Source organism: Carcharhinus amblyrhynchos, unplaced genomic scaffold (genome assembly GCF_965287045.1).
Source record: "Carcharhinus amblyrhynchos unplaced genomic scaffold, sCarAmb.v2.hapA scaffold_948, whole genome shotgun sequence".
Classification (NCBI taxonomy): domain Eukaryota; kingdom Metazoa; phylum Chordata; class Chondrichthyes; order Carcharhiniformes; family Carcharhinidae; genus Carcharhinus; species Carcharhinus amblyrhynchos.
Genome location: NW_027650688.1, coordinates 1 through 50,996, shown reverse-complemented (window position 1 = coordinate 50,996; position 50,996 = coordinate 1). Strand labels below are relative to the sequence as shown.

Sequence of the window (50,996 nt, the reverse complement as noted above, 5' to 3'; positions counted from 1 at the left end):
GTCTGCTGTCACTCTGCGGGCAATCAGTGGGGGGGGAAGGGGGGCAGGAGTGGTGATCGGTCTGGGCAGTGGGGGGGGGTGGATAATTATTATCCACACACATCACTGAATAACGTGGGTGTATTTATTTAATAACGGCGCAAGTAGGCTTACATTAACACTGCAAAGAAGTTACTGTGAAAATCCCCTAGCCATCACACTCCGGCGCCTGTTCAGGTACACTGAGGGAGAATTTAGCACGGCCAATGCACCCGAACAGCACGTCTTTCAGACTGTGGGAGGAAACCGGAGCACCCGGAGGAAACCCAAGCAGATACGAGGAGAATGTGCAAACTCCACACGAACAGTGAGCCAAGCTGGGAATCGAACCTGGGTTCCTGGCGCTATGAGGCAGCAGTGCTAACCACTGTGCCACCCAAAGGTGCCTTTAAGGTGAAGATAGATAAATGCATGAAGGACGAATGGTTAGAAGCATAAACTGTTTGGGTGAGATGACGAGGGATAGGACAATGGCTCATGTGGAACATCAATACTAGCATGGAGCAGGTGGCTGAATGGCCTGTTTCTGTAGGAGGGATAGCCCGGGTAACTATAGGCCGGTGAGTTTGACGTCAGTGGTAGGTAAGTTGATGGAGAGGATTCTTAGGGATAGGATGTGTGAGTACTTAGAGCGTTGTGATCTGATTAAGGATACGCAGCACGGCTTTGATAAAGGAAGTCTTGCCTTACGAATCTGGTAGAATTTTTTGAGGAGGTGACAAAAACGGTCGACGAAGGACGAGCCGTTGATGTCGTCTATATGGATTTCAGTAAGGCGTTTGACAAAGTCCCTCATGGTAGATTGGTAGAAAAGATTAAAGCTCATGGGATACGAGGCCAGGTATCTAGATGGGTAGAGAACTGGCTTGCAAAGAGGAGACCGAGAGTAGTAGTGGAGGGGTCCTTTTCTAGCTGGAGGTCTGTCACTAGTGGTGTGCCGCAGGGCTCAGTACTGGGACCTCTTCTCTTTGTAGTTATATAAATGACTTAGAAGAGGAAGTAAGTGGTGTGATCAGCAAATTTGCTGATGACACCAAGATGGCTGGATTGGTGGGCAGTGAGGAGCAGTGTCTGGCAATACAGCGGGATATTGATAGGCTGGTTGATTGGGCAGATACGTGGCAAATGGAGTTTAATCCTGATAAATGTGAGGTGATGCATTTTGGCAGGAATAACGTAGGGGGGAGTTATATGATAAAGGGTAAGCCCGTAAGGAGTATAGAATCACAGCGAGACCTGGGGGTGCAAGTGCACAAGTCTTTGAAGGTGGCAGTGCAAATGGAGAGTGTGGTGAAGAAAGCCTATGGTATGTTAGCCTTTATAGGAAGGGGTATAGAATATAAGAGCTGGAGTCTAATGTTGCAGTTGTATAGAACGTTGGTTAGGCTGCATTTGGAGTACTGCGTCCAGTTCTGGTCGCCTTACTACTGGAAGGACGTGGAGACTCTGGAGAGAGTGCAGAGGAGGTTTACCAGGATGTTGCCTGGTATGGAAGGACTGGGTTATGAGGAGACATTGAACAAATTGGGGCTCTTTTCCCTTGAAAGACGGCGACTGAGGGGGGATCTAATAGAGGTATATAAGATTATGAGGGGTATAGATAGAGTAAACAGAGGTAAGCTATTTCCTATGTTAGAGAGACACAGTACGAGGGGCCATGGGCTTAAGGTGAGGGGGGAGAGGTACAACACAGATATTAGAGGGAGGTTTTTCACACAGAGGGTAGTGGGGGTATGGAATGCTCTGCCAAGTAAGGTGGTGGAGGCAGGCACGCTAGAGTAGTTTAAGAGTAACTTAGACAGGCACATGAGTGGGTTGGAGATGGGAGGACATAGGAAATTGTTTTAAGTAAGGTTCATTAGCATTGGGGCGTCCCTGGTAAGGTAAATGGATATGGTATTATAATAATGTTTTTTCTCTTTTCATTCACAGGTTTTAAGTCGGTCCACCTCGTGTCCAACGAGGGGCGTACACGCGATGGGTCGTACTGGGGCTGCTCTTGGTTGTTCGAGATTGGCCTAGTGCTTCACGTCGTTAGTGTGTGCCTAAACTGGACCAGATACTGGGCAAGACGACAGCTCAGTGACTATCACTGATTGCTGTGCAGACACATGGATTTGGGTCGGTGTCTGTGGGAGTTTGCGCATTCTCCCCGTGCTTGCGTGGGTTTTCTCCGGGTGCTCCGGTTTCCTCCCACACCCCAAAGATGTGCTCTTAGGCTGATTGGTGTAACAAATTGTCCCTAAATTAGTTTCCCTTAATGTGGAGTGCCATAAAAACAATAGATAAGGGTCATGGGTGGAGAGGGGGACTGGTGGTGTTGAGATGGCGGCGCGGGCTCGTTGGGCCGAAGGGCCTGTTTTTGTTCTTTGTTTGTTTTGTTCTGGTCAGTTTATATATTTCGATGTCACTTACCCCCAGTTGTCACCCATTACTTTGTGTTGGATTCTCACCCCTTAAGCCCAGCACATTAACTACCTCCCTGTGATCTGGGGCTATGCTCCCTCAGTATAGATCATTCATGCAGTTAGCAGTGCAGCAGCTGGTACAGAGGTGAGGCTGGACGCTAATGGTTACTCACACATCATTGCCGTTGTCCTCCTGGGTGAGTTTCTGTTCCACTGCGTGAAGGGCAGCCTCCAGTGAGGTGCTGGTCTGTTCCAGTCGCTGCTGAGCCAGGGCTGTCTCCGCTACGGCCTTTACCGGCGCTCCTCCCATCAGCCCCACTTTCCCAACGACCCGGCCCGTGGGCACGGGGACATGCCCGGACCCCAAGGGGTGTGGGGATCCTGCCAGGCTGCCACCCTGCGGAGCCCTGTTGGCTTTGGGACTGGCAAACGGCAGCCCTCGTGCCAGGGTCGACTTTGGGGAGACGGGCGGTGTGGAGAAGGCAGGCTGGTTTTGGCACGGTTCTGAAAAGAAAGGGCAAAATAAAACAACTTACTTTTCAAAAGTTAAAAGTTGAAGGATGCACTGATCTCCCACACACAGGATAGGCTGAACACACTCACCTTGCTCCCACAAATCACAAATTAGCACAGTAAGGTCTCTGTTATAAGGCTATCGATTCAGGGACAGGACACTGGGGAAAACCTTCCTCTCTACCTCAGAATAATGCCTGCGGGATCTTCCATACCCACCAGAGCAGCTCGAGTCTGGGTTCCCACCTGAAACATGCTGCCTCTGACAGTGCGGCACTCCCTCAGCACTGACCCTCTGACAGTGTGGCACTCCCTCAGCACTGACCCTCTGACAGTGCGGCACTCCCTCAGCACTGACCCTCTGACAGTGCGGCACTCCCTCAGCACTGACCCTCTGACAGTGCGGCACTCCCTCAGTACTGACCCTCTGACAGTGCGGCACTCTCTCAGTACTGACCCTCTGACAGTGCGGCACTCCCTCAGTACTGACCCTCTGACAGTGCGGCACTCCCTCAGTACTGACCCTCTGACAGTGCGGCACTCCCTCAGCACTGACCCTCTGACAGTGCGACACTCCCTCAGCACTGACCCTCTGACAGTGCGGCACTCCCTCAGCACTGACCCTCTGACAGTGCGGCACTCCCTCGGCACTGACCCTCTGACAGTGAGGCACCCCCTCGGCACTGACCCTCTGACAGTGCGGCACCCCCTCGGCACTGACCCTCTGACAGTGCGGCACTCCCTCAGCACTGACCCTCTGACAGTGAGGCACCCCCTCAGCACTGACCCTCTGACAGTGCGGCGCTCCCTCAGCACTGACCCTCTGACAGTGCGGCACTCCCTCAGCACTGACCCTCTGACAGTGCGGCACTCCCTCAGCACTGACCCTCTGACAGTGCGGCACCCCCTCAGCACTGACCCTCTGACAGTGCGGCACCCCCTCAGCACTGACCCTCTGACAGTGCGGCACTCCCTCAGCACTGACCCTCTGACAGTGCGGCACCCCCTCAGCACTGACCCTCTGACAGTGCGGCACCCCCTCAGCACTGACCCTCTGACAGTGCGGCACTCCCTCAGCACTGACCCTCTGACAGTGCGGCACCCCCTCAGCACTGACCCTCTGACAGTGCGGCACTCCCTCAGTACTGACCCTCTGACAGTGCGGCACTCCCTCAGCACTGACCCTCTGACAGTGCGGCACTCCCTCAGTACTGACCCTCTGACAGTGCGGCACTCCCTCAGCACTGACCCTCTGACAGTGCGGCACTCCCTCAGTACTGACCCTCTGACAGTGCGGCACTCCCTCAGCACTGACCCTCTGACAGTGCGGCACTCCCTCAGCACTGACCCTCTGACAGTGCGGCACTCCCTCAGTACTGACCCTCTGACAGTGCGGCACTCCCTCAGCACTGACCCTCTGACAGTGCGGCACTCCCTCAGTACTGACCCTCTGACAGTGCGGCACTCCCTCAGTACTGACCCTCTGACAGTGCGGCACTCCCTCAGCACTGACCCTCTGACAGTGCGGCACTCCCTCAGTACTGACCCTCTGACAGTGCGGCACTCCCTCAGCACTGACCCTCTGACAGTGCGGCACTCCCTCAGTACTGACCCTCTGACAGTGCGGCACTCCCTCAGCACTGACCCTCTGACAGTGCGGCACTCCCTCAGTACTGACCCTCTGACAGTGCGGCACTCCCTCAGTACTGCACTGCAGTGCGAGCTGAGGCTCTAGAGCAGGAATTGAACATCCGTAAGAGTCTAAGAGATAGGAGTGGACCATTTGGCCCTTCGAGCCTGCTCCCATTCAATCCAGTCATATGGAAGTTCAGGCTATGAGTGCTTGCTGACTATGGGACTGTGGAACCCTGAACGAACCTGCGCTCAGTCTGCCAGCCGTTACCCACCCTGCACTGGTTTGACTGACCAGCTCAGTGGCACTGAGGCAAGTGGTGTACTCCCATTGCAATAGAGCCGAGTGTGGCCTCAGCCTTGAAGCCTTTGTGTCTGTAATGAACCAGCCTCACAGAGGATGGCTACCCATTCAATCACTGGGTTAGACGCTCATTCCCTCAGCCTGGGCTGTCCCCAGGTGTAAAGATGACCCACTCCCCAGATGAGACACACGCTTACCTGTGGCTGGTGCCCTGTTGGTGACGGGCGCGGGCCCAGTCTGCTTGGGTGTCTGCTGGAGATAGGCGAGAGCTGGTTTGGGAGAGAGCGGAGGTTTCAGCGTCTTTTTAGTCCCCTTCTCGAAAGACTGGAGGCTCCTCTCGATCTCGGCAATCCTGAACTCGACGCAGGCGTCGTCATCCAGGTCGCCTTTGGCGTGAGGGCCCAGCTGAGGCCTGGGGTCCACCATGTGCACAGCCTGAGCCTCTGCGTATCGAGGCCCTTGCACCAGGACGTGGTGCTGCGGGCTGGCCCCGGGCAGCTCCTTCTCCCTGGCCTTGGGCCTCCGTTTGACGGTGTCCGATTCTGTCAGGTTAAATTCGGGAGGCTCCGGCAGTTTGGGGGCTGGGCCCAGCGCCGCCGCCGCGACCCTCCCATCGCTCAGCCGCAAGTCGTGACCCTGCCTCCCCTCGGCGCCCTCGCCGGACGCCCCGGTTACGCCGGTAACGGCTGCCGAGTCGGCCGAGCTCACGCCGGCATCCCCTCGGAGCGCGCTGTTTGGTTTCGGCCGCTGCTTTATGGTCAAAATCCCCTCCTCGGCGAAAGGGATACACTCGCTGGAGCTGTTCTGAGAGGAGGAGGAGGAGGAAGCCTCGAGGTCTCCGGCGCCGACCCTGGCCTCGTCCTCGGCGTCCGACTTTGCCTCTTCTCCGTCCGGTTTGGCAGTCGCGGCCGTCTCTGCCCCGACCCCCAGCTCACTGAAGGCGCGCCGCCGGTTGGCAGGGTCTCTCGCCCTTTCCGCCTGTTTAGCCTTGGTCAGCGGCGGGCTTTCTCCGCAACGGTCAGGGTTCTCGGGAGCGGCCTCCTGGTCCTCGCTCCGCGCGTCCGGAGTCGCCCTCTTCTCCACTCTGGAAGGTTTCAGTAGGGCCACGGGCCTGGCCTGCCCTCCGGGGCGGCCGGACGTCTCCAGCCTGGCAGCGATGCTCCTCACGCTGCCGGCCGGCCCTCCGCTGCCGCCCTCTTGGGCGGGGAGCCCGTCCACCAGGTCAGGCGCGTTCTGGGGGGCGGCGGCGGCCTGGTCCCAGGCCGGCTCCTGCTCGGCCTCCTGCCCCGGGCAGTTGGAGACGGAGCTCAGGCGCTTGGGCGGAGGGGGCGGGGGCCCTTTCCTCTTCCCCCGGACGGCGAAGGACTGGCTGCGGTTGACGTTCCTGTCGGCCGGCCACTGGCCCCTGGAGGCCTGGTTGCGCCCCGGGCGCCGGGTCAGGGTGGCGTACGAGCTGACGGCCCCCTCGCTGCCCGCGTCTTCCTCTTCCGGCTCGCCGTCCGACATGGCGTAGCGGTTCAGGCTCTGCGACCGCTTCTTCGGCCTGTAGACGTCCCCGTTCGGCTCCTTGCCCGGCACCGCGGAGCGGATAACCGGCACGGCGCCGGGCAGCGCCCCCGGGCTCAGGCGAGGTCCGTCCTCCGGCGCCCCTCCATTGGCGAGGCTACAATGCGAGTGGACGTAGGCGAAGCTCTGGTTCCCCGGCACGTGGGGGGCGGGCTTGGGGGCTGGCTGCTGGGGGCACTCCGGCGCCGAGGGGAAGGGTTTGCCTTTGCCGGGCAGCTGCGGGTGCACAAAGGCGAGGGCGGCCTTCCCTTTACTCGGGGTCTGGGGCGGGGTGAAGCTTGGTGAGGGAGGAAGCGGGTACGGAGAGGGCAGCGACTTCACTGGGTTGGGCACAGGGGCGCCCTTCTGTAGCACAGGCCTCTGGTAATGGTCGCGTCCGTCAGGCCCGTTCCTCTCCTTACTCGGGCTGCCTCGGACGCCAGGCCCCAAGCCGTTGGCGCTCTCCTGGCTGGGCCCCACAAGGTGAACGGGCGCGGCGTCTCTCCCGTGGGTGGTCCGGCCGCTGCTCCCGCTGCTGCTGCTGCTGCTCCCGTCTCCGCTGCCAAGGCTTTCCTGTGACTTGCTGTCCGTCTTGGTCTTGCCCAGCACGTTCTCCTGGGAGTGGCCGGACCCTCGGGAGCGAATGCCGATGCTCTCCTGACTCCGGGAGATGGCCCCCGCCTGCTTCATCACGAGGGTCTCCTGGCAGTTGTAGCAGGGGTTAGACATGGCGGACTGCAGCTCGTGGCTCAGCTCGCTGTCCTGGAAGGTCAGCATCTTTGGCGTTTGGGGGGACTGGCACTCCCCGCTCTCGGCCTGCGAGGGTTCGATGGTGACAATGTCCAGCGCGTTCGGAGCCTTGCGCCTCAGCGTCGCAGTTTTGGCCTCCACCTCCGCCTGGTTTATAGCCTTCTGCACGTCCAGAAGCTTCTTCACGGCAATCATCATCTTCTTCTGATGTCCTACAGAGAAAGACAGCAGCTGCTCAAACAGAAAAAATTCCAATTTCCTTCCCCACCTTCCCGGACAAAATAAAACCCGGGATGCGGCTCCTACAGACGTGTGGAGGCCCCATGATCCCAACAGGTATGCATTGGCCCCTACAGACGCAAGGCCCCTACAGTCGCGCAAGGCCCCTACAGTCGCGCAAGGCCCCTACAGTCGCGCAAGGCCCCTACAGACACGAGGCCCCTACAGTCGCACAAGGCCCCTACAGTCGCGCAAGGCCCCTACAGTCGCGCAAGGCCCCTACAGTCGCGCAAGGCCCCTACAGACACGAGGCCCCTACAGACACGAGGCCCCTACAGTCGCGCAAGGCCCCTACAGTCGTGCAAGGCCCTGGCAGATGCCAGTCACCCTCAGCTACCTTCCTTACAATTCACTAGCGTCATGTGGGCATCGCTGGCTGGCCAGCATTTATTGCCCATCCCTAAGTGCCCTCTATTTCAGCGGGCAGTTGGAAGTAAACCACACTGCTGTGGATCTGGAGTGACTGGTTAAGGATGACCAAAGGACATTAGTGAGCCAGATGGAATTTTACAACAAATCGATAATATTAGGCTTCTAAATTCCAAATTTTTTTTTAATATCTAATTCAAATTTCAGCAGCTGCCGCGGCGGGATTCGAATCCGATGCCTGGGTCTTTGGATTACTAGGCCAGTGACAATACCACGACACCACTGCCTGCCCCTTACCCAGGCTGGCACGCACACAACACTAGAAAACTCTGTCAGACTGTGAGCTCGCACAGCACCAGCAATTCTCAATGCTGTGCGCACTGCAGGAGGGAGCGCAACAGGATTGATCCAAACTCGCCCGGGGAGAGTGGACAGTCTGCGCCCGGGGAGAGTGGACAGTCTGCGCCCGGGGAGAGTGGACAGTCTGCGCCCGGGGAGAGTGGACAGTCTGCGCCCGGGGAGAGTGGACAGTCTGCGCCCGGGGAGAGTGGACAGTCTGCGCCCGGGGAGAGTGGACAGTCTGCGCCCGGGGAGAGTGGACAGTCTGCGCCCGGGGAGAGTGGACAGTCTGCGCCCGGGGAGAGTGGACAGTCTGCGCCCGGGGAGAGTGGACACTGCGCCCGGGGAGAGTGGACAGTCTGCGCCCGGGGAGAGTGGACAGTCTGCGCCCGGGGAGAGTGGACAGTCTGCGCCCGGGGAGAGTGGACAGTCTGCGCCCAGGGAGAGAGGGCACTCTGCGCCCGGGGAGAGTGGACAGTCTGCGCCCGGGGAGAGTGGACAGTCTGCGCCCGGGGAGAGTGGACAGTCTGCGCCCGGGGAGAGTGGACAGTCTGCGCCCGGGGAGAGTGGACAGTCTGCGCCCGGGGAGAGTGGACAGTCTGCGCCCGGGGAGAGTGGACAGTCTGCGCCCGGGGAGAGTGGACAGTCTGCGCCCGGGGAGAGTGGACAGTCTGCGCCCGGGGAGAGTGGACAGTCTGCGCCCGGGGAGAGTGGACAGTCTGCGCCCGGGGAGAGTGGACAGTCTGCGCCCGGGGAGAGAGGGCACTCTGCGCCCGGGGAGAGGGCACTCTGCGCCCGGGGAGAGGGCACTCTGCGCCCGGGGTATTCCCTCGATCCAGCCCCTCTCTGTAACGGAGCCCAGGCCAAGGATTGAACAGCTGAGCGAGGAGAACACTCTGAGCGTCAGTCTTACCCAGTTGTGTGATCCCAATTTCCTGCAGGTCCTCCCAGGTGATCTCGCTCACAAAGTTAATGCTGTCGTACCCGTTATCCACCAGCTTCTTGTGGTACTGAGGCAAGCCAATCGCACTCAGCCACTCAAACAAATCCACCTGTAACACACAGCCAACCAAAATCAGCGCTCAGGAGAGCCTCCTGCCTCTTTGTATGTTGCGTTCCGTGTACAGCCCCCTCCCCCTCCACCCTCGGCTGCCCTTTGCTCCCTCGCCCATTCTTTATAACCCAGCCTATCAGATAACAGGCTGAGCGGCTAGCGGAGGCATCACACCTGACCCTCGCCCCTGGGAGCACTTCCCAGCAGGAGTCACTGGATACTTATCTCGACAAGTGTACCCATCCAGATTTGCCCCCGCCCCCCACGGCCCCCAGATTCTGGGCATCCCCCAGCACCTTTGACTGTGAGCTAACACTGTCACACAGAGTGAGTTTTACACAGTCTCAGGGTCAGCTCCCACTGGGTGTGAGCTTTTAAATACACAACTAAGAACACGTTATTGATGTTTTTCTCTTTTAATCCACAGGCGATTCGGTCCGCCTTGTTCCCCAACGAGGGGCATACACGCGGTGGGTCGTGCGAGGGCTGCTCTTGGATGTTTCAAGAGTTGCCTAGTGCTTCACGTCGTTAGTGTACGCTTAAACTGGACCAGCAGATGGGCAACACGACAGCTCAGTGACTATCACTGTTTGCTGGGCAGATACATGGATTTGGGCCGGTGTCTGTGGGAGTTTGCGCATTCTCCCCGTGCTTGGGTGGGTTTTCTCCGGGTGCTCCGGTTTCCTCCCACACCCCAAAGATGTGCTGTTAGGCTGATTGGTGTAACAAATTGTCCCTAAATTAGTCTCCCCTCAATCTGGACCCAAGCAAACACTTCTGGGTCACTGTCTGTGGAGTTTGCACATTCTCCTTGTGTCTGCGTGGGTTTCCTCCGGGTGCTGGACCCAATCAAACACTTCTTGAGGGAATGCCCTGGGGCTGTTGGTAATACAGTTGGTTAGACAGGGAGAGTTGGGGTTGACTCAGGGAGAGTTTGGAGTTGACCCGGGGACTGTTGGGGGTGACTCAGGGAGGGTTTGGTGTTGACTCGAGGAGGGGTTGCCTATAGAATAGAATAGAATGCTTATAGGATCCCTACAGTACACAAAGAAGCCATTTGGCCCATCGAGTCTGCACCGACTACAATCCCACCCAGGCCCTATCCCCATATCCCTACATATTATACCCACTAATCCCTCTACCCTACACATCTCAGGACACTAAGGGGCAATTTTAGCATGGCCAAACAACCTAACCCGCATATCTTTGGACTGTGGGAGGAAACCGGAGTACCTGGAGGAAACCCATGCAGACACGAGGAGAATGTGCAAACTCCACACAGACGGTGACCCAAGCTGGGAATTGAACCCAGGACCCTGGAGCTGTGAAGCAGCAGTGCTAACCACTGTGCTACCGTGCCAGATTGGAGTTGACTCGGAGAGGGGTTGGGGTTGACTCGGGGAGGGGTTGGGGTTGACTCGGGGAGGGGTTGGGGTTGACTCGGGGAGGGGTTGGGGTTGACTCGGGGAGGGGTTGGGGTTGACTCGGGGAGGGGTTGGGGTTGACTCGGGGAGGGGTTGGGGTTGACTCGGGGAGGGGTTGGGGTTGACTCGGGGAGGGGTTGGGGTTGACTCGGGGAGGGGTTGGGGTTGACTCTGAGACACTAACAGCCATTATTTTGATGAGCACCAAGTTTGCAACAAAAAACCAAAACAGAATTGCATTTTTGGAATGAATTTCAGCCAATCTCAGTGGGTATTTTGAGCCTGTGGTGCGGTCTCTCTGAAGGCATTTGGCCATTAAAATTGAATATTAATGATGCCATGAGCTGATTGGAGCAGTTACACATAATCCTTCCCGGAAACAGGGATGGGCGTCCCATTCTGATTCTGAATACGGACGCTGTGGGGATGAGGGAGTAATTCCTGGATTGATGAAGCACTCACGTCTCAGATAACGGAGTGACTGGATCCCTTCATAAATGAATTACATCTGCAAACTGCAGCGGGAAAATCAGACGGAATTCCTGGAATGTAGAGATTACTCACTGGTTTGTAGTCGGGAAGCCATTCTGGAATGTTCAGCTTGCCAATCTCCGTCGAAATCTTCTTCCTGTGTCCGGGCTTTGTCACTCCGATTGCCGTTAGATCCTGTGCACGGGATCATGTCAGTTAGTACTGGGTCCTACAGGGTCAAAGTTCCACCCCAATCGCTGGAGGCATCTTTGTTCCGCTCCCACTCCTTCTCCTGTCATGGTGCATACACAGGCTACATCCCCACAGCTACCAATATCCGCTGCATTCGGGCCCTATCAGGCTGGGATGATACCTAGCATTTGGAGACATGTCACTAACACAGTCGCAATGCAAGTCTGGGATGGGGGGCCTAGAGGTTCCCTGTCCTACTTGCTGCCTCCAATGTCTGTCTCTCTTTCTGTCTACAACCCCATTTTCTCCTCTTTGTCAATACTACAAGAGACAGTCATCCTTGAAACTAACCCTCCAATCTTCCTCTGAAGTTACAGATAGGTGTGTGATCGGACCTGGAAACGCTGTACACAGTTCTGGTTTCCATTCGAAGGACATAGATGGACCTGGAGAAGATGCAGAATAGATGGTGCCAGAACAGAGAGTGTTAGATTGGTTGAACAGGATTGAGGCCCTTCTCTGGAAATGTGGGGCAAGATGATAGATAATGAAAAGGTTTATGAGGCAGACCGAGAGAAGATGGTGGGGTGAGTAGGCCAATAAATGAGGAACTATAACTTACAAGTTCATCACCAATAAATCCAGCTGGGGGTTTGGAAGAACCTGTCACCCAGTGAGCGGTGAGAATGTAGAACATTGCTACAGGGAGTGCTTAAGGCAAATAGCAAAGATACATTCAAGGGAAAATCAAACAGCTGAAGTGAAAGGAGTAGAAGGGTTTGTGGATGGAGTTTGATGAATTGGGACAGGAGGAAGTTGATGTGAACCATAAACACCAGGATGGATCTCCTGAGCTAAAAGGCCCCGATTCTACAGAAATACTCAACCCAACATGCTTTCCACCTTTTATCATTACCGTATTGCGATCAATACTCGTCGCAGCGTCTCCTGTTCCACCTCATCCCTCTCAGCCCATCCTCCCACTTCTTAAACATCTAAATCTGACATCTTTCAGCCTCGGCTTTCCATCGTCGCCTTCACAGCATTCAGAAGGGTAAGAGTTCCAAAAGGAAATCGAGGGGAAAGCATGGGAATTGGATCCAATGAGCCAGTCACAGGCATAATGGGCTGAACGGCCTCCCCCTGCACTTGTACTATCCTCCTGTCTCTTGAACGTTGCCACGGTCAGTGAACTGGGACTTTGGCCCGTTCCCCACCGCTCCTCGGTGCTAAAGCGAGCGCGGCTGAGAGAAACCTCGACATTGAGGCTCGCCACGCAGTGACCAGCAGCGCGGTGTCGTTCCCTGCTCACCTCAGGGGTCATACGGCTGATGGTGGGCACATCGTAGCCGGCGTTGATGAAGTTGGCCGTGTAGTGTTGAAGCTGGAATTCGCTCAGCCAGTTGAAGATGGCTTCAGCATCCTGCAGAGACGGAGAGCGAGAGCAAAGTTACCACAACTGAGAGAGTCACAGCCACACCTGTAAAAATACACACCGCTACCAAACTGGGCAGTTCAATCAATAAAACTCCACGGAAGTGGCTGAAGTGGAGTAAGGGTCTGGGGCAGCAACTGGGACGCAGAGTGCGGGCGAGGGGTCCTCTGACAGGCAGAGGGAATTAGGTGCAGCCATGACTAAATCCTTCTGGTATTCACCGACGGAAGTCTGTTGTAAATGCACCGTGGGGGCCAGGCAGCACGGCACTGGCAATCCGCAGCCCCGTTTCCCGATTTTTAAAAAGCTTTTCCGGTTTCTGGTTCAGCCAGACAGTGGGCTGCCGGTGGGCCACAGCCCATAGCAACAATCTGGCCCAGAATTTGCAGCTTACTGAGTGAAGGGTACAGGGGTCTTGGTGTTTTAGCGAGAGATTTCACAACCTCCCCGGGCTGGTTCAAACACAACCACTCTCTCCACCTGTGACTCCACTTTCAAGGAGCTATGAACATGTACCCCTACATCTCTTTGTTCTCCCCAGTGCCCTACCATTAACTGAGTAAGTCCTGCCCTGGTTCAATCTACCAAAATGCATCATTTGTCTAAATTAAACTCCATCTGCCATTCGTCAGCCCACTGGCCCAACTGATCAAGATCCCATTGCAATCCGAGATAACTTTCTTCATTGTCCACTATGCCACCAATTTTGGTGTCATCTGCAGATTTACGAACCATGCCCCCTAAATTCTCATCCAAATCATTAATATAAATGACAAATAACAGTGGACCCAGCACTGATCCCTGAGGCACACCGCTGGTCACAGGTCTCCAGTTTGAAAAACAACCCTCTACAACCACCTTCTGGCTTCTGTCATCAAGCCAATTTTATATCCATTTAGATACCTCACCCTGGACCCTGTGAGATTTAACCTTATGCAACAACCTACCATGCGGTACCTTGTCAAAGGCCTTGCTAAAGTCCATGTAGACAACATCAACTGCACTGCCCTCATCTACTTTCTTGGTTACCCCTTCAAAAAACTCACTCAAATTTGTGAGACATGATTTTCCACTCACAAAGCCATGCTGACTGTCCCTAATCAGTCCTTGCGTCTCTAAATGCCTGTAGATCCTGTCTCTCAAAATGCCTTCCAACAATTTACCCACTACAGATGTGAGGCTCACTGGCCTGTAGTTCCCAGGCTTTTCCCTGCAGCCCTTTTTAGACACAATAAAAAGTCTGACAACACCACCTTTTTAAACAAAGGCACAACATTTGCTACCCTCCAATCCTCAGGCACCTCACCCGTGACTATCGATGAGTCAAATACCTCAGCTCGGGGGCTGCAATTTCCTCCCTAGCCTCCCACAATCTCCTGGGATACACCTCATCAGGTCCCAGGGATTTATCTACCTTGATGAGCTTTAAGACTTCCAGCACCTCCTTCTCTGTAATATGTACACTCCTCAAGACATCACTATTTATTCCCCCAAGTTCCCTAACATTGGTATAAATGGTTTGGGACATTCTGAGGTTGCAAAAAGCGCTATAGAAATGCAAGTCTTTCTTCCCTTGCTCTGTGGCAGAGGGGATGCCATGGGAAAGGCAAGCACAGCATGCAATGTCTACAGTTCGATTCCTGGTCAACTCTCCATGGGTAGAATGTGGAATAATATACCCTGTTATCTCCTGGTAAAATATTCCTTCGTCCCTGGAGGTGTCAAACTACCAGGACGAGATGTGAATTGAAGTCCTCTGGGTTACTAATCTGCTGACGGGACCAGCACATCGCAGTTAACCATTCAGCTGGCACAACTCCCATCACCCAGACCCAGATCTAAGCAAGGCTCAGGCCTTGTTTCAGGCCCAGCTCCAGGCTCAGACAGGTTCAGGCCCATGTTCTCCGGCAGGGGTTTCAGTCTAAACATTGCCCAGGAAATACAAGTACAGCTGAAGGCCTACAGGGCTCCTAACCTTAGAACATAGAACATTCCAGCGCAGTACAGGCCCTTTGGCCCTCGATGTTGTGCCGACCAGTGGAACCAATCTAATGACCCTCTAACCTAAACTATTCCAATGTTATCCATATGCCTATCCACTGACCATTTGAACGCCCTTAAAGTTGGCGAGTCCACAACTGCTGCAGGCAGGGCATTCCACGCCCTTTCTACCCTCTGAGTAAAGAACCTACCTCTGACATCCGTCCTATAATTACCACCCCTTAATTTAAAGCTATGTCCCCTCGTGTAGGCCGTCACCATCCGAGGAAAAAGGCTCTCACTCTCCACCCTATCTAATCCTCTGATCATCTTGTATGCCTCAATCTTTGATCTGAATCTTTTGGCTAATGACAGAAGCTGGCAGCTGCCAAGCCCAGGCCTTTGGGAGGGCAGTGAGGCAGTTTAAAAATAAAGATGTTTTTGTGTTGGGTTTTGCTTTGAGGCCTCTGCTAGCTTTGATCAGCAGATCCTGAGCACAGGCGATGGAAACACTCCCAGCTCCTGGAGAGGCCCAGAGGGTGGAGCAGAGATCAGACAGAATTCGACATTTCTTACGCACTGCACTTGGGTAGTGTGTACTCTTGGTAACTTATCACCAATACGAACCATTCAAACTCACCATTCATTACACCTCATCATCAACAATCATCAAAACTCATCACTGTTATATTCCGGCTATTCCTCAGTGTGAACATGACCTTACCTTGCCCTCCAGGAGCTGATCAGGGTGAATGAACTGTTGGGAATATCCTTGTTCTCCTGACTTATAGCTCAAGAAGTTTTGGTGTCTTGGCATCCCTGTCAACAGAGTGAGATTAGGTCAGTATCTGTTCTGAGCAATGCCTGTCCACTCTGTTTCTGGCTCCAGGGATGAAAGAATCTCCATTTCCTGCTCCCATTTTAGTCTCAATCCAGTTCCGAAGTCTAAACTGTTCATTATAGTGCACAAACTGCATTAAGGTAGGGAGCATCACTCACAGAGACCAGGACAAAGGGACAGAAAATGAAACACAAAACAGACATGCATCAAAGGCTCAGATTAAGGTACTTTATAAATCATATCTGACTCCATGCTGTACCTGTCCTGGGAGTGTTTGATGGGGACAGTGTAGAGGGAGCTAACCCCGTGCTGTACCTGTCCTGGGAGTGTTTGATGGGGGACAGTGTAGAGGGAGCTTTACTCTGTATCTAACCTCGTGCTGTACCTGTCCTGGGAGTGTCTGATGGGGACAGTGTAGAGGGAGCTTTACTCTGTATCTAACCCCATGCTGTACCTGTCCTGGGAGTGTTTGATGGGAACAGTATAGAGGGAGCTTTACTCTGTATCTAACCCCGTGCTGTACCTGTCCTGGGAGTGTTTGATGGGGGGACAGTGTAGAGGGAGCTTTACTCTGTATCTAACCCCGTGCTGTACCTGTCCTGGGAGTGTTTGATGGGGACAGTGTAGAGGCAGCTTTACTCTGTATCTAACCCTGTGCTGTACCTGTCCTGGGAGAGTTTGATGGGGGACAGTGTAGAGGGAGCTTTACTCTGTATTTAACCCTGTGCTGTACCTGTCCTGTGAGTGTTTGATGGGGGATACTGTAGAACATAGAACATTACAGCGCAGAACAGGCCCTTCGGCCCACGATGTTGCGCCGACCAGTTAAAAAACAATGGCCCTCTAACCTAAACCAAACCCTTACCATCCATAAACCTATCCACGGATCTCTTAAATGCCCCCAAACTAGGCACATTTACAACTGCAGCAGGCAGGGCATTCCAATCCCTCACCACCCTCTGGGTAAAGAACCTACCCCTGACATCCGTCCTATAACTACCACCCCTTAATTTAAAGCTATGCCCCCTCGTGCTAGCTTTCTCCATCCGAGGAAAAAGGCTATCACTGTCCACCCTATCTAAACCGCTAATCATCTTATATGTTTCAATAAGGTCCCCTCGTAGCTGCCTTCTTTCTAACGAAAACAACCTCAAATCCCTCAGTCTCTCCTCATAGGACCTCCCCTCCATACCAGGCAACATCCTGGTAAACCTCCTCTGCACCCTCTCCAAAGCCTCCACATCCTTCCTGTAATGTGGGGACCAGAACTGCACACAGTACTCCAAGTGCGGCCGCACCAGAGTTGTGTACAGTTGCAACATGACGCTGCGACTCCTAAATTCAATCCCCCTACCAATAAACGCCAAGACACCGTATGCCTTCCTAACAACCCTATCTACTTGATTCCCAACTTTCAGGGATCTATGTACACATACACCTAGATCCCTCTGTTCATCCACACTATTCAGAGTCCTCCCGTTAGCCCTATACTCTACACATCCGTTATTCCTGCCAAAGTGAATTACCTCACACTTTTCCGCATTAAACTCCATCCTCCACCTCTCGGCCCAGCTCTGCAACTTATCCAAGTCTCCCTGTAGACTAAGACACCCTTCCTCACTATCTACCACGCCTCCAACTTTGGTGTCATCAGCAAATTTACTAATCCACCCAACTGTACCCTCATCCAGATCATTTATAAAAATTACAAACAGCAGTGGCCCCAAAACAGATCCCTGAGGCACACCACTCGTAACTGAACTCCATGTCGAATACTTACCATCAACCACCACCCTCTGTCTCCTATCCGCCAGCCAATTCCTAATCCAATTTCCTAGATCACCCTCAATCCCATACATCTGCAATTTCTGCAGAAGCCTTCCATGGTGAACCTTATCAAACGCCTTACTAAAGTCCATATATACTACGTCAACTGCCTTAGGAGCTTTACTCTGTATCTAACCCCGTGCTGTACCTGTCCTGGGAGTGTTTGATGGGGACAGTGTAGAGGGAGCTTTACTCTGTATCTAACCCCGTGCTGTACCTGTCCTGGGAGTGTTTGATGGAGACAGTGTAGAGGGAGCTTTCCTCTGTATCTAACCCCGTGCTGTACCTGTCCTGGGAGTGTTTGATGGAGACAGTGTAGAGGGAGCTTTCCTCTGTATCTAACCCCGTGCTGTACCTGTCCTGGGAGTGTTTGATGGGGGATACTGTAGAGGGAGCTTTACTCTGTATCTAACCCTGTGCTGTACCTGTCCTGGGAGTATTCGATGGAGACAGTATAGAGGGAGCTTTACTCTGTATCTAACCCTGTGCTGTACCTGTCTGGGAGTGTTTGATGGGGACAGTGCAGAGGGAGCTTTACTCTGTATCTAACCCCGTGCTGAACCTGTCCTGGGAGTGTTTGATGGGGACAGTGTAGAGGGAGCTTTACTCTGTATCTAACCCCGTGCTGTACCTGTCCTGGGAGTGTTTGATGGGGGGGACAGTGTAGAGGGAGCTTTACTCTGTATCTAACCCTGTGCTGTACCTGTCCTGGGGGTGTTTGATGGGGGGACAGTGTAGAGGGAGCTTTACTCTGTATCTAACCCCGTGCTGTACCTGTCCTGGGAGTGTTTGATGGGGGTAGTGTAAACAGAACTTTACTCTGTATCTAATATACTCTATTTCCTGGCACACAGCTCCTCTAACATACAAGCAGAGCAGAATCAAAGCTTTCAAGCAGATGATGGGACATGGTGTCTGTTGCATTGTGTCATAGGTAAGTAGAATGAGGGTTCCACACACTGTGAGCTGCTGACCTGCCCGCTCACCACTGCCCCCATAGAACATAGAACATAGAACACTACAGCACAAACAGGCCCTTCGGCCCACGAGTTGCACCGATCACATCAACATCTATCTATAACCCCCAATCCCATAAAACCCCATATACTCATCCAGAAGTCTTTTAAAAGACCCCAGCGAGTTTGCCTCCACCACCACTGACGGCAGCCGATTCCACTCACTCACCACCCTCTGAGTGAAAAACTTACCCCTAACATCACTTCTGTACTTTCCTCCCCGCACCTTAAACCTGTGTCCTCTCGTAGCGACCATTTCAGCCCTGGGAAATAGCCTCTAAGAATCCATCCTATCTATTCCTCTCAACATTTTATAAACCTCTATCAGGTCGCCTCTCAACCTACGTCTCTCCAGGGAGAAGAGTCCCAGTTCCCTCAACCTAACTTCATAAGGCATGCCTCCCAGTCCAGGCAACATCCTTGTAAATCTCCTCTGTACCCACTGCCTTTAATCTTTGGCAGGGATGAGCAAGATGGTCAGATGGCCCAGGTCACCATCCACCTCCCTGCGGCAGTGGCCATTGGCTCTGTTGTCAGCTAGCAGCCAGAGCACAGGAAGAGTTAAGAGTACGTGACAGGAATACTCCGAGCATACTCACCCCTCCGTGTTAACAACACAGTCCACCATCTCTTATCCATCATCTCAACTGTCTCATCAAGATTCCTCTATAATCCACCACTTGTGACTTTGTTCCGATTAGTTTATCTGCCAGTTATTTAATCCCGTAACCGTTCTTTGTGAGAAGGAACAGTATTCCTGTTTCTCAACGTCTATCGCTCCCCCTGATTTTGTTCCGCTTATCTTCCTGTTTTCACAATTCCGAGGAAGGAATTCTAAACCCACTTTTCCAGAGGGGTCACACTGTGGATTGTGAGCATTTTCTGTCTCTGATTTAGATTTGCAGCATTTCTCCCTCGCACCCAGAAGCTGAGCTGATTCTGGTCGGAACACACACCGTATACAGTGGCAATAATCCTTTCCTCCTCACTTTCCCCAAAGGAACAGAACGATTATGGATCCAGTTTCAGTTCCTCAGAGTTAGACTTTTAAAAAAAAAACATCTCAGCTTCTTTCTCTTTTCCTTCCAAAGTTTAAAACATTCCAACTCCAATTTCTTGTTAAAAAAAAATCAAAGCAAGATTCACACTTTGAAAGCTTAGAGTTGAGGTGCGGGGCGGGTGTGGAGAGAGATCATATCTCCTGACAACATGAGGGATCCTGACTCACCCCACCTCCATTCACCATCATCCCACCTTCCTGGTTTACTGCTCGACTATCCACCCCAGCAACACCGTGGCAATTCTTGTCACGGCTTTGCGTTTCCTCACTCAATGCTGCCTCACTCCAGAGTCACAAACAAAATGTGAAGTTGTGTTTGAGAGGGAGGGAGGGAGGGAGGAGGGACAGAGGAGAGAGGAAGAAGGGAGGGAGGAAGAAGGGAGAAGGAAGGGAGGGAGGGGGGGAGGAAGGGAGGGGGAGGAAGGGAGGGAGGGAGGAGGAAGGGAGGGAGGGAGGAAGGGAGGAAGGGAGGGAAGGGGGAGGGGGGGAGGAAGGGAGGGGGAGGAAGGGAGGGAGGGAGGAGGAAGGGAGGGAGGGAGGAAGGGAGGAAGGGAGGGAAGGGGGAGGAAGGGAGGGAGGAGGAAGGAAGGGAGGGAGGAGGAAGGGAGGGAGGGAGGAAGGAAGGGAGGCAGGGAGGGAGGAAGGGAGGAAGGAAGGAAGGGAGGGGGAGGGAGGGAGGGAGGGAGGAAGGGAAGGAGGGAGGGAGGGAGGGAGGGAGGAAGGGAGGAAGGGAAGGAGGGAGGGAGGAAGGGAAGGAGGGAGGGAGGGAGGGAGGGAGGAAGGGAGGAAGGGAAGGAGGGAGGAAGGAAGGGAAGGAGGGAGGAAGGGAAGGAGGGAGGCAGACCTGGACAGGTGATATCATCAGTTGTCAAAGGGAAGGTTGTTCCACCCTTGTTGACTCAAATACTCTTTTATCTTTGAAACACGATCTGCAGAATTCAGTAAGTGATCCCAGCGTTAGGAAGTCTAGCAGCACTGTGCACCCTCCTGCAGTTTAACAAGCCCCCTACCCTCCCCACTCCCTCGGTAGTGAAGCTAAGCTGAGCTGTGTTGCTCTGACACTGTGTACACTGTCAGGGTGGTGGGTAAGAAACTCTCTGGTGCTCACTCTGAAAGTGGAGAGTGTCAGTCTGCACCCAGACTCACTCCATCCACTTCTCGTCATGGGCAAAACTGAACAGGGAAGGGAGCCGGCGGGGGGGGGAATGGGACCGAGGGAGAGGGTGGAATTGTCGCCGACATTCTGGTTTACCTCACTGAAGAGGAAAAATGAATTAAAAGCCTCAACAATTTGACACCAGTGACCAGACAGGGCCATTCAAATGTCCATCTGGACCATCCACACCAAAACATGGACTGGAGTACTTGGTTTCACGGAGGGGAGTCTACCCTATCTCATCGCTCCCGTCCTTCAACATACTTTTCTGATTGGCTGAAAACTTTGATCACCACGAGAGTGCTGCCAAACATGGAAATACATCTTCCTGGAGGCTTTACTTCATGAATCACTCCGACCATTCAGACAAGCCCTTTTAGCATCTCTTAATATCCTCCAGAATTTTGCCCCGTGGCAGTGTTTTGGAATTTAATCTTTACTTCTAGAAGTTTGCCGTGTTTTCAAATCCCTCCATCGTCTCTGTAATCGCCTCCAGCCTCACAACCCTCTGAGGTATCTGTGCTCCTGTTCCTATCACCACCTTGACTGTGTACACAGCGTCGATGGTAGTCATGATGTGGAGATGCCGGCGTTGGACTTGGGTAAACACAGTAAGAAGTCTCACAACACCAGGTTAAAGGCCAATGGTTTATTTGGTAGCCAAGTTCCGCACATGAGGACGGCCTCAACCGAGATCTTGGGTTCATGTCGCACAGTCTGTAACCCCCATGACTTGCCTGAACTTGCAACACCTCACTTACTGTCCTGTCTGGAGACAATACACATCTCTTTAACCTATGCTTAATGCTATCTCCATTCACATTGTCTGCACCTTTAAGACTTGAATAGCAGGTTAGCTGTAAAGACTCACATTCTAATCAGTATTCTGTAAACTGTGTGTGCCTTTATATGCCTTGTCTGAGACCAGAACTCTCCATTCACCTGAAGAAGGAACAGCGCTCTGAAAGCTAGCGGCGTTTACTATCAAATAAACCTGTTGGACTTTAACCTGGTGTTGAGAGACTTCTTACTGTGTGCACAACGTCAGAGGACCACAGCTCAGCTTAGCTTCACTACCGAGGGAATGGGGAGGGTAGGAGTCAGGGTGGGGGAGGGAAGGGGGCTTGTCTGAGTGGAGGGATGTGGCCAGTGCAGAGAGGGAGGGAAAGAGACCCTGTGTTCTTTGTGGCTTGAGAATTGTAGCTTCAAAGCTTCTGTCTACACCTTCTCCACGGAACTCCTTCACTCTCTCTCCTCCTATCACGCTGTCCATAGATTTTTGATTTTGTTCTTTCCCCCCCACTCTTTGTAAACTGTTCTCACTCCTAAAATTTCACCTTTTACTTGGTCTCTAAGTCCGTTCACAAGATGTGGGCACCATTACCGAGACCGAGTGTTCATAGAATTCCTACAGTGCAGGCCATTTGGCCCATTGAGCCTGTACCGACTCTCCGACAGAGCATCCCAACCAGGTCCTATCCCCATAAATCCCACTTACTTACCCCGCTAATCCCCCAAGCCGACACCTCTTTGGATACTAAGGGGCAACTTAGCATGGCCAATCGACCCTAACCCTGACATCTTTGGAGCACCCGGAGGAAACCCACGCAGACGTGAGTAAAACATGGCTCAGGCAGTCATGCAAAGTCCAAATTGAACCCGGACCCCTGGCGCTGTGAGGCAGCGGTGCTAACCACTGTGCCACCCAGTGGAAGCTGGGGGTGGTGGTTTTGGGGGGGGAGGAGGGATGGAGGGAGGGGTGAGGGGTCACACTGCCTCAATTACTGCTGAAGCTGCCCTGTAATGAAGGTTGTCGGTACAGGGGTTGCCAACATTCCAGGATTGGCCTAAAGCCTTCAAACAACAACAACTGATATTTATATAGTGCCTTTAACTTTTTCCCATGGTATTGCACATACTCCATATAAAACAGAGTGACACTGGGCTACAGAAGAAGCTGTTAGGTCAAGTGACCAAAGCCTAGTCACAGTGCTAGCTTTTGAAGGAGGAAAGTGCGACTTAGAGGCGGAGGGGGACAGTGATATCATCAGTTGTCAAAGAAAAGGTTGTTCCACACTTGTTGACTCAAATACGCTTTTACCTTTGAAACACAATCTGCAGAATTCAGTAAGAGATCCCGGTGTTAAGAAGTCTGGCAGCACGGCACACCTTCCTGCAGTTCACTTCATGAATCACTCCTGCCATTCAGACTAGCCCTTTTATCATCTCTTCCCCCGTGTCTGTGTGGGTTTCCTCCGGGTGCTCCAAAGATGTCAGGGTTAGGGTGGATTGGCCATGCTAAGTTGCCCCTTAGCATCCAAAGAGGTGTAGGTTTGGGGGATTAGCGGGGTAAATAAGTGGGATTTATGGGGATAGGACCTGGTTGGGATGCTCTGTCGGAGAGTCGGTGCAGGCTCAATGGGCCAAATGGCCTGCACTGTAGGAATTCTATGAACGCTCAGTCTTGTGAATGGACTTAGAGACAAAGGTGAAATTCTAGGAGTGAGAACAGTTTACAAAGAGTGGGGGAAAAAGAATAAAATCAAAAATCTATGATTGCACGTGATAGGGAGGAGAGAGAGAGAGAATAATAGAATAGAATCATAGAACCCTACAGTACAGAAAGAGGCCCTTCGGCCCATCGAGTCTGCACCGAACACAATCCCACCCAGGCCCTACCCCCATATCCCTACATATTATACCCACTAATCCCTCTAACCTACACATCCCTGGACACTAAGGGGCAATCTTAGCATGGCCAAAAGAGAGAGAGAGAGAGTGAAGGAACTCCGTGGAGAAGGTGTAGACAGGTGGTTTGAAGATACAATTCTCAAGGACACGGGGAACTCTCTTTCTACACTGGCCACATCTCTGTCTCTCAGACAAGCCCCAGCGGGTAGCAGTTAATCAGAGTTTCCAATCTCTCAGACAGAGGGAAGAGTGAACGCTGCTGTTGCAAAGACCCAGTCGCTGGCAGATGATAAAACGATTTCCATCAGCGGGGGACTCTCACTCACCCATTAACCAGACACACACTCCCCGTCCCTGCCCAGCCTGTGGGGACAGCGCCGAGGTTCACTGACTGATGAGAGCGATAATAACACTTTGATGTTTACACGGATAGATTTGTGTCTAAATTAGACTTGCAGCCACAGGATAAGCCCGTCAGAGAATCGCCTGGGCTGGATCCGCACACACGGTCCGGCTGCCCCTCTCTGCGAGCGGAGTTTGGCCGGGAAGGGTTGTCATGCGGAGCAATCGCAGCTCAATCCAGGAATTCAATACAAGGGCTGGGATTTCACCGTCCTGCCTTGCCACGGGAATCGGAGCGGGCGAGGGGCTGACCGTGGAAAGGCTTTTCCGGATTCGGGGCGGCCGGATTGTCCCACCCGTTGTGCCAGCTCAGGATCAGTCGCTGATACTCCAGTCCCAGCTTTGGGATCGAGCCCAACTTCCTCCCACAGTCCAAAGATGTGCGGGTGAGGCTGACTGGCCATGCTAAAATTGCCCCTTAGTGTCCTAAGATGCTTAGGTTAGAGGGATTAGCGGGTAAAGTATGTAGAGGTTTGGGGGTAGGCCCTGGGTGGGATTGCGGTCGGTGCAGACTCGATGGGCCGAAGGGCCTCTTTCTGCGCTGGAGGGTTTCTATGATTCACCGTCGTGACCACCCAATCTAGACTGAGACTGCAGCGCGGTGCTGAAGGAGTGCCGCATTGCCACAGGCTTTGTCTTTCAGGTGAGACATGAGACCAAGGCTCCTTCTGCTCAACCAGCTGAACAAAAGAGTGGGCGGGATCTCCCTGGGGTCCCGGCCGATAATTACTACCCCCTCCACCCCCCCAGCTCGTCACTATAGAACAGAACATCTGGTCATTACCACGTTGTTGATTGTGAGATCTTGCTGTGTTTCCTACATTTGAGCAGTGATCCTACCCCATGTACTATCCACCAGTGAAACATACAAACATGTGAGCTCGGAGCAGGAATAGGCCAATCGGCCCCCCCGAGCCTGCCCCGCCATTCAGTAAGATCATGGCTGATCTGAAGTGGATCAGTTCCACTTTCCCGCTTTCTCCCCCTAACCTTTAATTCCCCTGTCTATCAGAAACCTATCTACCCACGACTTAAACTTTTTAAACCATGTCTCCGAGTTCTAGTCTCTCCCACAAGGAGAAACACCCCACCCTGCTAAGTTCCCTCAGGAGCTATAAGATCATCTCTCATTCTTCTAAACTCCAGCCTGTCCAACTTCTGCTTGTAAGATAACACCCCCCCCAATCCCAGGTATCAGCCGAGTGAACCTTCTCTGAACTGTTTTGAATACATTCATATTGTTTCTTAAATAAACTGTACACCCTACTCTCGATATGCTCCCACCAATGTCCTGTACAACTTTAGCAAACGTCCCTGCTTTTATATTCCATTTCTCTACACAATAAATGGTAGAATTCCATTTGTCTTCCTAATCACTTTTCCTGATTCATACACCAGGACACCCAGATCCTTCTGTAGCTCATAGTTCAGCAGTCTCTTTCTATTTAAGTAACACACTGCTTATCTATTCTTCCTGCCAAAGTGAACACTTTCCTACATTCTATTTTCATCTGACAAGTTTTCGCCTACTCACGTAACCCGCCTACATCCTTTCGCGTACTCCTTGTGCCCTCTTAACACCTTATTCTCCCAGCTTTGTGTCATCAGCCAACTTAACCAACAATTATTCAGTTCCTTCATCCAGGTCATTGATAGAGATTGGAAATAGCTGAGGGCCCAGCACTGACCCCTGTGGCACTCCACTTGTTACGTCTTGCCAACCCAGAATGATCCATTTGTGCTCACTGTCAGTTTCCTGTTAGCTAACTGCTCGACACTGATACGCTGCCGCCTACATCGCGAGCTCTTATCTGGTGGAGATTCCAGGACTTTCCTTATCACAAATGTTAGGTTAACTGGCCTATCGCTTCCTGCTCTCTGTCTCCCCTTTTCCTTGAACAGAGTGATCACACCCGTTATTTCCCAATCAGATGGAGCCTTCCCAGACTCTAGGGAATTTTGGCAAATTAAAACCAACGCATCGACTATCTCAGAGCCCAGGATGAAATTCTCCGATGTAGAGATGCCGTCGTTGGGCTGGGGTAAACACAGTAAGAAGCTGGACTCTAAACCTGGTGTTGTGAGACTTCTTACTGTGAAATTCTCCGGTCAGACTTTAATTTGGATAATTTTCCCAGTCCCCTTTCCCCGGTGATTGTAAAATTCCTGCCTCTCTTTCACCTCTTGATTTACAATTATTTCTGGGGTGTGGTTTGCATCCTCTACAGAGACACTCACAACACCTGCTTACTGCTTCCGCATTAATCTTATTTTCCATTACTAACCTCCTGAACTCACTCTGTAGGAGACCCACACGCACTTTAGCCAGTCCTTTCCCTTCAATATAACTCCTTCCGTCTGTTTTATATTTCTAGCTTAACTTCATTTTTTTCAAATTCTGTCCAATCTTTTAGCTGCTGCTGATCTTCATGGAATTGTACATTATTTTATTCCTTTTTCTATTTTTATCTTCTGTGGCCAGCCACGGATGTTGTGTTGTGTCAGTTTGCTCGTAGCCCAGGTGATAATTCCGATATTACTACCTTTGTGCTCTGCTTTTTTGGTTTTGCTAAGCAGGATCTCTTGCCCAGTCCTATCTACATCACTGGTACCTACATGGACCAAGGCAACAGGATCCTCCCACTCCCGCTGCAAGTTCCTCCCCAGGCCTCAGCAGTTGGCCTGAACTCTGGCACTGGGCAGACAATGCAGCTGTCTGGATTCCTGCACTCAGCCCCAGAGATTGTGTCTATCGCCCTGATTATACCGTCCCCTACTAAACACGAGACTCCTACTATCTCCCCTTGCTTGAACATGTCCTGTACCACAGCGCCATGGTCAGCTCAGCCACTCTGCCTGATTTTGTCTGTACAGGCGGCAAGAGCCTCAAAGAACAAAGAACAAAGAACAAAAACAGCCCGGGAAACAGGCCCTTCGGCCCAACGAGCCCGCGCCACCATTTTAACACTACCATCATCAGGAACAGGAGCATCGCTACGGGGGGGTCAGTTAACCCAATTCCCCATCATCAGGAACAGGAGCATCGCCACCGGGGGTTCAGTTAAACCAATTCTCTATCATCAGAAACAGGAGCAATGCCACGGGGGGGTCAGTTAAACCAATTCTCTATCATCAGGAACAGGAGCAATGCCACAGGGGGGGTCAGTTAAACCAATTCTCTATCATCAGGAACAGGAGCAATGCCACGGGGGGGTCAGTTAAACCAATTCTCTATCATCAGGAACAGGAGCAATGCCACAGGGGGGGTCAGTTAAACCAATTCTCTATCATCAGGAACAGGAGCAATGCCACGGGGGGGGGTCAGTTAAACCAATTCTCTATCATCAGGAACAGGAGCAATGCCACAGGGGGGGTCAGTTAAACCAATTCTCTATCATCAGGAACAGGAGCAATGCCACGGGGGGGGGGGGGGGGGTCAGTTAAACCAATTCTCTATCATCAGGAACAGGAGCAATGCCACGGGGAGGGGGGGGGGGTCAGTTAAACCAATTCTCTATCATCAGGAACAGGAGCAATGCCACGGGGGGGTCAGTTAAACCAATTCTCTATCATCAGGAACAGGAGCAATGCCACAGGGGGGGTCAGTTAAACCAATTCTCTATCATCAGGAACAGGAGCAATGCCACGGGGGGGGGGGGGGGGGGGGGGTCAGTTAAACCAATTCTCTATCATCAGGAACAGGAGCAATGCCACAGGGGGGGTCAGTTAAACCAATTCTCTATCATCAGGAACAGGAGCAATGCCACAGGGGGTGGGGGGTGGGGGGGGTCAGTTAAACCAATTCTCTATCATCAGGAACAGGAGCAATGCCACGGGGGGGGGGGGGGGGGTCAGTTAAACCAATTCTCTATCATCAGGAACAGGAGCAATGCCACAGGGGGGTCAGTTAAACCAATTCTCTATCATCAGGAACAGGAGCAATGCCACAGCGGGGGGTCAGTTAAACCAATTCTCTATCATCAGGAACAGGAGCAATGCCACGGGGGGGGTCAGTTAAACCAATTCTCTATCATCAGGAACAGGAGCAATGCCATGGGGGGGGGTCAGTTAAACCAATTCTCTATCATCAGGAACAGGAGCAATGCCACGGGGGGGGTCAGTTAAACCAATTCTCTATCATCAGGAACAGGAGCAATGCCATGGGGGGGGGGTCAGTTAAACCAATTCTCTATCATCAGGAACAGGAGCAATGCCACGGGGGGGGTCAGTTAAACCAATTCTCTATCATCAGGAACAGGAGCATCGCCACTGGCAGATCAGGTGGGCGGGGCTGGCATTCAGAACCTCGAACCTGTCGGACATTTACAAAGGCTGAGGTTCCTCTTCTAAACCCGCACCCACCTCACTCGTAGTCAGGCTCTCCTGTCCCTGGCCGTGAACCAAATCAGACCAGCCTCTCCTAAGGAGTGTGACTGCCTCCTGGAAAAAAATGTCCAGGCAACTTCCACCCTCCCTGATGTGTCGCGGGTGGGAGAGATACAGCCCTGCCACAACCCTGGTTCCATCTGAGTGACCTCTACTGACCCTCCATTCTGCAGCACTGTGTGTGTGTGTGTGTGTAAGGAGGGGGAAGTGTGAGTGTGGGGGGTTATGTGTTTGTGTGTAAATGTATGTGAATGGGTGAGTGAGCGTGTGAGAGTGAGTGCTTGTGTGTGGGCCTGTGTCAGTATGTGCCTGTATGCGTGCACATGTAGCTGTAGTAGTGTGTGTGCGTGTGTGGAGGGGTGTATGTAGGGGTGCGTGTGTGTGTGTGTGTGTAGGGGTGCGTGTGTGTGTGTATGGGGTGCGTGTGTGTGTGTGTACGGGTGAGTGTGTGTGTGTGTAGGGGTGCGTGTGTGTGTGTGTGTGTAGGGGTGCGTGTGTGTGTGTGTAGGGGTGCGTGTGTGTGTGTGTAGGGGTGCGTGTGTGTGTGTGTGTAGGGGTGCGTGTGTGTGTGTAGGGGTGCGTGTGTGTGTGTGTGTAGGGGTGCGTGTGTGTGTGTGTAGGGGTGCGTGTGTGTGTGTGTAGGGGTGCGTGTGTGCGCACGCACGCGCATGTGTAGGGGTGTGTGTGTGTGTGTGTGTGTAGGGGGGTGGGGGTGTGTATGTAGGGGGGTGGGGGTGTGTGTGTAGGGGGGTGGGGGTGTGTGTGTAGGGGGGTGGGGGTGTGTGTGTAGGGGGGTGGGGGTGTGTGTGTAGGGGGGTGGGGGTGTGTGTGTAGGGGGGTGGGGGTGTGTGTGTAGGGGGGTGGGGGTGTGTGTGTAGGGGGGTGGGGGTGTGTGTAGGGGGGTGGGGGTGTGTGTGTGTAGGGGGGTGAGTGTGTGTGTGTGTAGGGGTGTGTGTGTGTGTAGGGGTGTGTGTGTGTGTGTGTAGGGGTGTGTGTGTAGGGGTGTGTGTGTGTGTGCGCACGCACGCGCGTGTGTAGGGGTGTGTGTGTGTGTGTGTGTAGGGGGGTGGGGGTGTGTGTATAGGGGTGTGTGTGTGTAGGGTGTGTGTGTGTGTATAGGGGTGTGTGTGCGTGTGTAGGGGGGTGGGGGTGTGTGTGTAGGGGGGTGGGGGTGTGTGTGTAGGGGGGTGGGGGTGTGTGTGTAGGGGGGTGGGGGGTGTGTGTAGGGGGGTGGGGGTGTGTGTGTAGGGGGGTGGGGGTGTGTGTGTAGGGGAGTGGGTGTGTGTGTGTAGGGGGGTGGGTGTGTGTGTGTGTAGGGGGGTGGGTGTGTGTGTGTAGGGGGGTGGGTGTGTGTGGTAGGGGGGTGGGTGTGTGTGGTAGGGGGGTGGGTGTGTGTGGTAGGGGGGTGGGTGTGTGTGGTAGGGGGGTGGGTGTGTGTGGTAGGGGGGTGGGGGTGTGTGTGTAGGGGGGTGGGGGTGGGGGTGTGTGTGTAGGGGGGTGGGGGTGTGTGTGTAGGGGGGTGGGGGTGTGTGTGTAGGGGGGTGGGGGTGTGTGTGTAGGGGGGTGGGGGTGTGTGTGTAGGGGGGTGGGGGTGTGTGTGTAGGGGGGTGGGGGTGTGTGTGTAGGGGGGTGGGGGTGTGTGTGTGTAGGGGGGTGGGTGTGTGTGTGTAGGGGTGTGTGTGTGTATAGGGGTGTGTGTGCGTGTGTAGGGGGGTGGGGGTGTGTGTGTAGGGGGGTGGGGGTGTGTGTGTAGGGGGGTGGGGGTGTGTGTGTAGGGGGGTGGGGGTGTGTGTGTAGGGGGGTGGGGGTGTGTGTGTAGGAGGGTGGGGGTGTGTGTGTAGGGGGGTGGGGGTGTGTGTGTGTAGGGGGGTGGGGGTGTGTGTGTGTAGGGGTGTGTGTGTGTAGGGGTGTGTGTGTGTAGGGGTGTGTGTGTGTGTAGGGGTGTGTGTGTGTGTAGGGGTGTGTGTGTAGGGGTGTGTGTGTGTAGGGGTGTGTGCATGTGTGTGTGTAGGGGTGTGTGTGTGTGTGGGAGTGTGTGTGTGTATAGGGGGGGGTGGGTGTGTGTGTGTGTAGGGGAGTGGGTGCGTGTGTGTGTAGGGGGGTGGGTGTGTGTGTGTGTAGGGGAGTGGGTGTGGGTGTGTGTGTAGGGGTGTGGGTGTGTGTGTGTGTAGGGTGTGTGTGTGTAGGGGTGTGTGTGTGTGTAGGGGTGTGTGTGTGTGTGTAGGGGTGTGTGTGTAGGGGTGTAAGTGTGTGTGTGTGTAGATGTGTGTAGGTGTGTGTGTGTGTGTGTAGGGGTGTGTGTGTGTGTGTAGGGGTGTGTATGTAGGGGTGTGTGTGTAGGGGTGTAAGTGTGTGTGTGTGTGTGTAGATGTGTGTAGGTGTGTGTGTGTGTGTAGGGGGTGTGTGTGTGTGCGCAGGCGCTTGTGTGTAGAGGGTGTGTGTGAGACAGAGAGAGAGTTTGTGTGTGTGAGGATTCACTGGCCGTTCTTTATAAAGTCTGGCTTTCTGATACGATGCAGCTTATTGCGAGACAGACGTGGGGAGTGCGGAGTGTGGAAGCTGGTTCTTACCTGCCGGCTGCTCCAGCTGTTTGCCAAGTGTGTCTGTGCCCTTGCAGAGTTGCTGATGTGCCTGATCTCCACCAGCGGGCACAGCCTGCCACAAATCAAAACACACATTCATAGAACTGGTGAGCGGCTGGGAATTTCCGGCACATCGTAACTCCCAGAACCAACACAGACCGTCCCTCCCACCAGCCTCCTGGGTTATTCTAACTAAGGGTGAGGTTCTCAATGGCCTGTGTGTCTGCGATCCTCTAACCTCCCAGGCTCGGCTCTGGAGAACTCAGCGCGAGAGGGCTGACAAATCACCCAATCCCCAGGCCTCAGCAAGTTTCCTGACCCCCCCGGTTTCCAGGTCGCCTCCTACACGTGTTTGTTCAATGGAGGTAAAAATATCTATCCCTTGGGGAATATTCCGGATGCTGCTCTGTGCTCTCATGGAGTTTAGATTGTCTGCGTGTGGGAGGGAGGAAGGAGGAGTTATAGGGAATTGAGGGGGGAGCGATCCTGCTTCGGGAATCCAGTCGGTTCCTTCCATATTGCCATCGTCATACCCGGGTCAAAGTGGCCAATCAGCAAACTCATCATTCAGGGTGCGCTGTGATCCAGAGCAGATCCCTTCTCTCTGTTGGCCATTGGGGGGGGGGGGCGCGGCATGGGGAGGGGGGCATGGAAAGGAGGGGCCACAGGGTGGGAGACATGGGAAGGGGGCCGCGGAGAGGGGGCCACAGGGAGGGGTGTATGGAGGGGGGGGGGGACGGGGAGGGGGCACGGGGACAGGGTCCACACGGACGGGAACGGGGGCCATGTAGACGGGGGGGGGGCCACACGGATGGGGGGGGGGGGCCACGCGGACAGTGGGGGGGGGCCACGCGGGGGGAGGCACACGGAGGGGTTGCCTCTCTCCGTGCATCCCTCTCACCCCACTCAACCCCCACCCCACCGACGCTCTGGTTGATGGAGTGAGAAAGGACTGCAGGATCCAGGGAGGTGGGATTTGCAATGAGGTGGGTGGGCTTGCTGAGCTAAGTGGGCCTTTTCCTGGTTCCTGGCCTCGCTCTGATGTTAATGCTTTAGCGTCGGGCATTATGAGTGCCCGGCTCTGGGCCCCAGTCTGTGCTTTCATACCTTGCCATTCTCCAGGCCGGTAGTGGCTGTGTGTCCGTTGCCACTCTCTGTGCTCTGCCCACTTCCAGCACTGCGAATACTGCCCACACTGCCAGTGCTGCCCACACTGTTCCTGTCACCTGCTGAACAAGAGGACAAAGGACACAGAGTGACGAGGGTTATTGCCAACGGGCATCGAGGAAAGCATGCAGGAACCCTTTCCCCACAATCCCCCTCTGTCTCATAACGATTCCAAACTCTGTTGTAAAGAATGGAAGACATAACCTACACTGACACTCCGGTCCCGCGCCAACGGGGTGCTACACTGTCAGAGGTACCTGCCTTTAGATAAAACACTGAGTCCCTATCTGCCACGTCAAGTTTCATGGCACTGTTCAAACATCATAGAATCCCTACAGTGCAGAAGGAGGCCATTCGGTCCATCGAGTCTGCACTGACCACAATCCCATCCAGGCCCTATCTCCGTATCCCCACATATTTATCCTGTTCATCCCCCTGACACTAAGGGGCAATTTAGCATGGCCAATGCACCTTTCCTGCACATCTCTGGAATATCGGAGCACCCGGAGGAAACCCACGCAGACACAGGGAGAACGTGCAGTCTCCACATAGCCCAGGCCGGAATCGAACCCGGATCCCTGGCGCTGTGAGGCAGCAGTGCTAACCACCGTGCCAACGTGCTACCCAAAGGAAGGGTCTGAACATTATCCAGCTCAATATTCCTCCATCAATGAACATATAAAACTCTTTAAGATAAAAAGCAAATTACTGCGATTGCTAGAATCTGGAACAAAACCAGAAAATGCTGGAAAATCTCAGCGGGTCTGACAGCATCTGTGGAAGTCATGATGTGGAGATGCCGGCGTTGGACTGGGGTAAACACAGTGAGAAGTCTCACAACACCAGGTTAAAGTCCAACCAGTTTATTTGTGGGTTTACTATCAAATAAACTGGTTGGCCTCTAACCTGGTGTTGAGACTTCTTACAGCATCTGTGGAGACAGAAACAGAGTTAACGTTTTAGATCGGGATGATTCTGTCAAGCGCTGCAATATAAGGACATCAAGACTCAAAACATTAGCTCCAAACATGAAAAACTCACTCGCCTGTCCTGTTTGATTTTTGGCAATCTTTCTTTGTGGAAACTGGGCATTTATCCTCAAAACATAGGAACATAAGAAATAGGAGCAGGAGTAGGCCATCTAGCCCTTCGAGCTTGCCCCGCCATTCAATAAGATCATGGCTGATCTGAAGTGGATCAGTTCCACTTTCCCGCTTTCTCCCCATAACCCTTAATTCTTTTGTCTATCAGAAACCTATCTACCCGTGACTTAAATATATTTAGCGAGGTAGCCTCCACCACTTCAATGGGCAGAGAATTCCAGAAATTCACCACCCTTTGAGTGAAGAAGTTCCTCCTCAACTCTGTTCTAAACTGCTCCCCCCCTTATCTTGAGGCTGTGCCCTCTAGTCCTGCTATCCTTTCTAAGCGGGAAGAATCTCTCTACCTCTACCCTATCCATCCCCTTCATATCTTATACGTCTCTATAAGATTTCCCCCCTCAGCCTTCTAAACTCCAACGAGTACAGACCCAGTCTATTCAGTCTCTCTTCATAGTCCAACCCCCTCATCTCCGGTATCAGCCTAGTGAACTTCCCCTGCACTCCCTCCAAGGCCAAAATATCCTTGCGCAAGTGCAAAACAACTGGGACTGCAGAACAAACTCCATTAGATACGGGGCAGTTAGGGACAGTCTGAAGTTGTAACAGCACACTGTAATTAACTTCTTTATCCAATCACTGTCTATTTTTGATTACGCTTTTACAAAGCACCATATTGAAGGTGCTATATAAATGTTACTCTCCCCATTCTGCCAATGGCAGCCTTGCTTTAAGTTGTCTAGGCTTAAAACTGTGAAATATCCTCCTTAAACCTCTCAGCCTCTGTGCTCTCCACCTGTGATGTTAAGACTCACCTTCACCCTGCTGCTCTGACCATTTTGGTCACCTTCCATCATTGAGTCATAGAAGTTTCCAGCATGGAAACAGGCCCTTTGGCCCAACTTGTCCATGCCATTCCTTTTTTTTAACCACTAAGCTGGTTCCAATTGCCCACATTTAGCCCATATCCCTCGATACCCACTTTCCATGCAACTGTCTAAATGCTTTTCAAAAGACAAAATTGTACCTGCCTCAACTACTACCTCTGGCAGCTCATTCTAGACACTCATCACCCTCTGTGTGAAAGAATTGCCCCTCTGGACTCTTCTATATCTCTCCCCTCTCACCTTAAACCTATGCCCTCTAGTTTTAGACTCCCCTACCTTTGGGAAAAGGCTCATTGTCAATCTCTGGCTAACTAACTCCGAGATGTACCTCCTCGTTTTCCCATGCTCAGTGTGCCGCATAAATACAAATCGTTTCTGTATGCAATGATCCTAAATTAAACATTGAAACATCTGCACTTATTCCTCAAAGAACAAGGAAAATTACAGCACAGGAACAGGCCCTTCGGCCCTCCAAGCCTGTACCGGCCATGCTGTCCATCTGAACTAAAATCCCCTACCCTTCCAGAACCATATCCCTCTAATCTCATCCTATTCAGTATTTGTCAGGATGCCCCTTAAAAGTCACTATCGTATCTGCTTCCATTACCTCCCTGGCAGTGAGTTCCAGACACTCACCACCCTCTGTGTAAAAAACTTGCCTTGTACATTCCCTTTAAACCTTGCCCCTTGCACCTTAAACCTGTGCCCCATCATAATTGACTCTTCCATCCTGGGAAAAAGCGTCTGACTATCCACTCTGTCCATGCCCCTTATAATCTTGTAGACTTCTATCAGGATGCAGTTGATGTTGTTTACATGGACTTTAGCAAGGCTTTTGACAAGGTACCGCATGGTAGGTTGTTGCATAAAGTTAAATCTCACGGGATCTGGGGTGAGGTATCTATACGGATACAAAATTGGCTTCTTGACAGAAGCCAGAGGGTGGTTGTAGAGAGTTGTTTTTCAAACTGGAGGCCTGTGACCAATGGTGTGCCTCAGGGATCAGTGCTGGGCTCACTGTGGTTTGTCATTTATATTAATGATTTGGATGAGAATATAGGAGGCATGGTTAGTAAATCTGCAAATGACACCAAGATTGGTGGCATAGTGAAGAAACTTATCTCCAATTGCAATGGGATCTTGATCAATTGGGCCAGTGGGCCGATGAATGGCAGATGGAGTTTAATTTTGATAAATGTGAGGTGATGCATTTTGGTAGATTGAACCAGGGCAGGACTTACTCAGTTAATGGTAGGGCATTGGGAAGAATTACAGAACAGAGATCTAGGGGTACATGTTCATAGCTCCTTGAAAATGGAGTCACAGATGGACAGAGTGGTGAAGAAGGCATTCGGTATGCTTGGTTTCATCGGTCAGAACATTGAATACAGGAGTTGGGACGTCTTGTTGAAGTTGTACAAGACATTGGTAAGGCCACACTTGGAATACTGTGTGCAATTCTGGTCACCCTATTATAGAAAGGATATTATTAAATTAGAAAGAGTGCAGAAAAGATTTACTAGAATGCTACCGGGGACTTGATGGATTGAGTTATAAGGAGAGGCTGGATAGACTGGGACTTTTTTCTCTGGAGCGTAGGAGGCTGAGGGATGACCTTATAGAGGTCTATAAAATAATGAGGGGCATAGACAAGGTAAATAGTCAATATCTTTTCCCAAAAGTAGGAGAGTCTAAAACTAGAGGGCATAAGTTTAAGGTGAGAGGAGAGAGATACAAAAGTGTCCTGAGACACAGCTTTCATGCTGTTTCCACCCTATAAACCTCTACGACTCGATGAGGTCTCCCCTCAACCTCCATCATTCCTGTAAGAACAAATCAAGTTTCTCCAACCTCTCCTCATTGTTAATGCCCTCCGTACCAGGCAACGTCCTGGTACATCTTTTCTGTACCCTCTCCAAAGCCTCCACATCCTTCTGGTAGTGTGGCGACCAGAATTGAACACTATTTTCCAAGTGCGGCCTAATTAAGGTTCTATAACGCTGCAGCATGATTTGCCAATTTTTAAACTCAATGCCCTGGCCGATGAAGGCTGTACAGAATGGATGGGAAGGCGGAATGGAGCTCCAACACAAGGATGGCTTCATTTGAACACAAGAGAAGGAGCCTTGGGGAATAGGGGAAGGGGACAGCATCAGATGAAGTAAATCGCATTTGCAAGTGTCAACATCAGGGTTTTCGGATGATGGGCGAGGAGAAATAAGGCATGCTGTATGCCTTCTTGACTACCTTCTCCACCTGCATTGCCTCTCCCAATGCCTCATCCTCCAGCTCCTCTGCCCTCTCACTTCACTCCGTGTTGAAGTCAAGAGCGGCTCCAGCAGCTAACTCATTCTCTCTCAGGACTTGGAAACAACGGAGCTCCCCATCTCCCCCAGCTTTCCTTCCTCTGGACATCTGCTGGCTTTCTGCAGCCCAATCTCGGGGTCTGGGAACCAATACATCATCACGTCCCCTCTCCTCTCCAACAGCAATGTCCTGACGTACGAGACTTGGATCTCCCAATCCCACCCCCGGCACTGTAGTTTAACAAAACATCAATGAGTATGAAACAGAACGGATGGGAAGGCGGAATGGAGCTCCAACACAAGGATGGCTTCATTTGAACACAGGAGAAGGAGCCTTGGCAGAATAGGGGAAGAGGACAGCATCAGATGAAGTAAATCGCGTTTGGAAGTGTCAACATCAGGGTTTTTGGGTGATGGGTGAGGAGAAATAAGGAATAAATATTCTTAATATTTAATAGGAAGTGCTGACTGTAGAATGGGGTTGACCAAGAACATCACAGGTTGTAGGGGACCAGGGATAAGCAGCAGGGTGAGGGGGGGTAGGGGGTGGGCGATGCTTACCAGGATCTGGTTGCCTAAGGACCCAGATATCCTCAGTGGAAGTAGAAAGCAGGGCTGTTGGGTAGACGTAGCTCGAGCCTCTCCCTAACACAGACAAGAAGAACTGATGTGTCTGCCTCTGTGACCGAGATTAATGCAAATCAGAGGCCCTGAGAACCACTGGCAAATCAGCCTCTCTGAGTTACAAGATCACGCAGCACACTATGCTCAACATACGTGGGTTGCCAGGAAACCCAGTCCACAGTATAAAGAAAATCTGGAATTAAGAATCTACTGATGACCATGAAACCATTGTCGATTGTCGGAAAAACCCATCTGGTTCACTAATGCCCTTTAGGGAAAGAAATCTGCTGTCTTTACCCTGTCTGGCCTACATGTGACTCCAGAGCCACAGCAATGTGGTTGACTCAACCGTTGTAGGGCAACTAGGGATGGGCAATAAATGTTGGCCAGCCAGCGACACCTGTGTCCTATGAATGAATAAATAAAACATGGATAATATAAGATAACAACCGTGCAATAGGCCACTTAGGAGGCCTTCTGCTGTTTCCATGGCAACAAATCTGGATAAAATCGACCCAGCAGAGAAACAACCGAGGTGCGTTCAGGAAGTCGGAGCCTGTATGGTCCCAGATTCCGAATCCAGCCCGTTCCACACACTGACTGTCCACTAACCGCAAAGTGAGGCTATCGGAACACGTGAATAAAACACAAAAGAGACATTAGCCCAGTTGTATCGCCGCTAGACGATTAATGCAGAAAACTCAGCTAATGTTCTGGGGACCCGGGTTCAAATCCCGCCACGGCAGATGGTGGAATTTAAATTCAATAAAAAAAAACATGGCATTAAGATTCTACCGATGAGCCTGAAATCACTGTCGATTGCGGCACAGTGGTTAGCACTGCTGCCTCACAGCGCCAGGGACCCGGGTTTGATTCCACCCTCGGGTCACTGTCTGTGTGGAGTCTGAACATTCTCCTCGTGTCTGTATGGGTTTCCTCTGGATGCTCCGGTTTCCTCCCACATTCCAAAGATGTGTGGGTTAAGTTGATTGGCCGTGCTAAATTGCCCCTGAGCATCAAGGGAACCAGCAGGGTAAATACGTGGAATCATGGGAAAAGGGCCTGGGTGGGATCATTGTCGGTGCAGACTCGTTGGGCCGAATGGCCTCCTTCTGCACTGTAGGATTCTATGATTGTCGGAAAAACCTATCTGGTTCACTAATGTTCTTTAGGGAAGGAAATCTGCCATCCCTACCTGGTCTGGCCTACATGTGACTCCAGAGCAACTGCCCTTAGGCAATTAGGGATGGGCAATAAATGCTGGCCAGCCAGCGATAGCAATGTCCCACGAATGAATGAAAAATAAATCACAGGGCAGGCAGAACAGAAATGCAATGAGTCCCAAATCGGATTTTTATTGCTATTTTTCTCTCCTGTCTTGGGCCATTCTCCACCTCAGGTGCTGAGAACTGGGAAGGCCCATCCTCCCCCTCAGTTAATGTTTACTCGCACACTCACTCCAATGCATTATCTTTCCTTTATTCTCCCGGGAGCAATCATCTCCTCCTCGGATCACCCACTCGATCAACTCATCCATTCCAGAATGGGAACATTTTGGCCACCTTTCTGTCGCTGGCTCATTCTCCCAGCTGTGGGTAACCAACTCTGTGATGCAACTTAGGGCCATTTCTCCATTTCAAGTGTGCTATACAAGTGCAAAGTTGTTGTTGTATTCACTGGTCCTAAATTACATCAAGCACATCGAATCATAGAACCCTACAGGGCAGAAAGAGACCCTTCGGCCCATCGAGTCTGCACCAAACACAATCCCACCCAGGCCCTACCCCCATATCCCTACATATTATACCCACTAATCCCTCTAACCTACACATCCCAGGACACTAAGGGCCAATTTCTTAGCATGGCCAATCAACCTAACCCGCACATCTTTGGACTGTGGGAGGAAACCGGAGCACCCGGAGGAAACCTGCGTGGACACGAGGAGAATGTGCAAACTCCACACAGACAGTGACCTGAGCCAGGAATCGAACCCAGGACCCTGCAGCTGTGATGCAGCAGTGCCAACCCACTGTGCTACCGTGCCGCCCAACCTCAAACCATGTAAATGCTATTTGAGTGGAACATCGTACCAAGAAAAAGCCTTTCCCATGTGTTAGGAAACTGCTACAGGGTCACTGAGGTGGTTTACTGCTCTGAGTGAGGAGACAGACAGACAAAGCGAGAGAATAAAGGCAACCTGAAGAACCGAGAGATGCAGAGAGAACATTAACATAAGAACATAAGAAATAGGAGCAGGAGTAGGCCATCTAGCCCTTCGAGCCTGCCCCGCCATTCAATAAGATCATGGCTGATCTGAAGTGGATCAGTTCCACTTTCCCGCTTTCTCCCCATAACCCTTAATTCCCTTGTCTATCAGAAACCTATCTACCCGTGACTTAAATATATTTAGCGAGGTAGCCTCCACCACTTCAACGGGCAGAGAATTCCAGAGATTCACCACCCTTTGAGTGAAGAAGTTCCTCCTCAACTCTGTTCTAAACCGCCCCCCCCTTATCTTGAGGCTGTGCCCTCTAGTCCTGCTATCCTTTCTAAGCGGGAAGAATCTCTCTACCTCTACCCTATCCATCCCCTTCATTATCTTATACGTCTCTATAAGATCCCCCCTCATCCTTCTAAACTCCAACGAGTACAGACCCAGTCTATTTAGTCTCTCTTCATAGTCCAACCCCCTCATCTCTGGTATCAGCCTAGTGAACCTCCTCTGCACTCCCTCTAAGGCCAATATATCCTTCTGGATATATTGGACAAGATGAGAGAGAATGCAAAGACAGTGTAATAAACATGAAACCAATTGAGAAGGATGAGGAGAGTCGTGGGTAGAGGGGGCACTGGAGCTGGGAACAAAATTATTTGACCTCTCTCCATGTTATTCATCACCAAACATTGACACTATTTGAGGGGTTTTGGCACTTTAAATGGGTCAAGATTCCATCCCACCATCAGTGGCTGTGCTGAACTCTGGAATGCCCTCTTTATATAAGGAGAATTTTTACAGTAACTTCATTGCAGTGTTAATATAAGCCTTACTTGTGACTAATAAATAATTTCTTTAAACCTCTCCGCCTCTCTCTCTGACTTAAAACCCGTCTCTAGCAACCTCCGATCACTTATCTCATTGTCTCCTTTGGACTGGAGGTAACTTTTGGCCAAATACATTCCTTTAGATCCTTTAAATTATTATAACATCCCAAGGTGCTTTGCAGGAACATAAACATATGACAGCAAGTCACATAAGGAGATATTGGGGCAGGTGATCAATAGCTCTGTTAATGGGGTCAGTTGTTACAGAGTAAGTGAGAGGTGACAGGATCGGAGAGGTTAGTAGAGAATTCAACAGCCTTTGTGCCCTGTATTTTGCTGTTATAGAGTGATGATATAGTGCAATTAATTCTTTTTATATGTTTAAGGGGAATGTTTAAAAATTCAGCTTTGTGCTACAGTCAGAATGTCTGGTTCGGAATGCAGCACAGATTCTGAGGAAGCACATCAGTCACTCAGTTTGGCGTGGCAAATGATTATGTTAAGTAGAGCCAATGGACTGTTGTTTCTTAAGTTCCCCTGTGATTTTTGATTCGAGTGATTGACAGGGTCCTGCGATGATGTGGGTAATGTGCAGCCCTGGGTCTGTAGCAGAGAGAGAAAAAGCTTTTGCAGAAAGCAGTGAATTGCAGCTGAAGCCAGGTTGAAGTGAGAAGGATTTTATAGGCTTCTGGAACTTTCTGTCTTTCTGAAAGCTCCAAAACTGTTAACAAAACATTAAAGCAAGTATGCATGAGTTTACTAACTGTATTTATTGAAAAATGGAGTTGATTTATCTATGAATAGGGCTTATTTGGAACTGAAATGGTCACAAGCTTTCATTTTTAAATCTTGCTCAATAGTAATGCTGCTTTATTTGTTAGACTTATATTTAAACTGTGTTATTAAATAATGTTTGTTTTACTATAAAAGAGCTGTAATTCATCAGTAAAATTGTTCCTGGAAAGAATATCCTTTCCTCAGATTAATACCAAAATAGAAAATGGTTGGGGTCTAATCTGCCTTCATTAATACACTTTGGGGTTGTGGTGTGAGACCCGAACAATTGCAAGTTATTGCTACGCACCCATGGGAGACTAAAGCAGTTCTCAATCCAGGTTCACATTGGTACAACGCCTAGAAACTGCTTATCAGCAGTTCAGACCACCGGGTGCCAGTCTGGTACAGTCAGGGCAGAGGTTTGACACGGGAGGACGGGGGGGGAGGGAGTGGCGTACAGTTCAGGGGCCTGGCCATTCTGCTGGGTGGGTTGGCCATGCTAAATGTGTGGGGTTACGGGGAGGTTAGGGATAGAGAGCAGTCATGGTCTAAACAAACAGCAGAACGAGCTCAGAGAGCGACTGGCCTCCTGCTCCCTGGCTTCTTTCAGGGCTTGTTCAGTTCCCTGCAAGGCATTTTGGGGACATAAAGTCAGACAAATCGGTCGCTGATACTGCTTTGAACCCCGACGTACCTGTGGAGTTGTCACTATTCTCCGTGTTGTGATTGTTCCTGCTGAAGCCAGGATTGTTGAAGGTGCGGTGGGCGGGCAGTGTCTGCGAGTACATCTGTTGGTAAAGCTGGTAAGCGTCGTCAGTCTGCGAGGCGGTGAAGGAACTCTGGTGGGTCCTGGGGAAGGCCTGCCGCTGATGGGGAGGCACTGAGGCATGGCGAGTGAGCGTGCCTACGGACACAACCAGAGACCCAATCAGACTTTCATGTTTTACCCAACCCTCCGCGGTTTTCTCAGTCTAATGACACTTTTGTCTATAATATCATCACTTTGTCAACTTTCTCCCATCATCTCCTGAAGGCCCTGGCTCCGGGTAAGGGTAATGGTCCCTTTGGTGCTGGGCATGTTCCTCTCCCAAGTGCCCATTCTTCATGAGAGCGTTGGCAGGTGAACCTGGCCCTAAGCTTCCTCCACAACCACAGTGAGGCAATGAGGCAGCATAGAGCCAGAGAAAATTACAGCTCAGAAACAGGCCTTTTGGCCCTTCTTGTCTGTGCTGAACCATTTTTTGCCTAGTCCCACTGACCTGCACTTGGACCATATCCCTCCACACCCCTCTCATCCATGAACCCGTCCAAGTTTCTCTTAAATGTTAAAAGTGACCCCGCATTTATCCGGCAGCTCATTCCACACTCCCACCACTCTCTGTGTGAAGAATCCCCCCCCTAATATTCCCTTTAAACTTTCCTCCTTTCACCCTTAACCCATGCCCTCTGGTTTTTTTTCTCCCCTAGCCTCAGTGGAAAAAGCCTGCTTGCATTCACTCTATCTATACCCACCTATATCTAAACACTCTATCTAAACCCATCTAGCTACAGCAGGAGTGATCAAAAGCAGGAATCCAGTGGTACTGAGGCCAAAACCCTGTAGTTTCTATTTAATTGATAAAATATTTCCAACATTCTCAGTTCAGATCAGCTTTCCAGCATCTGCAATATTTTACCCTTGCTCCTGTAGAAATATATATGTGGCTTCGACATTGCTCCCTCTTTAAGATCTCTGAGATCCGCTCGGCGGAGCATGAGAGATTGTTCCAAGCCCTGCAAATTCTGAGAAGAAAATCTGAAGAAGTCGCTTCTCTCTCAGTGGTGATGGTTGGAGAGGAGCGGTGGAAGGTGGTTGTTGGGGGTGCGAGCTGGGGAAGAGAGCCAGGAAGGGGTGGGTTGGATGGAAAAATCAAAGCCATGGACGTCCGATCCTCCTCGGCAGGTCATTGTCTCAGACTGACACACAATCAGCGAGTTTACCTTTCGCACTTCCAACTCCACGTGACGGAATCTGGTAGCCCACATCGCCAGAGCCTTTGTTTCCAGGGAAATATTCACTTCTCGCGCCCGAGTGAAAAAGTAAACATTTCCAAAGCTGCAAAAGGCACTCCTTTCCCCCCCGCTCCACAAGGCTCCTTCCCCCATGTAATCACATTACTCCTGTCAGTGACCCTGCTTTGAATAAAAGGCTCCATTACTTTGCAAGGGCCACAGGCAGTCCAGTGTCCTATTCACAGAGGAACACGCTCCATTGATCTGGCTGAGTGCAGTTCCCTTGGAAGCATTGTGTGCGCTAAGCATTTTCTAATCAGTGCCTGTCAGTGTGGGAACTTTATTTACTCCATGGCCAGACCTTTGAAGAAAACTAAATTGTTCCATTCATCGATGGCTTTAACTAACATCCAGAGCCTTGGTCACAGTCCAACTAGATCCTAGGCCTGCCAGCCAAATGAAGAAAGAAAAGTTTTTATATTTTTAATTGTCGCCCTGTGTAAAAGGTTTTTCTTCCGTCAGCTTTTCCTGACTGTTTCCATTCTAGGTCTTCAACAACCGTGACTCACTGTGGCTAATACACCTGTTCCCAACACTCTCTCACCGATACTCTGTAAATCTGCAGTAGAATCTCAACAGGACAGAAGGAGGCCACTCGACCCATCACATCTGCACCTACTCTCCCAAAGAGTATCTTAGCCAGGTACCCCCCCCTCCCTCCCCCACACCTTGCACTATCCCCGTAAATTCACCACACATTAGGTGGGAGGAAACTGGAGCACTCAGGGGAAACTCACACACAGTCACCTGAGTCTATAATTGAACCTGGGTCCCCGGCGCCGTGAGGCAGCAATGCTAACCACTGTGCCACCGTGCTGGACGATGCACCTTTCACCTTTCCCCAACTCTGTCCACACCCCTTCTGTGGCATCCCCATGATCACATCAGATGCCCTGTCAAAGAGCCAGTGCAGGCTTGATGGGGTGAATGGCCTCCACCTGCACACTAGGGATTCTATGATTCAACCACGTTCACCCACCTCTGCTCAATGTCCCATGGCACCCTTAGTCAAAGGAAACCTGTTGATCCTGGTCTGGAAGGCTCCAGCTGACTCACCAATATCCATATCTTTAAGGGGAAGACAATTGCCTATTGCCACTGGCCTCTGAAGGTCACTCAGCAGGATGATAGGGCAGCACGGTGGCACAGTGGTTAGCATTGCTGCCTCACAGCACCAGGGACCCGGCTTTGATTCCCGGCTCGGGTCACTGCCTGTGTGGTGTTTGCACATTCTCCCCGTGTCTGCGTGGGTTTCCTCCGGGTGCTCCGGTTTCCCCCCACACTCCAAAGATGCGCGGGTTAGGTGGATTGGCCGTGCTAAATTGCCCCCTAGTGTCGGGGTCCTAGCTAGGGTAAACGTATGGGGTAATGGGGATAGGGCAATGGGGATTGGGCCTGGGTGGGATTGTGGTCGGTGCAGACTCCATGTAGTGAATGGCCTCCTTCCGCACTGTAGAATTCTGTGATGACCCACTGACCTGATCGCCTGCTGATCACCTCGACAATGGACGGGGGGAAATAGCCAACGCGGTCAGTGCCCTTCTGGCTGTCGTGAATGTGCCCCTTCCAGCGCCCATCAGCATGCTGCTCCAGGACCTGTCACAGGGAGAGGGTTACTAAACATACACAGCATTAACAGAACACAGAAACTCTGCCTGTACAGAGCTGGGAAACAGCAGAGTGAGAGTTTGATAGTGCAATAACAAAAATACAGTATAAAATATAAAAAAGTATAAAATACAAAATAAAAAAAGTATAAAACATAAAAGTGAGGGGGCATGGGATCCAAGGGGATGTTGCTTTGTGGATTCAGAACTGGCTTGCCCACAGAAGGCAGTGAGTGGTTGTAGATGGGTCTTTTTCTGCATGGTGGTCGGTCACCAGTGGAGTGCCCCTGGGATCTGTTCTGGGACCCTTGCCGTTTGTGATTTTTATAAATGGCCTGGATGAGGAAGTGGAGGGATGGGTTGGTAAGTTTGCCGAAGGTTGGAGGTGTTGTGGATAGTCTGGAGGGATGTCAGAAGTTGCAGCGTGACATAGATAGGATGCAAGACTGGGCGGAGAAGTGGCAGATGGACTTCAACCCGGATAAACGTGTAGTGGTACACTTTGGCAGGACCAATGGGATGAAGGAATATAATATTAAGGGTAAGACTCTTAGCAGTGTGGAAGATCAGAAGGATCTTGGGGTCCGGGTTCATAGGACTCTCAAATCGGCCTCGCAGGTAGAGGATGTGGTCAAGAAGGCGTATGGTGTAGTGGCCTTCATCAATCGAGGGATTGAGTTTAGGAGTCGGGAGATAACGCTGCAGTTTTATAAGACCCTGGTCAGACCCCACTTGGAGTACTGTGCTCAGTTCTGGTCGCCTCATTACAGGAAGCATGTGGAAGCTATTGAAAGGGTGCAGAGGAGATTTACAAGGATGTTGCCTGGATTGGGTGGCATGCCTTATGAGGATAGGTTGAGAGAGCTTGATCTTTTCTCCTTAGAGAGACGAAGGATGAGAGGTGAGCTGATAGAGGTTTATAAGATGATGAGAGGTATAGATTGGGTGGGTTCTCAGAGGCTATTTCCCCAGGGCTGAAATGGCTGCCACAAGAGGACCCAGGTTTAAGGTGCTGGGGAGCAGGTACAGAGGAGATGTCAGGGGTAAGTTTTTCACTCAGAGGGTGGTGGGTGAGTGGAATCGGCTACTGTCGGCGGTGGTGGAGGCAAATTCGTTAGGGTCTTTGAGAGACTTCTGGATGAGTACATGGGACTTAATAGAATTGAGGGTTATAGATAGGCCTAGTAGGTAGGGATATGACCGGCGCAACTTGTGGGCCGAAGGGCCTGTTTGTGCTGTAGTTTTTCTATTTTAAAATATGCAGGATCCACTACCATATACACAGAGTCAAGCATTCTCTGTTATATACACATGACCTGGTGTTCCCTAAGGGATTAAAAGTGCCCTGTATTGTCAGTAATATACAGATGGTCTGATATTTCCTGTAATATATACAGGATTTACCATTTCCCATAACATACACAAGGGCTGCAATTTTCTAAAATGTACACAGAGATTGCTATTCCTGATCATAAACACAGGGGCTGCTAATCCCAATAATATAGACGGGGGCTGCTATTCCCAACCATATACACGGGGGCTGCTATTCTCTATAATATACACGGGGGCTGCTATTCTCTATAATATACACGGGGGCTGCTATTCTCTATAATATACACGGGGGCTGCTATTCTCTATAATATACACGGGGGCTGCTATTCTCTATAATATACACGGGGGCTGCTATTCTCTATAATATACACGGGGGCTGCTATTCTCTATAATATACACGGGGGCTGCTATTCTCTATAATATACACGGGGGCTGCTATTCTCTATAATATACACGGGGGCTGCTATTCTCTATAATATACACAGGGGCTGCTATTCTCTAATATACACAGGGGCTGCTATTCTCTATAATATACACAGGGGCTGCTATTCTCTAATATACACAGGGGCTGCTATTCTCTATAATATACACAGGGGCTGCTATTCTCTATAATATACACGGGGGCTGCTATTCTCTATAATATACACAGGGACTGCTATTCTCTAATATACACAGGGGCTGCTATTCTCTATAATATACACAGGGGCTGCTATTCTCTAATATACACAGGGGCTGCTATTCTCTATAATATACACAGGGGCTGCTATTCTCTATAATATACACAGGGACTGCTATTCTCTAATATACACAGGGGCTGCTATTCTCTATAATATACACAGGGGCTGCTATTCTCTATAATATACACGGGGGCTGCTATTCTCTATAATATACACAGGGGCTGCTATTCTCTAATATACACAGGGGCTGCTATTCTCTATAATATACACAGGGGCTGCTATTCTCTAATATACACAGGGGCTGCTATTCTCTATAATATACACAGGGGCTGCTATTCTCTATAATATACACGGGGGCTGCTATTCTCTATAATATACACAGGGACTGCTATTCTCTAATATACACAGGGGCTGCTATTCTCTATAATATACACAGGGGCTGCTATTCTCTAATATACACAGGGGCTGCTATTCTCTATAATATACACAGGGGCTGCTATTCTCTATAATATACACAGGGACTGCTATTCTCTAATATACACAGGGGCTGCTATTCTCTATAATATACACAGGGGCTGCTATTCTCTATAATATACACGGGGGCTGCTATTCTCTATAATATACACAGGGACTGCTATTCTCTGTAATATACACAGGGGCTGCTATTCTCTATAATATACACAGGGGCTGCTATTCTCTATAATATACACAGGGGCTGCTATTCTCTAATATACACAGGGGCTGCTATTCTCTATAATATACACGGGGGCTGCTATTCTCTATAATATACACAGGGGCTGCTATTCTCTATAATATACACAGGGGCTGCTATTCTCTACAGTATACATATGGGCTGCTATTCTATTCAATGTACACAGGGACTGCTAGTCCCTATAGTATACAGAGGGGTTGTTGTTCCCTATAATATACACAGGGGCTGCTATTCTCCATAATATACATAAGATCTGCTATTCTCTAGACCATATACAGGGTCTGCTATTCTCTATAATAAACATAAGGGCTGCTTTTCCCTACAATATACACCGAGGCTGCTATTCTCTATACAGTAAGAAGTCTCACAACACCAGTCCCTGTTTATATTCTCTAGAATATACACAGAGACTGCAATTCCCTATATACATCAGGGCTGTCTGTAATATACACTGGGGTTGCTATTCATTATAATATATAGGGGCTGCTATTCTCTATAATATACACAGAGGCTGTTATTCTCTATAATATAAACAGTTCTGCTATTCTCTTCAATGTTCACAGGGGCTGTTATACAGAAAGCTGGTGAATTCTCTGTAGTATGTACAGCGTCTGCTGCTCCCTATTATATTCACAGAGGACTGTTATTTCTGTACTAGATGCAGGATAATCATTCACCAGGTTATTGTGTGGAGCAATATTGTAAAGACAGTCTTTCCAGTGCAACACTGCTGTTCAAACCACATTGGTTAATGGCTGCATAATCTGTGCCATGTTAACAAGGAGTTACACGTACAACAACTTTGCTGCTTCCCGCTCAGCCCAATCCGACCACAACTTACCATAATAACATCACCGGCTCTGATATTGAGTGACGTGGGGTCATGAACATTCCAGTAATCCTTAAGGGCTCGGACTTGCAGGATTCCAGAGGCTTCTGTTGGAAAGAGGATCTCAGGTGATGAGAACCAGCATGTAAACACATAGGTTTGATATTCCCAAAACTCTACACCATGGCAATGTCACACTGGAGCCCTTAAAATACCCCACTGCCCATAGCAGCCACCTTGGTAGGCGTGTTAGCTGGTTTATATGAATCTATGTTATTTGTTTATAATTTCGTACTGAGCTATAAAATGTAATATATCCTCACTTTCGTTCTCCATCTCAACCTTGTCTAATTCTGTGGAGAGAGAAACAGGAAGGTGAGATTTTCCAGTCCCGCCGCAGTGAATGGAGACGTGGCTGAGGCGCCAGGCTCTGGTCTCTCCGGCAGTGGTAGCGGGGGCAGGAATGGCCCGAGAATTCCAGACAGAGTTAATGTTTCGAGTCCACGCCGCCTACAGTTCTGTAGAAGTGTCACACACGACATTAACTCTGTTCCTCTCTCCAGACCTGCCGAGCTTATCCAGCATTTTCTGTTCTTAGTCTCAGATTTCCAGCTTCAGCTTTTATTTGTCGAATTCTGTGTCTTTCAGCCTCTCCTGTTTTATACAAGGTACCCGTGTCTGACACCCCCCCCCCCCCCACCCCGGTACCCGTGTCTGACACTCCCCCCTCCCCCGGTACCCGTGTCTGACACTACCCCACCCCGCCCCGGTACCCGTGTCTGACACTCCCCCCGACCCCCGGTACCCGTGTCTGACACTCCCCCCGACCCCCGTGTCTGACACTCCCCCCGACCCCCGGTACCCGTGTCTGACACTCCCCCCGACCCCCGTGTCTGACACTCCCCCCGACCCCCGGTACCCGTGTCTGACACTCCCCCCGACCCCCGGTACCCGTGTCTGACACTCCCCCCGACCCCCGGTACCCGTGTCTGACACTCCCCCCTCCCCCCGGTACCCGTGTCTGACACTCCCCCCCCCACCCCGGTACCCGTGTCTGACACTCCCCCCCGACCCCGGTACCCGTGTCTGACACTACCCCACCCCACCCCGGTACCCGTGTCTGACGCTCCCCCCCCCCACCCCGGTACCCGTGTCTGACACTCCCCCCCCCCTCCCCCCCTCCCCGTGTCTGACACTCCCCCGACCCCGGTACCCGTGTCTGACACTCCCCCCTCCCCCGGTACCCGTGTCTGACACTACCCCACCCCGCCCCGGTACCCGTGTCTGACACTCCCCCCCGACCCCGGTACCCGTGTCTGACACTACCCCACCCCGCCCCGGTACCCGTGTCTGACACTCCCCCCGACCCCCGGTACCCGTGTCTGACACTCCCCCCGACCCCCGGTACCCGTGTCTGACACTCCCCCCTCCCCCCGGTACCCGTGTCTGACACTCCCCCCGACCCCCGGTACCCGTGTCTGACACTCCCCCCCCGCCCCGGTACCCGTGTCTGACACTCCCCCCCCCACCCCGGTACCCGTGTCTGACACTCCCCCCGACCCCGGTACCCGTGTCTGACACTACCCCACCCCACCCCGGTACCCGTGTCTGACGCTCCCCCCCCCACCCCGGTACCCGTGTCTGACACTCCCCCCCCCTCCCCCCCCTCCCCGTGTCTGACACTCCCCCCGACCCCCGGTACCCGTGTCTGACACTCCCCCCCCCTCCCCCCAGTACCCATGTCTGACACTCCCCCCCCCTCCCCCCGGTACCCGTGTCTGACACTCCCCCCCCTCCCCCCGGTACCCGTGTCTGACACTCCCCCCGACCCCGGTGCCCGTGTCTGACACTCCCCCCCTCCCCCGGTACCCGTGTCTGACACTCCCCCCCCCTCCCCGTGTCTGACACTCCCCCCCCCACCCCGGTACCCGTGTCTGACACTCCCCCTCCCCCCCGGTACCCGTGTCTGACACTCCCCCCCCTCCCGTGTCTGACGCTCCCCCCCCCACCCCGGTACCCGTGTCTGACGCTCCCCCCCCCACCCCGGTACCCGTGTCTGACGCTCCCCTCCCCCCCGGTACCCGTGTCTGACACTACCCCCCCCTCCCCCCCTCCCCGTGTCTGACACTCCCCCCCCCTCCCCGTGTCTGACACTCCCCCCCCCTCCCCCCCCTCCCCGTGTCTGACGCTCCCCCCTCCCCCCCGGTACCCGTGTCTGACGCTCCCCCCCCCTCCCCGTGTCTGACGCTCCCCCCCCCACCCCGGTACCCGTGTCTGACACTCCCCCTCCCCCCCTCCCCGTGTCTGACACTCCCCCCCCCCTCCCCCCCTCCCCGTGTCTGACACTCCCCCCCCCTCCCCCCTCCCCGTGTCTGACACTCCCCCCCCCTCCCCCCCTCCCCGTGTCTGACACTCCCCCCCCCTCCCCCCCTCCCCGTGTCTGACACTCCCCCCCCCTCCCCCCCTCCCCGTGTCTGACACTCCCCCCCCTCCCCCCCCTCCCCGTGTCTGACGCTCCCCCCTCCCCCCCGGTACCCGTGTCTGACGCTCCCCCCCCCTCCCCGTGTCTGACGCTCCCCCCCCCACCCCGGTACCCGTGTCTGACACTCCCCCCTCCCCCCTCCCCGTGTCTGACACTCCCCCCCCCTCCCCCCCTCCCCGTGTCTGACACTCCCCCCCCCTCCCCCCCTCCCCGTGTCTGACACTCCCCCCCCCTCCCCCCCTCCCCGTGTCTGACACTCCCCCCCCCTCCCCCCCTCCCCGTGTCTGACACTCCCCCCCCCTCCCCCCCTCCCCGTGTCTGACACTCCCCCCGCCCTCCCCCCCTCCCCGTGTCTGACACTCCCCCCCCCTCCCCCCCTCCCCGTGTCTGACACTCCCCCCCCCTCCCCCCCTCCCCGTGTCTGACACTCCCCCCCCTCCCCCCGTCCCCGTGTCTGACACTCCCCCCCCCCCCCCGGTACCCGTGTCTGACACTATACCCGATCGAGTCCCCCTCCCCCCCTCCCCGTGTCTGACACTCCCCCCGCCTCCCCCCCTCCCCGTGTCTGACACTCCCCCCCTCCCCCCCTCCCATGTCTGACACTCCCCCCCCCTCCCCCCCTCCCCGTGTCTGACACTCCCCCCCCCCGCCCCGGTACCCGTGTCTGACACACTACCCCCCCTCCCCCCCTCCCCGTGTCTGACACT

General features: G+C 52.2%; 1 protein-coding gene across 1 annotated transcript; it reads right to left on the bottom strand.

Annotated features, from left to right (window-relative positions):
* Positions 1-2,476: 2,476 nt before the first annotated feature.
* Positions 2,477-47,914, bottom strand: LOC145340346 (caskin-1-like; the record flags this gene model as incomplete). The annotated part of the gene is made up of 12 exons (XM_080184803.1): positions 2,477-2,951; positions 5,094-7,403; positions 9,092-9,230; positions 11,221-11,322; positions 12,632-12,742; positions 15,459-15,553; positions 30,684-30,768; positions 31,803-31,924; positions 36,717-36,800; positions 41,293-41,502; positions 44,129-44,246; positions 47,820-47,914. Coding segments are annotated over 12 exons (3,806 nt in total), but the record flags the coding sequence as incomplete, so codon positions are not given.
* Between the last annotated feature and the right edge of the window lie 3,082 nt (positions 47,915-50,996).